At 35.7% G+C, this 72,089-nt stretch overlaps 4 protein-coding genes and 1 pseudogene across 15 annotated transcripts; 2 read left to right on the plus strand and 3 right to left on the minus strand.

The window, feature by feature from the left end:
• Positions 1-1,773: 1,773 nt before the first annotated feature.
• Positions 1,774-35,677, minus strand: LOC148844327 (beta-amyrin synthase-like). Of its 10 annotated transcripts, none has more exons than XM_088956462.1 (20): positions 35,526-35,645; positions 34,753-34,856; positions 31,192-31,438; positions 22,136-22,321; positions 11,480-11,569; positions 11,199-11,396; positions 10,744-10,828; positions 10,114-10,280; positions 9,843-10,031; positions 9,588-9,701; positions 8,697-8,819; positions 8,492-8,614; positions 8,160-8,258; positions 7,806-7,862; positions 7,594-7,640; positions 7,354-7,497; positions 5,361-5,538; positions 5,129-5,209; positions 2,357-2,440; positions 1,774-2,225 (listed from the first exon to the last, which is right to left on the minus strand). In XM_088956462.1, exons 3-20 carry the CDS (start codon positions 31,387-31,389, stop codon positions 2,100-2,102), a joined length of 2,289 nt encoding a protein of 762 aa, XP_088812588.1. In that variant the 5' UTR covers positions 31,390-31,438; positions 34,753-34,856; positions 35,526-35,645; the 3' UTR covers positions 1,774-2,099. The 10 variants fall into 10 exon arrangements, with proteins under 10 accessions (XP_088812588.1, XP_088812587.1, XP_088812586.1 ...); XM_088956461.1 differs by lacking the exon at positions 34,753-34,856 and adding an exon at positions 34,857-34,932 and having other exon boundaries at positions 35,526-35,643; XM_088956460.1 differs by lacking the exon at positions 34,753-34,856 and having other exon boundaries at positions 35,526-35,677.
• A 10,637-nt stretch (positions 35,678-46,314) lies between these two features.
• LOC148844328 (uncharacterized) lies at positions 46,315-47,460 on the plus strand. The gene has a single exon (XM_088959534.1). It carries the CDS (start codon positions 46,315-46,317, stop codon positions 47,458-47,460), a length of 1,146 nt encoding a protein of 381 aa, XP_088815660.1.
• Positions 47,461-48,823: 1,363 nt separating this feature from the next.
• LOC148844329 (uncharacterized) lies at positions 48,824-49,186 on the plus strand. Its single transcript, XM_088959535.1, has one exon. The coding sequence runs from the start codon at positions 48,824-48,826 to the stop codon at positions 49,184-49,186; it is 363 nt and encodes a 120-aa protein (XP_088815661.1).
• A 2,234-nt stretch (positions 49,187-51,420) lies between these two features.
• Positions 51,421-52,358, minus strand: LOC148844330 (butanoate--CoA ligase AAE1 pseudogene; annotated as a pseudogene).
• Positions 52,359-54,568: 2,210 nt separating this feature from the next.
• LOC148844331 (uncharacterized) lies at positions 54,569-58,218 on the minus strand. 3 transcript variants are annotated; one of them, XM_088957139.1, is made up of 9 exons: positions 57,979-58,218; positions 57,839-57,909; positions 57,694-57,764; positions 55,496-56,698; positions 55,327-55,368; positions 55,172-55,234; positions 55,045-55,104; positions 54,861-54,943; positions 54,569-54,701 (listed from the first exon to the last, which is right to left on the minus strand). In XM_088957139.1, the coding sequence occupies exons 4-8, from the start codon at positions 55,802-55,804 to the stop codon at positions 54,881-54,883; spliced, it is 537 nt and encodes a 178-aa protein (XP_088813265.1). In that variant the 5' UTR covers positions 55,805-56,698; positions 57,694-57,764; positions 57,839-57,909; positions 57,979-58,218; the 3' UTR covers positions 54,569-54,701; positions 54,861-54,880. The 3 variants fall into 3 exon arrangements, with proteins under 3 accessions (XP_088813265.1, XP_088813266.1, XP_088813267.1); XM_088957140.1 differs by lacking the exon at positions 55,172-55,234; XM_088957141.1 differs by lacking the exons at positions 55,172-55,234; positions 55,327-55,368.
• Positions 58,219-72,089: the final 13,871 nt, after the last annotated feature.

Below are 72,089 nucleotides of genomic sequence, written 5' to 3' on the forward strand. Positions count from 1 at the left end.
ATTAAATGATTGTATTTGTATTAATTGTTCATTAAAACCTAGACTAAAGATTAATAACTAATTGTTCAATAATTATTAAAACCAAACTAAACCAAATTGAATTTGGTTAGGGTAAGTTCGAATTTTAGTTCGATTTGATTCGGTTGGGAGAGATGGTCAAACTGAATAGTCGGTTAGTTCTTTAGTTATAACTGAACCAATTGATTGCAAACCCCTATTCCCGATTGCAAAAAAGCCATTCAATCATAAAAAAATATATCAAATGAATAATAACAAAAAAGGAGATAAAATAATGATAAAAGGGAAATAAGTGCAATATATGGATAAAAAAAGAGAAACGGAGAAGTCGGTGATTTAGAAGAGGGGAGCAAAATTGATCTTGTATTAATTGTTCATTAAAACCTAGACTAAAGATTAATAACTAATTGTTCAATAATTATTAAAACCAAATCGAACCGAATTGAATTTGGTTAGGGTCAGTTCAAATTCTAGTTCGGTTTGATTCGGTTGGGAGAGATGGTCAAACTCAATAGCCGGTTAGGTCTTCAGTTATAACTGAACCAATTGATTGTAAACCCCTACCCCTTGTTGCAAAAAAGCCATTCAATCATAAAAAATATATCAAATGAATAATAACAAAAAAGGAGATAAAATAATGATAAAAGGGAAATAGGTGCAATATATGGATAAAAGAAGAGAAAGGGAGAAGTCGGTGATTTAGAAGGGGAGCAAAATTGATCTTTCTATGTGAATTAGAAGGGGGAAAGATTAAGTTATTGAATTAGACCAATGGTAAAAAGAAAAGTAAATAATAAACAAAAAATAAATATGTTAAATAATAAGAAGAGAGGCGAGAGATCAAATCAGCCCCTACAAGACTGGCCCCCACAATGTCCCACAGCACATCCCCACCCTATATTGGGAACATCTCCTGATGATAGTACCAGAAATGATGATATCATCAGTGGGAGATGTTTCCAATACACAACGGGGATGTGTTATGGGATGTTGTGGGGGGCTGATGAACAAAGAGAATTAGATGAGAAATATAGGATATAATGGGATAAAATCATTGATAAAAAAAGTGAAAAAAAGAGAATAAGCTACTAAAAGGGAAATAGTAATAAAAATGAAATAACACAAATAAATAATAAAAATGAAGAGAAAAGAAAATAATAAAAAATATATAAGAGATTCAAAAAATAATAATACTAATAAATAATAAAAAAAAATTCCACAAAGCAAATAAAATAGAATGGGTTTCCATAAGAAATAACACAATAATTGATAAAATTAAATTAAAAAAATAAAATAAATAAAAATTTAATTAAGGGGATCCTCTTGTAATCTTTTATTTTTTATGTTTTTCCTTTATTTTGCTCTTAGTCAATTGAACAATTATCTATTTTGTGAATGCACCTGTTTGGATTCCCATGTGGGTCCCACTTATTGGACATGTGAGAAGGGTGGCTAATCCCTTCCCTCTCCCATCCGAGTCTTATTCAGATTGGTTTAGCCAATGCCTTAGGTCTTTGAGTCACTATAAATAAAAACTGATTTTTGATGCAATTGGGCTTGAAGTGTTGTTGGATCATTCAACATAAAAGCTTAAGCTGTTAGATGAGGTCCTTGAATAGGTTGATATTTTCTAATAAGCCCCAACACACGAAAGTTCATTGGGTTTAAAGTGAGAACAAACACAGGCCCACTCATACCTTGTATTGAAACTTAATTAATTATAATAGAGGTAATGATGAACGAACACTAGACCACTTGATTAAAAGTGACTGATACCATGAGGTCCTTGAAAAGATTGATATTTTCTAACAAAGATGTCTTATCCATTGACAAATCAATGAACATGAGTTGAAGAAATTAAAAGACAATATATATGGAACAGTGACAACTTTTTACAAGGCAATGAAGATTACAGCCTCTGCAATTTTATTTTGTCCATGTTCAACTTATAAGAACCACTTTTCATTTTCGAGCAAGCACAGCCCCTTAATACAATAAGTGAAAAAGAAGAAAAAAGATTAATGCCTTATTCTCTATTATTTTGAATAAGGAGAACTTTGAATTTTTGGGCTTCATTTATATTATAAGTTCCTGGTAGATTTCATAACCAACTGCCTCCTGTATTCTCCAAGTGCCCACAATGGAAATATATTTTTATATGATGAATAGTGTAGCATACAATTCTTACAAAAGACTCCAGTGAGTTCCTGCTTGCAGATTTGTAAACGACATTAAATCAGACAATATTGGAAATAAGTAAATTAATGGAACTAATGGTTATTTCTCAAAGTTAGGTTACATCATACAACAGTTGGATGTTTTTCAAAGAGTTGGTTACCTGTTGGGGAAAATCACCATTTTCCAATTGTGAATTAATCAGTAGCTTTGCTGCACGATGTAAGGGTGTTGCATCTCTCTCTGCCTGGTCACAAGAGAAAACTAAATTAACATTAGTATTTCTCATAAGATTAATTCTCAATTCTAAACAAATAATTTTTCAAGGTTAAACTGTTTTAATTAAGTTTAGGATATCATTTCTTTTTAGGGTAAATTTCTTAAACTTTTCTTATAGTTTAGCTAATTAAGTGTATTCTTATTGTTTAAAAATTTACTAATGCTACTCTTATTATTTCTGACAATTGAAATACGAACACAAAAAGTCAATTGACTAAGTGTATTCTTAGCAGTTAAATACGAACAGAAAAAGTCAAATACCCATTTTACACCTATCTAAAGTTATATTTTTGTCCCTGATTTTAATTAACTCATAATCCCTCTTAGACACTATGGCGCTATTTAATGGCTTTAGCAGCACCGCTTTCCACCATTTCATTCCCACCTCTTGTTCTTCTTCTTCCAGAAGACAACTCAGTGATGTGAACCCACCAGAGTATCGATGAAATTGAAGATAACCTAGTAAGATAAACCCGCGAGAGCACCAACTGGCCACCGCCTGAGTGGAGGACGACGAGTACCGGTACTATCATCCAGAGAGCGAGAAAATATGGCGAAACCGACGACTTCTCCAAAGCCATGCTCTCCGTGCCCAAAACAGTAGAGACAGGGAATGATCTTTGTGCCGGAAGCGACAGAAACAGGGCCGTGCGGACTGAGCCCCTCAAAAATTTCAACCGACAAAGCTGCTTCTATCCAAATGGGTAAGCTGCTTCCCCACTGGCGATGGAGAATAGAGGGATATTGGAGAGTAGGAAGGGAACGAAAGGGAAGTTCTTCGAAATTCACAGTCAACGATAATAAAATAGGGGAGAGAGGGAGAGAGAACGAAGGGGAAGAAAGAGAGAGAGAGAGGACCTGGTGCGAAACCGACTCACAGCACCGCTATCAGTTGGCTACATCCAATGAGGCTTCGTCGCTGATCTCTGTGCTTTATACAGAAATGAAGAAGATGATGTTCAAGGCTTCGTCTTTAGTCTCTGGTTTTTGTCTTCAACGAGAAAGAGGAGACCGACTCATCTCACTTTAGTCTAACACCATATATCATCGATTGAATACGTTGACAGGATTTAACAGAAGCCGGCAGATCCGCCACTTCTCTTCGTTGCTTGGTCCGACCAAAACACACATCAAAGCAGTGGCAGAGCTTAATGGCCTTTTCCAACTGAAAATCGACTGAAATTTTGCAGGGGTTCATTCATAAAATGTGCGTTCTCTTTTTTCATTTCTTGGTTTCTGATTTCAGAGATGGAGATCCATCATCTAATGGGTTCCACTTTTTCTTATCCAAATAGCTTTACATTTTAAGCTGCAAAAAAATTAGCATGTTTGCAAAGCTTTTCTATTCTCTTGCTCAAAGACAACTGAATCAAATCCGTGCAATCGTGATAAAAAACCCTAAACCCCATAAACCAAATCCCCTACTAAGACCACTCCCCCTCTCCCTCTCATCTCATCTGTACAGAAGCCTTCATTGTTGCTTAGGTGGTTTCCAGTCAGTGCTTTGGCAGACATGGGAGAAGGATAATAAGCTTCGGAAGTCGGGATTAATGACAATGGGAGAAAGTTGGAAGAGGAAGATGATCTGGATAGAGACTGTGGGAAGAAGATAGAGGGAAGAGAGAGAGGTCCGAGGAGGAAGGGTGTGACCAATTTAGAGCAAGGGGATAAGGGTAGAATTGGGTTTTAAAAAATTTTAAAGTTTTTGATAGAATTAGTCGATTGTAAGAGTAACATTAATCAATTTTCAAACAATAAACCTAAAGTGTAGTTTAAGAAATTTACCCTTCTTTTTAAATTAAGTATTAGAGGATGTTTGCCTTTTTGGTTTTATTGCATAAATGTTTTATATGGTATCTTAGAAATTGAGAATTTTGTTAAAATCATTTTTTTTTCAGCTTGGCGTCATTAGACACCATTAATAGCCATTAGGCACCATATAAGCCAAATAGTAAAAAAAGAAAAAGCTAGAGAATGCAAAAAATGTCATTTTTTAAGCATCTGTTTGGCATCAATGCTGTTGCTCCAGAAAACAATGATACATCAGCGCCACGTTGTAGGAAACGCCTATTTGTTTGGAACTGTTTTTTTTATAAAAAATGGTGTTCTAAGCCATGCCTTGGAAATCAAGAAGGCATGGTTTGGAGCAACGCTGAATTTAGTGTTTTCTTAGATTGCAGTTCGTTATTGTCAACAAAGACATGATGTGACAGTGATGTGGGCTTCCTATAATGGGTACCAGTGCTGAAAACAGACATAGAGCACTAATACGGTAGTACTAAACCGAAAGTGTAGCTGTTGCTCCAGGAAACATCCTACCTGAAAGCAACGTTTCCAAACAGAAAAAAAGACACCTCAGAAAACGGTGCTTCCTACCCACACATTAGAAGACCATTTTCTCAACAACCCAAACATAAAAAAATGGTACTGTATCTACAGCATCGATGCCAAACATATACTAAGTTTTGTTTATAAATATCTCTCATATAATCCGAGACAAACATTTTCTGATAATTAGCTCAACTAAACAAATAATTAAGCTCCTTTGCAAAATTGTATAATTGGCGCTGATTTTCTGATAAACAACCATGAAACCAAACAGCTTCTTTTTATAATGGTAGAAGCTAAGAGTTTGATATAAATTTAATTAACTAACCTGTCCAGCATGCATAAGACCCATCATTGCCCATGCCGTCTGCACCAGGTTCGATCTACCATTTTCTAGAGGTGTGTACTTCTGTTTCATAAAATAAATGGTAATTGTTCATTTTGAATGTTGTAAAGGCATTACTACCATGCATGGAAACTACTTTAGAAGTAAACTTATAAACAATAAAAAAAAAAAAAAAAAACTTGAGCGAGAGCTCCCTACTTCCCTAAAGATATACCTTATTTGGGCATGAGAGATAACTCTCTCCCCAGCCACCAGATTCTTGTTGACTTGATAATAAAAAATCAACGGCTTTACGAACTGCTTGACAATTAAAATATGTCTTGTCCACTGCTGCTAGTCCTCTCAGTGCAAACCATGTTGCATAGGTGAAGCAAATTCCCCAAAATCCATACCTGTTCCATATTTTCTTGTCATTTGTTCATTCATCATCAGCATCACCATCATCCATGTCCTATTCCAATTATATGGGGCCGGCTATATTCCAGAGGGTTTGGCAAAACTTTGACGCAACCCTCTTTAATCCGGGCTTGGGACTGGAAGTATAAAACAAATTCACACTAGCAGAATAGAAAGTAAAAAGCAATATTATGATTTTACCATTATATTTTTTTTTTATGTAAATGGATTTAGGCAACGTTTGGTTCGTAAGAATAGTGCTATGGAATTGGAATCGGAATAGACTATTCTGATTTCAATTGTTTAATTGAGCGGAATTAGAACCCGTTCTTATTCATGCTGAAATGCCCCATTTGAGGAATGGCCATTCCTTATCCCTCCCTTGGGAATGAAACCCATTCTTGCTGATTCCAATTCCCATTCTCATTCTTGTCTGAACCAAACAGACTATGTGAATGGATCATTCCGATTCCAATTCTGAAGGATTTTGATTCTAATTTTGACTATGAACCAAATGGACCCTTAATCTTATTTAGGGTCTATTTGATTTACGATTGAAATCGGAACGGAATCGTCTATTTTCATAATCTGTTTAGTTGATACAAGAATTAGAATAAGTAGGAATGAGGTTTCATTCCCAAGGGAGGGAAGGTAATGACTGATGGAGGATGATTTGACCCGACCCCTTGAGACGACGACACGTGGACATGACTCAGCACGAGCAACAGCTCAACACCACAGCCTGACCATGACTAAGTGACCAACCCACATGGCAGCTCGCTACCCCATAGCTCGCTATAGGGGTAGCTCGCTACAACGCGAGCTCGAGGTCCCCCGAGCTATTAAAAGGGAATACTCTGAGACAAGTCTATCCCAGCTCGTGAGCTAGGATAACCAGCTCGCTCTAACACTTTGGCAGAAAAAATGCCCCAAAGGCAACCTTGAGAGGGGTCACCTCGAAATACCCCAAGGAGCTCGCTACAAAGTAGCTTGCGACAGGATAGCTTGCTACGCGACAGAATAACTCGCTACAAGGTAGCTCGCGACTAAGCGACTCGATGCTTTTAGGAAGCTTCTATCTGACAAGACCGTACCCGTCAGACTGTGCCACGTCTCTTGATCGACGGTGTAGTCCCTGCCAATTCAACATACTGCATCCATGTCTCCCGACAGATGGTGGCGTGCCTGTCCTCCTGGGACGTGTCACTCATCCGATTGGGTAGTACCCTGCAACGGTTACTTGCGCAGCCTTGACAGATAACAGCTGTGACAGAAGCCCAGTGGCGGTTATGCCCGATTTGACAAGAATGCCTATATAAGAGTCCCCTAGTTGAAGGGAAGGGCTCTCTCTCTCGAACATTTGAGATCTTATCTTGAACTTACTTGCTCTCGAGCTAACTCAGTGATCTAACGCGACCTACACTCTTAGCCTTTTTCACACTTTTCACTATTTTTTCCAGCGTTCTAACTTAAGCATCGGAGTATTCCCACCTGGCAAGTCCCCCGGGAATTCTTCACTGTTTTCTTCTCAGGTGCCATCCATTGCCAGGTAGGAGTCAATCAGCAGCCGATTAGGAGTGCCCAGATCGTACAACATGAATGACCATTCCCTCAAATGGGGGAATTCCATTCCAAGAGGAATGGGGATGAGATTTTGATTCCACCAAGCCAAACCGTTAAAATTGGAATGACCCATTTCAATTCCATTCGAGACCCCTATTCGCAAAAACCAAACGGGCCCTCAGTAAATCTTAAATATCATTTTTTGTGATTCTTCCATGCATGCATATGCATAAAAGAGGGACATGTACCATGAACCATCAGGCATTTGTGTCTGTTCGAGAAAATGCACCGCTTTGGAGATGAAACTTTCTATTTCATTCCTCCTATATTTGGGATATAACTTCATGAACAATGCTAGAGCTTGAATTGCTGACCCAGTGCATTCAACATGCCTAAAACAACATTCTTTTTAGTCATATGGGAATTATACAAAGAAAAATGGGTACTCTAATTAAAGTGGAAGATGTATTAATGTTAAGAAAACATACTCATGCTCCAAAACAATGTCTTCGAAAAGCTCTGTAGGGTTTAAGAGCTGAAAAAATAAAAAATAGTTCAATCTGTAATAAATTAGTGTAATTAAATTCAAAGGGAAGGCGTTCATGCACTATCTTCAAAGAAAAGTTAATTTGATTATTATCATTCAAGTCAAAACCACCATCTTCTGCATAAAATCCAATTTAAATTTACATGGAGTTACCTCTAACCAATTTTGTCCCTTAGCTGGCTCCCAAGCTGTCACACCTCCATTTTTACTCTGTAGTTAACCAGCATGGTTAATAATAACATTCTATATATTGCATCTCATTGATGAAAAAATGCTTGCTTATTTTAAGTTTTTCAAAATCCTAGGAGCATCAAGATTGGTGCTATATATATACATTTTTTAAGAAAAGTATATATATATATATATATATATATATATATATATATATATATATATATAAGAAATGAAGTAATATGACTTATTTTCATATAGAAATGAAGTAATGAAGAAATGTTGAATGTTGATGAAAAGAAGATAAAGATCACTGATGACTTAGTTCTTAACTACCTGTAGGGTAAGAAGGAGATCAACAGAATCAAAGAGGTACTCAGATTTCATTTTTTCACCAACAACTTCAGGTGGCATTAGTGAAAACATGAGACAAGCCTGTAATAAGTAGAAGATAGTTATAAGTGAACAATATTTTTTTTAGTATGATGTTTGATCTGAATAGAGTCAAAAGAGTTTATTTGGTTCCATTTTTTCACCAACAAATTCTTGTGGCAAAAGTGAAAACATGAGACAGGTCTATAAAAAAGAGAAGATAGTTGTAACAAACCTAAAATGATTAAAAAGTATTTTTTCTTGTTTGAGCATAATGTTTGATTTGAACTAATTACCTTTAAACCTTCTGCAGTGCAGTCTGAGACTTGCCACCCATGATCTTGATCTGATAATGGCCATGCTCCTTTTGTAATGTGACGGTACATACTTTGAAAGTCACCGGATGGGTTGTCTCGTACCTTTTAAGAGTGACATACGATAAATAAAAGTAGAGTAGATTATTCTAATTATGAAATGATGTTGGAAACTATGGAGTGAAACCTGTGTTTTTTTAATGAAATCGTGCCCCTTCTTAAGGCAAGAACCAATTTCATTGAGTGGAAGATTACTCGCCATTATTGCTTGAACTGCAAAACCAGTGTCCCACTGCTGACTACCAAGACTCTGCAATTGAGTTCTCTTAGATAAATCATTAGTACTTGGTGTTTCTCACATTTAAACAATATTCTATGTTATAAGAAAACTTAGAAGTTCCAACTATTCTCTGTAAGTTAGTGAAGCCTTTTCAGATGATAATTCCTTATGGTTAGATAACAAAACAGCTCAGTTACTTTTAGTTAAAGTGTGTGATTCCATACAAGTAAAGCTCATTTACTTTTATATGTAGATTATATTTTTCTAATCGGAAGACTATAGCTAATTCAACTTCTATGATCAAGAGCATGGAACTCGACCATCTTTGAACTGAACACTTAGGTTCTGTGAAATTAATGCTATTAGCAGTCTAGCACTAGTGTTTGCCATTAGGATGAGATTCAACAAGAGGAAATATTCCAAAACACTTGTGCTCGTAAATTTCAAGCTTCCATTATTGTTTTCTCTTTCCAACACCACACAAAAAAGAAAAGACTGCATCCCCATTTGATGTTCATCACTGTTAAGGAATTAAGATAAGGATTGGTGTATGTGCTGTTATGATAAGGGTGATGTTGAATAGAGTTACATTAAGAGTTCTCAGTAAGATAAATTTGTTATGTTATGATAGAGTTTGAGGTTGATTAAGATAGACTATATAGAGTCGTAGATAGAGTCTAAGAGTTTGTGTTTGAGTTTGAATATGTTTGGTCTGTTTTAGTCTATAAATATGATATAATTACTATAATTAATCAATCCATTCTTTCTAGCCTTCCTTGAATTCTATTTATCACAAACCTGCATCTTCATTCCATCTTCAGCAACCCAAATGTAATCTGGAATCCTGGCAAGGTGGTGCTTGAATACATCCCCATTTGGATCTTCCACCCAACAAGCAAGCATGTGTAACACCTGTGACCAAGTCAAGGAAATAGTATATAATAACTAGCCTCAGTCTGCAGAGGTAATAAATATATACTAAATATATATAATTATAGACTGAACAAAATTCAGATATAGGATTGAATAGTTTTACTATTATATATGTATTACTTTCTCTATACATCCAGTCGTAATGTATCGACTATTCTCATCTTCATAGTGGATGTGCTTCATGGTTGTTTTCAGCGCCATCTCTCTCAACTTGTTAAAGGGCCATCTTGTCAATAGTGGTTCAATAAGAAAGTAAAGACTATCCCACAGCATGTCTTGGATGAAGGGATGAGGATAGTAGAGGTCCTCCTGTAATACCACATTATAATTAGCATAAGCTTTTCTAATGTAACATAATTAACATGATGAAGATTAATCAAGTAAAATTAACCTTTGCACATATGTGGCGGGTTCTGCTCCATTTTATTTCATGGTAAGGTTGAGTGTGAAGCTCCTCCCTAAGTTGTAGAACGAGTGGTGTAATTGGACCTACGAACCTCTTGCCATATAAATATGACATGGGCATGTAAACCATGCGACTGTAGCACCACATCTTAGCTGCATTGCATTACAATTAAGGAAGATGTTAGAAGGGCGAGGAGAGTGTATAAAAGAAAGAGCAATTTTATCATACAGAGAATGTTTCATGGATATTATGACCCATACTGCATCATTGGGCTGTAAATGTTACACCCTTGAGCTACTAGCTAGTGTTGCACCACCCTCTCAAAACATATGATATTTACATTATTCAGGCGGTTAATCTTACTTATATGGAAGACAACACTCAGAGTGCAACATTTTACAGCCTTAAGTGCTTGAAAAATGTTTCTAAACCAAAGAATTAAATCCACAGTATTTCCCCATGTAGAAAACAAATTAGATATTCCTTAATTTGTACTATGACTTGGGATGTGCAAGTGTAAATACTAAACCAGTGTCATTTGTTTTTGTATATATAGTCATAAATATATTGAATTTATATATACTGATCTGATTAATCAAAAGTGTTAATGCAAACCTGGATGCATGGGGAGAAAGGATGGGAGAATCCAGAATTCTGGAGGCATCGGATTGCTACCTTCCCATTCATATACTCCAAGTATCTTCATCAAAGAAACAAACACTATGAGCATTGATCACATAATTATCTATCTGAAACCACTTAATGGGATATAAGCCTTCTAATTAATAATTAAGGCTTAGTTTGGAAAGAGTACAAATGCATACAAAATAATGTAAAATATAAGGCTTTTCACACTACATATTTGTATTTGTATTCCTTCCAAACTGAGCCTAAGGTACTTTTTGCTAGTACTATATTGTCACAAATTTTGAGCCATTTAATGTCACTAAAACCATTAGTTTTCATTAGTCTTAGTAACCTAATAACCTCTAACAATTTATGTATCAGCCTAGCGAACTTGAGTGATAAAAGCTAACTAATTAAACCAAATTTAGTGTAAGTAGTCCTACCGAAAGCCAAGTCTTTCCCCAAGATGGTATCATAGTAGCACCACCATGGTCAAGGATCCATTTGCGTGCTCTTGGAACGGCCCCATCTAGTCCACCTTCAGGCCCTTCTCCTAGAATCCTCATACAAATGTAGTTAAGTGTTGTACAGAACATGATACTGTGGCCCTCTATGTGTAGCCCCCAACCTCCATCTTCGTTCTACAACATTTGTATTTAACTCACTAGTTAACATTAGACTATAGAAAAGATCATCTTTGGGTTTAATTTGAAGCAGGATATACCTGGTGATTATATATATAACGAAGAATCTCTTTGCGATGCTCAGCTTGAAAGACAGTGTTAAGATGTCCAGTGATGTATAGACACATGACCTGTGCATTCAATAATTAGGTTTCATTCTTAGTGGTGGTGTATGCACGACCCACATTCGAGTGCAGCTTAGGGGTAGGGCCCAATACAAGCCCAGGGCTTGCTCCATAGGCCTTGGGCCGAGCCAGGTTGGACTGGGTTGGCCCATATTATTCCATTTTATTTCTTTTTTTTTTGTTTTCAGTACAAAAAATAAAAAATTCAAAAAATTATAAAAAATAATAAAAAGTTAAGTAAAAAATGACAAATTCAATGATTGCAGCAACAGTTTGATAAAATATCATTTTCAAATTTATTTCATATGAATAATTAATTCATTCAATTAAAATATAAAATGGTTAAATGAAATTGAAAAAATTACAACGAAGTTGAAAAATGCTACGAAAAATGATTAAATGACGTGCCAGGCCATGCTTGGGCTAGGCCACAGGCCAAAGGCTCTCGGCCTAGCCGCCCAACTCCCGGGTTATGTCGTGCCTGGCATGGCCCATCATTATAGCTGGTTGGCCAGCCAAGCATGGACCAAGTCGTGGCAGCCCACGGGTAGCTCGATCCATTTTACACCTCTAAGAATTCTTAACTAGTTAACCATATATGCTTACCTTTCAATAATTCATATACAAAATGATTCCTCATGTAACCTAATCAATCATGAAATTCTCTCACCCATATTAATATTTCATGAACTAGAATTGAGTAACTACCTGATATCAGGGTTGGCCTCAATGCCATGTCGGTTGACGATGTAACCTAAGAATTTATCCGAGGTGACACCGAAAACACACTTGTTCGGATTTAATTTCATTCTAAATTTATGAAAAATTTAAAAAATACAATGTAGATCTTTTTTTAAATCATTCGAAAACTGAGTTTTGACGACCATATCGTCTACATAACACTCTACTTTTTTTCCGATCAACGGCTCAAACAATCGGTTTATAAGTCTTTGAAAAGTAGCCTCAGCATTCTTCAGCCCAAAGGCATGACCTTGTAGCAGTACAGGCCTAGTTTGGTTATGAAGGCCATTTTTTCCTCATCGACAAGGTCCATTTTGATCTGATTGTAGCCTGAGTAAGCATCCAAGAAGCTCAACAACTCATGCCCTGAGGTCGCGTCCACCAAACGATCTATCTTGGGAAGTGGGAAGCAGTCCTTTGGGCAAGCCCGATTCAGGTTGGTATAATCGATGCACATGCACCATTTACCGTTGGTCTTTTTTACCAGAACGGGGTTGGCTACCCAGCTCGGGTAATGGACCTCCCTAATGAAATCGACTGCGAGGAGCTTCCCAACCTCATCATCGACTGCTCTCCAACGCTTCGGGGCTAGGTTGCGTTTCTTCTGTTTAATGGGCCTAACTACAGGATCAATATTCAGTTTGTGAGGGTCTTTGCCGGGCATCTCTACCATGGGCCATGCAAAAACATCTAAATTTTTAAGTAGAAAGCTTACCAGCTGAGATCATAGAGGCTCCTCAATTGAAGTGCCGATCTGGAGAGTCCGACCTGGATCATCTGTCGAAGTGGGTATAGCGACCGTCTCTTCTATGGGTGTAGCTCGCTCTTCATGATGCTTCGCAGGTCGCTCTAGCTCGAGGTCATCTACTGGCTTGGCTTTCCCCTTGAGGGTGGTGACATAGCATTTGCGAGACTCGAGTCGATCGCCTCGTGCTACCCCAACTCCGAATTCCGTGGGGAACTTCATAGCCAGATAATAGGTGGATACCACTGCGCGTAGAGCATGGGTGATGGGCCGACCTATTATGGCATTGTACAGGGAGGGAGTCGTGACTACCAAAAAGCTGTGGTCGAGTCTTACTATGCTAGGCCAGGTGCCGACCTCCACGGGTACAATGACTCTTCCTAGGGGCCTGACTTCCTCTCCGTTGAAACCCACCAATGGAGTATTCGCGGGCTTGAGATCGCTTTCCTGAAGCTGAAGTTTGTCAAATGCGGCCTTGAAGAGTATATCCGCCGAACTACCGGAGTCGACAAGGATGCACTTCACTTCGAAATCATTGATTCTTATCTTCACAATGAGCACGCCATCGTGGGGGTACTGGACTCTGCGGGCGTCATCTTCGGTGAAGAATATCGGTTCCTCTATCCTCGGCCGCTTTGGGGGATTCCACTCTTCTCTGGTGATCTCGCGAGCCGAGGTCCTTGCCACGGATGAGGTGTAACCTGCGACGATCGATCCGCCGGTGATCACTTGGATTGTGTGTTAGACAGTTTTGTATGCCCTTAGCTTCAATCAAATTGATGTACTTTATGAGTTTATTGTAAATGAATAAAAGTGCATATTTGATTCATGTTCCCTTGGTGTGTTTTTGTGTAATACCCTTAAACTGTACACTTAATGAGACTCGTGTTAGTTTAGAATGTTCACAGGCAGTGGGTCGGTTTGGGGAGACCTATCCTGACAAGGCTGACACTGTGGTGCCACCAAGTCGGTTGGGGTGGCCTGTCTCAGCTGCCAGGGTGAGACCCTAGGCACATACAATGTAGGATTAATTGAATCTTTGAACTGAACCAGATTTCCAGTATTGCCCTGGACCTTGGAGATTGATGGGCAAAATTGGAAAGTTGCACCTGACCCCTAAACTCGATTATGATACTGCACTAGGTGTCGGATTAGACTGTCTTTGATATATCAATCAGTGAGATCCTTAGCGGGGGTCAAAACCTGGGTATGTTGGGACAGTCTGAAAAATCACCTGAGTGGGTGATCATAGTGACAGGATCAGCCCCTTTGTCGGACAAAGGTAATGATCGGGGATGCACTCTCACTAATGGAAACCAAGACTACCGGCAGCCGATTTCAATCGTTGAGATTTGTTTTGCAAATTATATTTTATATGAGATATAAAAGTATATATATATATATATATATATATATATATCAATGACTTGCAAAATGTTTTAATTCCCAGGATCCATATAAGTGGAGAGTGCAACACTGTTCCTTGCAGCCGAGGGAGAGGTCATCTCTTGTCGGGCAGTGTATGATCATTATGGGCTGAGAGGTTAAGTGTAAGACCATTGAGGATGATACCTGATGGGCTAATCTTGCATCTTCTCACAGTCCCTGGGTGTTACAAGGTGGCTTGGCCCAGGGACCACTTAGGGTAAGTGTTGGGCCCAAAGAGCCCATGAGATGGGTTTTAGGGGGTGCACTGTTCTTAATAGTGTATTCGGCCAGGCCTTGTAACAAAGGCTGGGCCGAACCCATGTGGCTGATGTGTAGATCAATGTTTGGGTCCCACGCCATACAAGGAAGCCCAATTGGGCAACAGTTAGGAAGGTTAAGTGAGCACATAAGCTTGATGGGCCTAAAGCCCATTTCGAACTAGGCTATTTAATTAGTTAATAATGGGGCGAATTCTGAGATGGATTAGTAGATAGGATAGGGTCTTGATTCAGATCTAGAAACCTCCTAATGAGATTAAGCTAATCTAATCTGTAGATAAGATAAGGGTTTGTCCCTATCACCTAAAGAGAGATCTTATCCAAATATGATTTGGATAAGCAGCTCCTAATTGGATTAGGAGCTGATCTTAGTTAACAAAAGCAGGAGGGGGCGGCAGCCTTTAGGAGAGATCACATTCAGATCATCTTCAGTGCTAAAATCAAGAAGAAAGAATTAAGCATCTCAGCAGAATTCTTTTCTTGTCGCCTACCTGTTCTTGCCACCCTACTTGCCTGTTCGATCTCCAGCAGTGGGAGAAGTCAAGATTCGATCTTGACATCAGTTCTTTGAGAAAGAATTGATAGGAAGCTGTGCTCACGTGCCATCCAGTTGATTCTTGCGAAGGGTCAAGTTCTTTTGGAAGAACACTGCTGATTCTGCTCCACCTTACACTGCGCCATCTTCAGTGGGAGCAGTTTTTGGATCCTTCCTTGGGTGTGAACACCTCCATTGGGAGATACTACTTCTCCGTATCAGGTATAATCCCTCCCTACTCCTTTTGGTTCAGATCTGGTTCAGTTTATGGTTCAAGAATGATCATTGAAAATATGATTTTCTAAATAGGGAATTTGATTCCCAGTTGAAGGGAGAGAAAAATTTTTGAAATTCGCCCCCTTATTCCGCATCTTTGGGCATCCATGTGATGGATATCCTATCCCTTCAATGTGCCCCGAACTAGCCTCTCTTCGGGCGGCTGCCTCTGCGGCTGCTCATTCTGCTTGTTGCTGGACTCGGGAACATCTCTACCTTGCTCCCCTTGCCGTCCTGTTTTATTATCACTTTGTACAAAATTTCTCAAATATCCACGACGGATAAGTTCTTCTATCTCATCGTGGAGGTTTTTACAATTTTTGGTGTTGTGACCGTGATCTCTATGAAAATGGCAATACACATTTTTATTTCGAGTATTCGGGTCTCCTCTCATCAGAGGTGGCCACTCACATAAGATGCATCCTTGATCGCTATGAGGATCTCGGCTCACTTCGTGTTCAAGGGCGTGTAGTTTGTTCTTTCAACTGGAGGAGCTCATAAAGACTGGTCTGGCCTTCCTCCCCAAGGTGGTTCTTTCTTCTTCTTATTGTCTTCGGTAGTTGAGGACTCACCTTCTCTTTTCCTCTTCTCAGATGGGTTCTCGTTTTTTTGGTTCATCTTCTCCTCTGTTCCGATGAACTGGCCCATGAGCTTGAGAAACTCGGTTACATCCTTGGGCTTGTTGGCAACCACATACCACTTGAACTCTTTGTGCGTTATGCCTCTCTTGGTTGCTATGAGCCTCACTGCGGGGTCTAGATCAGGTATCTGCAGGCAGGCATCATTGAATCTCTTGATGTAACTGCGAATAGTTTCCCCCTCCCTCTGGACTATGCCAAGGAGGCTTTCTTGGGACCTCAGACACCTTTTACTAGTGATAAAGTGTGAGTTGAAAATCTGTACGAACTGTGCCCAACTCTTGATTGTCCCGGGTGCGAGGTTCTTATACCATGTGCGAGCTACCCCCTTAAATGTAGTAGAGAAAGCTACACACATGTAGGACTCACCTGCCCCGACTAAGTGCATCTGTGACTGAAAAGAATCTACATGATCATTTAGGTCGAATGATCCATCATACTTGTCCAGGGGGTACCTTGAAATCTTTTGGCATCGGGACGGCCAGGAGATCGGGAGATAAGGGAGATTGCACAGAGAGAAGCGGAGTGGCTTTCACTGCTCCTGAGCTCACTTCTTCCTTTCCTTTGAGGAGTTTGGGCAAGTTTTGGGCTGTAGCTCGGCGAGCTCAGCGGCGTCTCCGTTGCTTCTTTGTTGGCTCTGCATTAGTGCTGCTGGCCTCTGCGTTGTCAAGCACAGTTCTTGCGGGGAGTGGCTTGGACTGCTGGCGATGGATGTGGATTGAGGGACCTTGCCTAGAGTCTACGGCCAAGACCTCAAATCGGTTTTCTACGAGTGGGATCTCGAACTTTGAAAGCCGAGGTGATGCAGGTCTGTTATGCTGAGAATCTCCCGACCTGACCGTGCACAGCGAGGTGGGAGTAACTGGTTTCTCCCTCCTGCCGCAGGATGAGACTTGGCTCCTAAGAGGGTTCTAGGTCTAGGAGGTCTCTCCCCGGTGAGAGGGGCGTTCGCTCTGACGGCGAAGCTTGGCTTGCCATGTGGTCGGATATGGAGGTGGAACCGGCTACTGGTTCTGAGGTAGTGGCGGGAATTACTGCTGGTACTGCTGTTGATAAACATGGTGCAATACTTGTTGCTAATATAGTTGGAGCTGCTGGACTTGCTGCATTTGAGCTTGTATGGCTCGCATGCAGTGCACCAGATCTTTGAGTTGGTTCTGTCCGGCTACCGAAGGAATAGACGGTTCAACGAAGGTTGTACCTACCATGGAGGGAAGTGGAGCACTCACTGGTGCCGTGATCTGAGGCCAGTTCAGAGTCGGGACCCCATCCGTAGAGAGTGGTAGGGTGAACTGACCGATGCACACCGTCGGGATCTGAGGTTGCTCTCCGGAAGTATTCATATTTGCGCTGCGTCCGACGTTGATGGAGGAAGCCATGAAAACTTGACTGAGAATGCTTGGCAGAAAAAGGCTTTTCGAAGTGGTTCCCATAGACGATGCCAATTGATGGTGCGTGATCTGGTCACTCCTAGCTGATAGTGGTTGCGCTCCTAGTTGGCGACGAACGAGAGATACACCTGAGAGGGAGAAGATGAAGGAACCCCGGGGACTCACCCGATGGGAACACATCGACAGCTAAGTTAGTAAAACATGATTGAAAGCTGAGAGAGAGAGAGAGAGAGAGAGAGAGAGAGAGAGAGAGAGAGAGAGTTGTAGAGAAATTAAAAGGCTAGAGTGATGATCACGCAATACCCTCACCTCAGGGGGTCGAGGTCCTTATATACTAGTGCCCTGGCATGTCAGGTGCAACCGCCTCTAAATCTCTGCTGCGGCGATCTGCTGTCAGGTAATGGCTTGGAGTGGCTGCCCGTTATTTGTCAGAGCTGAGCTGGTGGGCGAAGGTGATCGCTGTAGAGTATGGCCCTGCCAGACAAGAAACAACCTCCAAAGTTGGCAGGCACGCCGCCGCTAAGTGAGAGACGTGGGCGTAGTCTCTAGGTTTGGTAGGTATGATTGTCAGGCAGGAAACCCCCTGCGATACGCCGAGTTGCTCTGCAGTAAGCTACCTTACACCGAGCTGCTGGTGATGTGCCGAGGTGCTTCTACCCGAGGCAGGTCTCTGTGGTGGCACTTAGGTTTGGACAGGAGCGAGCTTACTCTAGTTAGGAAATTGACGAGCTTATCCCAAAGTGTCTTCAGTTCGAGACACTCCCTTCTTGGGAGAATCTTAGCTCGGGGTGCACCTTACTTGGGAGTGTCTTAGCTCGGGGTGCTCCCTACTTGGGAGAGTCTTAGTTCGAGGTGCTCCCTACTTGGGAGAGTCTTAGCTCGGGGTAACGGAGCATTATCTTGTAGCGAGTTGCCATTCGCAGCGAGCTTGTTATGCTGAGTTGTCACTTATGTCGAGTCACGTCCACGTGTTCCCTTATTATGAGGTTGGGCCAAATCACCCTCCATCAAGAATAATTATTTTTTTGAGAGTAATAATAGAATAATTATTTTAATACTTAAAATTGATAAATTTGTACATGACATATATCTTAAAATTTTTATAAACTATTAATTAATATATTATTTTTTTTTAAATAATAATATATTTATTATTTATAAAAATAAAATTATTGTTTATAAAGTATTTGAAAATATAATATAAATTGAACCTATCAATTATATTAATATAGATTTCATATAAAAAATAAAATTTTAATTTAGAAATTATATAAAAATAAAATATTAATAATGGAATAATTATTTTAGTAATTAAAATTTATGAATTTTCATATGATATCCATTTTCAAAATTTTAATAGATTTGGTATATTTTAAGTTAAGATTATATATTTTTATAAATTATTAATTGATATTTTGATTTACATTTTATAATAACATATTTATTGTTTACAAAAATAAAAATATTGTTTACCAAACATGTGAGAATTATTTTTTAGTTAATTTTTTTTGTTAATGTTAAATAAAATAGAAAAAAATAGAAAAAAATTTTGATATAATAATTCAAATATAATAATTGCATATGCTTTATGCCTTACACTTTAATAGATAATAAAATAATATCGGCCTTTTTGCATGTCTTAATTTGTAAAAATCTCTATAGTATGTGCCTTGGACTTTTGATTGATGCATTATTAATAAAAATGTATAATATCTACGTGTTTTGCTATATTAATTATAATATATTTCTTCAGATATATAATTTAAATATACAATTCCTATGTTTTTATGCATTATTTATAGTTATTTTGACATTAAACTTAATGTTATTAATATATTTATGGAATTTGTATGCATTTACATAGCATATCCAAGTGTTTCCAAATTTTTCGCACGTATCCATGCGTTTCCCAAGTGTATCCATATCCAAGTTGTCCGATACAATACCTAATACCAATACTTTAATCCTTAATAATACCCTAACTCCCTATTTCATTTTAGTCCCTTATACACATGCATGACCCGTTATGAGTAGATTTCACCTAACCTTGTGGTTCAACATGAAGCCTCCTATACCTAATCTACATCTAAATCTCTTGCCCAACTTGCCTAATCCCATATCCATTTTATAATGATTTGCTCTAATGTGGAAATTTCGAAACCTTAAACTTTACAATTCTACCAAGTGTCCTCTTGAACCTCACCATACCACTAGACCTACCTCTTACCCCCTTTCCATTCTTAGAATGTCATAAGGTGTAAGTGGGTCCACAAAATGGAGCAAAAGGCTGATGGAACTATGCACCAATTTAAAGCTCACCTTGTCGCTATGGGATTTTAGTAAACAAAAGAATTGGATTACAAGAAGACTTTTTGTGCAATAGTAAAACTAAATGATGTCTGATCTGAGATGTTCCGAATAGAGGACACAATCAGATAGTCTTGCCAAGTGGACAAGGCCGGGGTGGAAGAACGAAGCTGTGCACTAAAATCTATAACTAGGAGAAAGGTCAGATGCCCAAGGAGTTAATCCCCGGGTACGTACTTTGATGCTCAAGTCAGTTGAGCAAAGGAAGAGGTGGTTGGGCCAAGCATGTTAGAATAATGCTGGTCCGGGCCGAAGAGATAGTGCAAAGAGGTATTCAAAGAGTGTTGTTCCAAAAGTCCCTTACCTCGAGTGGAGAATAACTATTTATAGTTTGGCGTCCATGTACTAGATGGATAAGGCTTCCGGGGTTATCAGGATGAGATCGTCCACCGAGGTCTTTGGGAGGTATCCTCTTCCCCGGCAGACTTCGCTTCCTTATTCGTGCTCTTCCACCTTACATGGCATTGACGTGACTTGATAGAGGGAGCAGCCACGGAGATAGAAATGTGGCATCCACAGCCAGCTCATCTACTACCCAAACACCAACTACCATTTGCTTTGTCTTCTCCATTACAAAGTTCAATGGTTGTCTTATTCACCACTCACTAACTTGATGTCTCTAATACCTTTTGACATGGTACACTTCAAGACAAAGTTTACATGATACCCCAAGGTTTTGTGGAATTGGTTTCCATGACTACCCTTATTCAATAATTAGCCCAACACTTTTCTCTTTAGGATCTAAGAACCTTCACTAATTTCTAGATATTAAAGCCTATGATTCTCCCATGTTCTACCGTTGAGTTAGCAAAAATATATTGTTGATTTACTCTACGGAATCCATATGGGTAGCATCAACTAGTGACACAACTTTTGTATATAGCACCCGTTCTACCTTATCTCTACTTCAAGAATTCATTGAGCATAGGAGTTTTGTCAATCCCCTACATCACCTCTCCATAATAAGGCTTAAAATCCCCATCATCCCGAACAAACTACGTCAAATCATGTATTCACTATGAAAGGAAAATTGTGTTGCTACCAAGCATAGAATACGCTATCTTAAGAGTACCATTGATAACATATCCTCTTTTCTTTTATTTATTTATTTTTTCGATTACCTTCAATTAATAGAAATTGCTCATGGGATTTTGATTAAACCTTTCTCTGAGCTATCACTTGTGGCTCTCTTGCATTTTAATCGGGTTAGAGCCCTAAAAGATTACAGGTCTACCACTAGGCACTAGTTATGCTATTTGCTTTGGTTCTATCCTAATCTCACTGTGTTGGAAGAAGAAAAAAGCAGTAACTCACTCTTCTACAAGGGTTAAGTATCATGCACTTGCTGCTATAGTAGCTAAGCTCACATGGATCCTGTCTCTTCTTTGGGATCTTGGTATTTTTCTCTCTTTGTGCTTATTGTATGATGATCGACATAATCTAAATTCCATCTACCTTGAGATAGTCTTTCACTTTGTTCATGACAAAGTGGTGTCTTAGAATCTTATTATTGTTTGCTATATTCCAACTGTGGATCAGATTGTGGATGTTCTAACCAAGAGTATACCTTCACAAAGGTTTCTTTCCTTATGAAACAAACTGAATGTATTCAAGGAACTGTTCAATTTGTGGGGGTCCGGTTTTCGAGTCAAACAGTCTGGCTGTTCGAACTGAACGGACAGTCCGTTATAACAAAAATAATAAAAAATAAAAACGACTAAAATCATTGGACGGTTCAATTGCCTGAGTCAGTGGTTTTCTGACCAAATCAACAATTTTTAGCGAAATAACAGTTCTGGGGAAAAAGGGAATCGATCACCTGACCAGCTCCCGGTTTTTCCGATCCAACCCTCTGGTCCAGTCCGGTTTTGAAAACCATGCCGATGAATATATTTCATGCACGAGAGTTGTCTAACTACTTTAATATCAATGTGATATCTTTGTGAGTCTCACTTATTCTTTTGTATTTTTAAATTTAAATGAGAATATGCAGTGTATATGAACTAAAATAATTAGACTATAATTGAATATAGGTTGAGTACAAACTTGTTATAAATATCAAAATCAGTGTCTTTGCAAATAGAATCTTGATCAGTGGACTTCTCTCTAAGTAAAAGATCAGCAGAGGGATAGCTACTCAATCTTATTTAAGTGAATTATTAGCCCAACTTACCAATGGTGGAAGGAAGAATAGTGCCCCAGCAATTTCAGAAGGCCAATGGCCGTCACTCGCTTGGATAGCCCCATAGTATTGGAGAGCCCTCCTTAGTGTAGCAGTAGCTGCCTCATAGGTTATATCCTCATTGTCTCTTATCTTTGCTGGTGGTATAGTTTGAACAAAATTATTCTCCTTTAAGAGCTGTATTTTAATGAAGGAGAAAAAGAAATTTTTGATTAACACATGAATCACAATAAATAAAGAACATGCTGAGATTAATTTGATATATCAAAATAAGTTCAATCAAGAAATAAATGATTCATGTGTTGAAATGATGGGCAGGACATGCCTCCTACTTCTCTTGATTTTCAGATTTAAACCTTGAAACCTAAACTTTAAACTCTCAAGTCCTAAAAACCCTAACCCTAAACTTTATACCCTATAATCTAAAGTCTAAACCCTTAAACCCTAAAGCCAAATACCTAAACCCTTAGCCCTAAGCTTTGAATCCTAAAAATATAAATTAATTTTCTAAACCCTTAAACCTTAAAGCTTAAATTTCTACACTCAAACCTTAAATTTATTGTATAAAATGCCTTTCGTATGACACATGTCCTCCAATGGGGTAGGGGGCAAGTATTTTCCATAACTCCCTTGTGATATAGTTCTTAGCATCTCCATTTATCCAAGAAGGGAGGAAACATCGGATGGGTGTTTTGTAGTGTTAAGATAGTGTAATTACATAAGTAGGTACGCATGCCTGGCTAACATGGGCTGAACCTGGGTCCGACTGGTCCATTTTTAGACCAATGAATTAAAGGTTTAAGGTGTTGGACATTTTAGAACATTAACAATTCAGCATCTGTCTTAATTAAATAATGGAATATTCTAGAAGAGCAAAGAATCCAGTTAAGCTACTAGAAAGGTAAATAAGCATCTACATTAAATGAGTAAATAAAAGAATACTTCACATTAAGGCCTTGTTTGCTTTTCAGTAAGTTATTTATCCGGTAAATGCAGTTACCTGGATAAGTTTTTCCTGGGAAACACTTACCTGGGTAAGTGTATTTACCTTTTATTCATAAAATCTATTATTAAAAAGGGCATTTTTGTCCATTCAAGTATTTCCAACCTTCCCCCTAGGTGGAAAAGCTATTTACCCACTTAGGAGATGGGTATACCCAGAAAAATAAACTTTCCCTAATCCCTACATAAATCTGAAAATAGAACATAGAATTCTTGGTCAATGGGAACCAAAATCCTATTGACCAACTTTCCCCCTCTCAAAATCTGAAAACAGAACACCCCTTACATCTAAATATTCCAAACTTTGGCTTGAGTCTGTCTTATATATAAGATGTAAAACTGATGGGATTTTTAATTGTTCAAAATAATTATTCTTTTAGGCTACGTTTGATTTGAAGGAAATTGTAGGGAAAGGTAGGGAAAGCTGAAGTAACTGTTATTAATTATGTAGAGATTTTGTAGACGGTTGCAATTTTGGTTCGTCCGAATTAACATTTTACACTAGTTTGGGTAAGACCCATTCAAATTTTGACAAAAGCCCGATCTATACTTGCTCAGCTTGCATCCCTAATATTTTATATTAAATGATGATGAAAGAAACTTCCCCTCAAGGCAGTCCAACAAAGGGATAAAGGCAAACATACAAAGAGCTCAAATGCTGTATATTTAACAGATATTGATATTGGTTTTCAATTTAATTTATAGTGATACCCTGCATAGTTTAATGAAGTTCATTTCTATTAGAATCATCCTCTCTAGATTCTTACTTCCCTGGTATATTTTTCTAAGCTAATTTAGTAGAAAACAATTCATATATACCACCAGCTCCACCACGAATATCCTCTTCCCTAAGCTAAAAGTAGCTATTATACTCAAAATAAAACCTACTAATAGGCCTCAAAAGAAGGAAGTGAATTAATGGGTTATACATATAAAGAGAAGATTCCTAAATTCTGGTTTGCAAAAAACAAAACCCCTCGTCTTAGCACAAATGAAGACAAAGAAGTCTGAAAAAAAAAAAGGAAATAACTAAAAAAATCTATAAAGAAAAGATTTGAATAAAGTTTAAAATAAATAAATGACAACAAATGAGAATAGTTAATTTTACAAGGTGCCGTTCTAATGGTCTAAAGCATGGTTTTTAAAATTGAACCGGTCAGGGGTCTGGTTATCAGTTCAAATGGTTTGACTGTTCAACCTGAATAGTCGGCCCGTTCTGACAAAAAAAAATTGAAAAACGGTCAAAACTGTTTGAACGATTAACCAGCCGGTTCAGCGGTTTGCTGACTAAAACCAACGGTTTTGGGGGAAAAAGTGGTTTTGGAAGAAAACGGAACCGATTAGGTGACTGGTTCTTTGTTTTCTCGGTCCAACCGTCCAGTCCGGTCCGGTTTTGAAAACCATGGTCTAAAGTCTGATATTTAAAAAGGAAATACGTTTTGACAAGAGCACTTTGAAAATTGTTTTTTGTTTTTTGCTTTATATAATATATGAGTGTAGAGAATATATTAAGCTAATTAAAACCCGAGCTGAATGTTCAATATGGTTATTTTACAATTTTGCCCCCGTAGTTGATTATGAGAATGGATATTTATATTACTTATAATTAACATTAATATATTAATATTAATCATTATTTTTAGAATAAAACTAATATTAAACAAATAATAAAAACAATGGAAATAAAATAATAAATAATAATATTATTATTTTAACAAATAATACTTATTATTTAATAATACTTTATTATTATTAAAAGAGTACATTTCTGAAACCCTTCCAATATCTTTTCTTTTCTCACATTGATTTATTTTCCAAATTTTCCTTCAACTTTTTTTTTAATTCTCTTTTCTTCTTTTGTTATTAATAAAGATTGCATTGTTCTTTTTATTTTTTTGTGTGTGTGTGTGTAGAAACCAGCCTCAATAGTAATTGCATAGGTATTTTGGAGAATTTTGTGCCTTTTATCAGAGGATTCTAATAGAGGGGGTCTACTTGCAATTGTCTCAAAAAGTTTAGAGAGGTGATTGCAATTACTTAATTTCAAGGGAGATTTCAGCAACGGTTAGAAACTTTAAGGTAGGTCTAAAAAATTTACCTTTATTAAAACAATATTTTATTATTAATATTTATAATTTTTTTATATAAGAAAAGTGTGTTACTAATAATAAATATTGAATAAAATGTGTGAAGGGAATTTTAGGGAAAAATAATAAGAATGTTGTCAGGTATGATGTTTGAACTCTAAAATGTAAGAGGTATTAAAAGAACAACTCGATGTCTGAAAATTTTGCTTTTAAGACATCAAGACATTGAAAATATACCAAAAGAACAAGGCCTAAAACAAGTAAATTCTAAAATAAATGATAATAGGCTAAATTCTTGTGGTTGAAACGGGCCTAAACAAGTAAAAAGTGGGCTAAAACCCTATAATTTAAAGTCAAGTATACAAGAAATGAGGGTGTGGGTTGAAATTCTAAAATTTTAGTCAAACATAAAACCCTAGATATTTAAATATTACAATATTAAGATTGATAAATTTGTTGAAAGCAAAAACATTAACATAAATTTCTCGTTCATAAGATGAAATTATATAAGTTGCTAAAAATTAACTAATGAGAGTTTCTACAAAAAAAATAGTATTACGGAGATTTGATTAAATATGATACATAAACTATAGAATGGTCATTATAAATATGAACAATGTGAAACCAAGAGATAAGTCAAGCTGAGCTTTTTTAGAACCTTGGTTTCAACAACTCATAACAAGGGAGAGATTGTGAAGGATATTGCCCATAGAATTAGAGCAGGATGGGCAAAATTGAAGGGTGCATTTAGAGTTTTATATGATAGGTGAACACCGCTTGGATTAAAAGGAAAATTTTATAAAACAATTGTAAGGTCAACTATATTGTATGAAGGAGAGTGTTGCACAGTAAAGAAACATGTCCAAAAAATGAATGTGATAGAAATGTATAAGTTAGAATGGAAGAATGGAAAAACTTTTAAGGTTAGGATGGATCAAAGGTGAAGTCATCTGTGGGAACTTAGGAGTAGTTACAATAGATGATAAAGTGAGAAAAAGTAGAGTAAAATGGTTTAGTCATGTACATAGAAGGCTATCAACAACACCTGTAAGGAATGATTTAGTTCATGTAGTTGGCTCCATATTAAGGATGAAAAGTAGAAAATACCATTGTTTTGAAAACCATACTGGACTGAATGGCCAAACCGTTTAACCAAAGAACCGCTTGAGGTTCTAGGTCTGGTTATTCCCTAGACCTGTTTTTAACAAATTTGTTAAAAAAAATGTTGAAAAATTCATAAAACTACTGACCTAGACGGTTCAACCATTGAATTGTTCAACTCGAACAACGGTTCGCAAGTCACAATATACAAGTATGAAATGGAGATTTCACTCCTATTTCTCATTCGATCAATAGGGTTTTATAGAAGTGGGCTTTTTAGTTTTTACAGAAGTCTTCATTCTCAAGACTCTCGAATATGAAACTCTCAACCAAACTCAACGACAATTTGCCACTTTGAAGGAGACCATCAAGACTCAACTCCCTATCTCCAATCTCACTCTATCCTTGGTCCTTGCACTAACAAGCACCATTTGCAATGGTAGGCTTGCAACCACGACACAACTTGGGGTACCAGACTCAATGACGACGTGGGGCTTTGAAGGAGACCATGAGACATTGACTCTCTATCTCCAACCTCCCTCTATCCTTGGTCTTTGCACCAATGACCACCATTTGAAATGCCACCCTCAAGACTTAGGATTGCAACGATGACGTAGCTTGGAGTTCCATTTTTCTGATGTATCTCTACCATTTGCAAAGGTGATTCAAGGATTATAGTGATAGTTTTGAATCCTAACCTCCTACATCCATTTTGATTTTGTTTGGAGAAGAAGGGAGAAAAGTTTCAATTTCCATATTTGAATCTTGACCTCCCATTGCGATTTTGATTTTGTTTGAAGAAGGAGAAAATTTCAAGTTTTCATATTTGAATCTTGACCTCCCACACCGTTTTGATTTTGTGCTAGTTGCAATGGTTTAATCTTGTTGGACAACATCCACTGAACTAGAGATATGGGTTGCAACGGTGATTCAGGTTTAATTTTATGATAAATTTTATTATTTATACATATTTTATAATTTTATTATTATGTTTATGATGTCACAGGTTGAGCCATTGATCCAAAAATTAGTGGCAAGAGCGGTTTCATTTCTGGGTTAGTTTTTAAAACCTTGGTAAATGTGACTATTTGTACAAGCACAATGGCCTTAAATTTCCTTTAATGAATCTTAGCAATGGGTGAGAAATAAAAGATGAAATGAGTTTCTTTCTTTATTTATTTTTTTCGATAGGAAATGGAAGAACAAAAAAAAAACAAAAAATCAGATGCGGCATTACTATAGTTTATGAAAGTGTCATCGAGTGTAAATTAATTACTACAATTATAATGCTAAAAATGGGCATGAGACCTTAATGTCAGAGGGTGAAATAATTGTGTGCTTGAATAGAGGTTTTTCTAGATGCTTCTTGGGGCTTCTAGCTAACTCTGCATGCTTTTAGGTTGTTCTAAAAAATTCTACGGTGTTCTGGAGTGTTGTCTATGTGTCTAGAGAACTGGTCTCTCTTCGGGGGGCTGCTTCTACGGTTGTTCTGCCTGCCTGCTGGATTTGGGAGCATCTCTACTCTGCTCCCCCTACCAACCTGGTTTATTATTATTATTATCATTTTGTACAAAATTTCTTAGATACCTGTGACGGATGAACTCCATCTCGTCGCGGAGGTTTTTACGATTCTCGGTGCTGTGACCGTGGTCTAGAAAGGGATGGATGCTAGTGGAAACTTCTGGAACTTTCTAGAAAAATTTGGATTTGTTTGGAATGCTCTCGAGTAGTTTGGAGTAATTAGACTTGTTCTAGAGTGTTCTTGTATGTTATAGAATGGGCATCCCCTAGAAGAGTGTAGAATATAGAATGTTCTATAGGTGCTTTTAGATGATGCCAATTGTAAATAGTTCTATAAAATTCATTGTGAGGGTTAGTGTATAAATAGGGGTCCCCTCCCTCATTTGCAAACCATCTAAGTTGTGAGAGCATTCTTTGAGTTGTAAGCTTTCTTCCATAGTGTAATACAAATTTTTCCTCTTACATACTTGGCATGCTCCTTAGCACTTAGGCAACTTAGTAAGAAGGGTCTTGGGTGTGTAGTTTGGTTGACTTTCTTGGAGGGCCAAATGAATGCCACAAGTCTTACCAATGCAAGTGGTTGGGTTGTAACAAATGGTATCGAAGCAACATTTCTAGGGGCATGTGGGAGCTTTGCATGGATAAGATGTTGGTTGGATGCGACACTAGCAAGACACATGAGTGGGAGATGTGCCACTCCAAAAAGACAAGGGAAGCGTCAAGTGACATTCACGTTGCCTTGGAGGATAGGATGGCAATGGTAGAGCTTGTCATGGGAGACATGCAAGACAAGTTCATAGACATGGGTGGTCGAGTTGATGGACTAGAGGGTAAGCTAATGGAGCTCAAGGCAGCCATGGAAGAAGGCATGAATCTTGCCTAGTATGATGAAGACAAAGAATGGGATGGATTGGAAAACAAGTTGATGGGCAATCTGGCCAAGGTACAAGCTAAGGTAGATGAGCTGAAGGAAGATGTGGTGCTTTGCAAGAAGCTGCCAACATGGGATGAGGTGGGAATGCTATGGGACATGCCAAAGGTAAGGGCACCTAAGCCACCTGACTTCAATGGTACTAGGGATGCATTGGCATTGGACTTCTTATGGTGCATGGAGCAATACTTTGAAGCCATGCACATAAGGGACAAACAAGCCAAGGTATGTGTTGCCACTAGGTACTTGACCGACACAACTATCTTGTGGTGGAGGCAACATTGTGTAGACATGGAGAATATGTAGTTTCATATTGATAGATAGGACAATTTCAAATAGGACATCAAGCACCAGTTCTTTTTGAAGTAACTTGAGGAAGTTGAGGCATACTAGATTGATTAGGGATTACGTGCGGGAGTTGACACTCATGCTTGAGATATTTGACATGGCTGACAAGGAGTTTCTATTCAACTTCATGGACAGGCTCCAACTATGGGAAAAAAAAGGAGTTGTAGCATAGGAGCATGTAGGATCTAGCTATTTCCATGGTTGAGGCAAAGAAGTTGGGGGAGAGAAACATGGGTAGCTCAATGGAGACCAAGTCCAAATGGGTGGCCATGACATAGGAGGGGGAGATCACCATAGCCATAAGGACGATCAAGATGGGCATAGTGATAACTAGGTTAAGGGGGCCCAACCCAAAACTCGAAATGACAAGGCCAATCAGACTAAGTCAATGGACAAGGGCAAGGCAAAGTTGAGTTGCTTCATTTGTGAAGGGGACTACTATTCTCGTGACTGTCCAAAGTGGAGGGTGCTTAGTGCATTGTTATGTGGAGGTATAAAGGAGGCCAAGATTGGTCACTTTAGTTAAGTTGGAGGGTCCAACTAAGGGGGCAGCCAAGACCATAACTAGGTCAAAGTTGATGTATGTGGAGGTGTTGATTAATGGTGAGAAGACCTAGGCCATGATCAACACAAGGGAGACTCATAACTTTGTTTCAACTATGAAGGCAAAGTGCTTGGGCTTAAAGGTTACAAAGGGCACAATCATGATCAACACAGTCAATTCCCAAGCACGTGAGATTCAGGGCGTTGTCTAGGGAGTAAGCATCCAACTAGGAAACTGACAGGGAGCCATAGATGTGACCGTTGTGCTAATGAATGACTATCAAATGAAATTAGGTATGAACTTCTTTAACAATGTACGGGCTATGTCCATACCCTATTCATGAGTGTTGTGCATCATGGAGGCAAAGACCTCATGCATGGTCCCTTTAGTGGACAGGACATATGTAAAAGTAAAGAAATTATCAACCCTACAGTTGGGCACGAGGCTAAGCCATGGGAAGTCAATCTAGTTCAAGGGTGGACAAACAACCATGGGTAGCACAACATGATAGTTAGGTCCAAGGCAAGGACAAAGTCATGTATGTTGGCATAAGCTAAGGCGAAGGTCTAAGAAAGGATGCTGGTAAGAACCAAGCAACTGATCAAGATTAGAGCAAATGAGCGGTTATAGCGGCAATGTAGACTACATATCCAAAGGGTAGGGAACTTGAAGAGATTATTGTGGCAACCATGGCCACCTTTCTTGGGGTAACTCCATGGTGGAGTACACAATCAAGTGGAAGGGTTTGGGTGAGTCTGAAGCACTGTATGTATATGAGTAGATGAGTTGATTGTGGTAAGCCACAAGGACTTGATCAGGTAATGGAATGCACAAGCCAATTGAGTGCAATGAGGGTGTTGTACAATCAAGTGATGGGGAATGTCACGGGATGCCATAATTGGTGCTTAGCTAGAGGTTTTCTAGATGCTTCTGGGCTATTTCAGAGCATTCTATGGTGCTTTGGAGTGTTTTCCATGTTCATGTCTAGAAAGGTCTGGATGCTAGTAGAACCTTACAGAATCTTGTGGAACAGTCTAGATTTGTGTGGAATGCCCTAGAGTGGTTTAGAGTAATCAAAACTTGCTCTAGAGTGTTCTTGTACCTTATAGAATGGGCATCCTCTAAAAGAGTGCAGAAGATAAAATGTTCTATAAGTACTTCTAGATGATGCCAAGTGTTCATAGTTCTAAAGGATTCTTTGAGAGGTTTAGTGTATAAATAGAGGTCCCCTCCCTCATTTGGAAACCATCCAAGTTATATGAGCATTATTTGAATTGTAAGTTTTATTATATAGTGCAATACAATATTTTCCTCTTACATTACTTGGTGTGTTATTGTGTGCCTTGGTGTATGTCCTTAAGATTTTTACAACCTAGCGAGAAGGGTATTGAGTGTGTAGTTTAGCCGACTTAATTTGAGGGACAAGTGAGTGCCACATAACTTAACAATATGAGCCGTCGTGTTGTAATTAAGAAGTGAAAGAAAAATATATATATGAGAGAGAGATGGTTACTTGCAAGCGCAATAAAACATCAGCACTGGGCTTGACATGGTGGCGGTTCTTCCTAAACTCCTCGCGAGCCTTTTCAACCTCAGCACGCTCTTCTTCTGTAGAGTAGTTGGGGTCAAACTCCCAAGTCTGACGTCCCACATAATTGTTGGTGCTGTATATGTGGGGGCCACCTCCTTGGGCAATCTTAAGCCTCCACATATTGATAGTGATGTACCAGTGTTACTAACTCGCCTTCTTTTCTTGATACCTACTCATTTTATGAAACAATTTTGAAGAGCTTAACTAAAGGTTCAGGTTCAAAGCTAATTAATTATTTGTTAGATGAACTTTAGAATGAACTTGTTAAACTAATCAGCAAGGATTGGGGAGGAATAAAAATCATTCACATGTAGAGTGTGAGATCTACCATCACCACTGCTTCTATACATATCCATGTCAAGAGTGTATGTATCTTTTCACAACAAGTAATAAAAATATATAAAATGTTGATCATGATATTTATGTTATATACCTGAATACATCAACAGTAAAATAAAATATAACTATGACATGGAAGTTATTCACACTTTTTTTTTTTGCACTTGAAACTTTATTTCTTAGCTATAACTAGTTAATTCTACATAATGTTTGAAAAATAGAAGCTAGCTATGTTTAATGTTTGAGATGTAATTAGAGAGAATGAGGTGAAGCTATGAGACATATTTGAATGTTATTTTTTTTCCACTTAATAAATTGAATTTACTATTGGGTTACAAATAAATTTGTTCTCAGGATTCAATAGAATCTTAGGTAAGGGATTGCAACCAAAGTTGAAGATGCTCTATGAAAACCTTCTATGAGACAACCATAATTCAGATTGATAACAAAAAAAAAAGTATGCATGTGAATTGTGTAAAAACATTTTGACTTACACCTTTTTTATAAATTATGATTGTTAAATTTAAATTGTGCCTTTTGACCACACCTGATTAAGTCATGTCCGTTTGGTCGTAAAAAGGAATATCAACAATCATGATTCAGCCTCCTCAAAGTGTCTCCTGGTGTCCCTATGTGTACTACTTTTTTTTGTTGAGATTCAACAGTCAAGACTTAATCAGGTGTGATCAAGAGACACAATTTAAATTTAATTGTTAGTTATAATTGAAAGAGAATGACCACTTAATTCAAATTCATGACTGTATACCGATAGGAATGGCAACAAGGTAAAGACAATACTCCCCATCTTCAACTTTGAATTTTACTAATAACTTCCCATCATTGACCCCGATCCCCATAGAGATAAAAATCAACTTCCATCACTGGCCTCGATGGAGATGGTTTCTTCATTGGGGAGATGAATCTCTAAATATTTTTTTTTAACTAAAAAGTTTGCTTGTTCTTTGGGAAAAAGATTTTCTTAAAAGAAATAAAAAAAATCATTAATCTAAATTGGTTTAACTCTTAACTAACATCATTAATTACCAAGATAACATGAAAATTGAAACTTATCCAATATATGTATTGGCATTGTATAATATTCCAAAAAAAATATATATATTGGCATTGTATATATATATATAGTTTGGGTAGGGCAAGGCTGATATTTCACTTCTCATCCCTGATCAGGTATATCAATTATTCCCATCCTTGTCCCAGTCCCCACTAGAATAGTTTCCATACCTGACCTAGTGGGGATGGGGAAAATTTCCATCGCTATGTATAAAGAGCCTCTTCACAAACACTTAGGATGTGTTTGGTTTGAAGGAAAAAGTAGGGAAAAGAAAGGCAAGGTAGGGAAACCTTTATAAACCTTGTAAAATTTTCCCTACGTTTCCCTTCTTTTCCCTACCTTTTCCTTCAAACCAAACATAGCCTTAGAAAATTACTTGAAGATTTTTCAACTTTATTGGTTGCAATTTATTATGTGAGGCTCTATTGTATCTTGGGAATGAATATATTTATAACTCAGCAGAAAATTCAATTTACTGAATAGGGATAAGATAACATTCCAAAAATAGCATCTTTAAATATGCTACAAAATTTCACCTCCAATAATTTATTACTACATTTTCAATAATTAATTTTTTATTTTAATTTAGTTGACTAAATTAAAATTTTTCACTAAAACCTCTAAAGAAAATGGTGGAATAGAAAAAATGAAATAGATGGAAATTAATACATTATAGATGATAAATGATCTCATTTAACTGACCAATTTATTTTGAGGGGAAATTTTTATAGAAATGCATGAAGGAAACCAATTATAAAATTCATTAGGTTGGAAAATTGCAGGATATGAATCAGTTTAAATTTAATGAAGAAAGCCTCTCTCTCTCTCTATATATATATATAATGAAGAAAGCCTATGAGGGGGGACATAGAGGACCATCCGTTCATAGAATTTACAAAACAAACCCATGAGATATTAATATTACCAAATATAATACATTTTAATGGGAGCTAATATTTCCACGACCCCATTTTTAGGATTTTTTTTATAGAAGTTTCAAAATTAACTTTGGGGAAAATCTATGATACCTAACTTTTGACTTAAATAATTGCCTTAAACCGTTTCAAACATTTAAAAAGCAATAAGAAATATTGTCCCTAGAAAAAGATAGTGGATAAAATAACAGTGTTTCAAAACATTAATAAATGCATATTTATGGGTTCATTTTTTTATATATTTATACTAATAGAGGGGCCTGATCATACACGGCATGACTGACAACATATTAGGGATGATGGAAAATTTTCAGGAGGAAAGACTAATGCATCGTTTGATTTGCGGGAATAGGGGTTTGGATTTGGAATCAAAATGAGCTATTCTGATTTTAACTGTTTGGTTGGGTGGAATGGTAATCTCCATTTATGATGGAATAGTATTCCTCCATTTGAAAGAATGGCCAGTACACTTATTCTCCTTAGTCTATTTGTCAATTACCCATGAAGTTCCTGTTATTTTTTAAACCTAAAATGTGTACATTTGTAAAACGCTTGGAACCTTCAACAAACAATAATACAAACAAGAATGTAGAACCAAACAGGATTGCCAATTACACTTATTCTCCTTAGTCCATTTGTCAACTACCTCTGGCCCGGATCTCCTGCTCACAAGAACCCTGTCCATATTTATTGCAGTTACACATGGAGAATATCTCATCCTCTGCATAATATTATGCAGGGGGAGGTATTCCCAATTCACTGGAGGTGGTATGTCGTGGGTAGGCGTGGGCAAGAGATCTGGAGTCGGTTAGATCAAACCAATTCAAAGACTAGAATTCTAGTTTTCTACCCACACGTGACATGTGAAATATGAAAAATGGTCCTCTTTCGTCAAGACTACCAAAAAAAATTGAAGGATCTGAATTAAATCCAAAAGAAACTCTCATGACCATGAGAAAGAACAAAATAATGAACCGAAGAGAATATAAAAAGAAAAAACTTTTGATTAGTCAGAAAAATAGTACTTTTTCTTATTCTCCTATCGCTTCAGAATAGTTAATCAATTACCTTCTTTGCAGAAGAAAAATCAATTGTAGCGAGAAGCAAAACAAATTAAATAGACAAAAGACAACCAACCTCGCCTCAGATCAAATATAGTCCAACTCCTTTCAAATTTCTTGGAATGGAAATTACAGAATCCATTTCGTCCATTGGATATCAGATCAGAGATAGATTTTTACCTAGTATTCAATGCTGTCGTCAATTGGATGTTACTTAGTGGTGCGGGAAGACTGTGAGAGAAGTTCAAAGGTCTGACTGCGAGAGAGAGAGAGGGAGGGGAAAGAGGGAATATAAAATAGTGAGAGAAGGGAAGAGCTGGAAGGAAAACCCTGTTTCTTGGCGGGTATTAGTATAGTGGCAGTCCATTAGCCTTTAGCGAAGAGACAGTTTTAAATGACTGCTGCCACAAAATAGTATTTTTAGCAGAAATCATCCATGTGCAGACGGGATCTGTTCCTCACACAGAGCGCCTCACACTGACTTTACACACATATTCTACCATGCATTGGGAACATTTCCTATATTTATAAGTTATTATTCATGGGAGATGTTTCCAATGCACGGTGGATATGCCTGTTAGGCATTTATGTGCAAGGAGCACATCCGAACTCATTATTTTGAGGCCTTTGCTTCAATTTAATGAATTCTCAAAAAGAGTTTGGAGCTCAGCAAAATGAATTAAATTTCAAATTTCCTAAATCAGTAATATTTTGAATCACAAAATTCATCAGAACTAATCCTATAAAAACATGCCAAATCTACCTTGCGCTAATTAGGGCTAAATAAGCCTTATATATAGTTGCAATTAAAAAAAAATAAATTAAAAAGAGGATAAAAAAACAACTTACCAGCTTTTTTTTCCTGGAGAGGCAGAGGATCAGATTTGAGGAAGCACTTTAATTGGATATTGAACTCACCAAAGTAGTTTGTTTAAGAACTTAAAAGAATTAGAACCAGCTAGGTAGGTTAAACAAGTAGCATTGCAGGGTGTGTAGTGTAGGAAAAAAAAAAGAAGAAACCCACCCACTTATATAAGGACAACTTTGCATTTACTCTTGCAGCAAAAAAGAAATAAGAAAAAAAAAGAATTTACAGGTATTAATAATCATTAAACATGGCCATGTGCATAGTTGTCTTTGCTTTTATTTTTATTTTCTATTTTAATTAAAGCTACTCTAGAGAGGTCTTAAAAACAACAGCTACTCTCTCCTCTTTTATCTTTATCATTGTTATCGTTACTTTCCTTGTCTGGTCAAGACTCAAGATTCAATTCTTGCATACATTTATACTAGCGGGAATCGTGCTATATAGTTTTTTAGTTTTCATTTTTCAAAATCGGATTGGATTGAACGGTCAGACAAGAAAAATCAGGTTTAGTTTACCTCAGAAACATTATTTTATCAAAAACTGTTGATTTGATCAACAAACGGTTGATCCAAGTGGACCAATACGTATCGATACTTTGAACCTTGGTAGTGTATACCCCACTTTGTCCTTTCCCCTTCTTGTAAACCAACCCCATTCCCCACCTTCTGGGTTCTACTTCATTTTCTATTAATATATTATATATTATAAATTATAATATGTTATTTTTTTTAATTCTTATTAAAGTCCTAATATCTTTATATCAAAGGTTATACTCATGATTTGGTTTCTCAAATCAAATACTTTTAATCACGTTTGGTTCAAGGTAGGGATGAGCATAGTTTAGTTGAAACCGAATAATCGAATCGAAATTTCAGTTTCGGTTTGATTAGTTCAATTTTTAAATACGGTTTTAATATTATCGGTTTTCCGTTTCAGTTCTGATATTTAGAGGTTCAGTTAACTGAAATAACTGAACTTATAAGGGTAAATTTGTAATTATATAGGCCATTAGGCCAAAACACAAAACCCTTGAGAGTTCGAGCTTGACATGTCTCCACTCTCCCGTCTCCCTTCGCCCATCCCAGTTCCCTCTACGGCTTTGCGCCTCTCTCTGCCCACTGCGTCTTCTACTCTTCACTTCTTCAGAGTTCAATCGTTCAGGCTTCTCTCTTCTCTTCGTTTCTGACTTAGTGACCTCTTTGTTTTTCTTCATTTTCTTATCTCTTCAGTCTGGCATTAGTGGCAGGCGCACCACTCAGCCACTCACACAGCAGCGACAGCGGCAAGTGATATTCCAGCAACTGGCAAGGCGGCAACCGTGACCTCTTGGAGTTTGAAAACCAAAGTATTTGAAAACAAATGAAAGTGTTTAGACTGCACCTAATTGGCATAATGTATCTCATACTTGGGCTAGTATGAACAGGAGGCAATGCAAATTCATCTTCATTTCAGTATGACAGTATGTGTTGGGAGATACCTCCTGGAGTTTGTTTTGGAAAATCAATCACCTGACCCCTAAGACTAAGATGTATTGTTAGTGCTCTGCCTATGGCAAAGTATATCTCCCAACAACCCTAACATGTTAGACCCTTATGCAAACTGTAATCAAGATGAGGAGACTTCCCACTTATTTTTTTCAATGTTTGATCGTTAGAAGAGTATGGCTTGCCTCAAACCTTTCTATTTGAGTTGACCATTTTCCAGATTTGATTTGTTTGTAAATTGTGATTCAGGAGAGTACAATCATACAGGAAGAAATAATCAAATAATGGCAAAATTCGATTCTAACCAAATAAATCGAAATAACCAAAAAAAATTTTTGGTTCAGTTTGATCGATTTAGGTGAAATTTGGTTTCGATTCAGTTTTGAAATATAGCATATCGGTTTTATGAAATTCGGTTTGTTCGGATCGATTTTTAACCCAAGAAATCGAAAGCACAGCCCTACTTCAAGATAGGAATCATGTTTGGATGGACAAATACCAATCCCACCCCGTCCCTAGTCACCGCCAAAATTTTGCGTTTCCCCAAACCTAGTCAATTGTCAAAAAATTTGCCCTGATTGGGCGCGAGGCAAGCCAGAAATAAATGGACAATAATTTATTGATGACTTCTAATAAATTTAATTATTACTGTTAACAATAACTTTTGCAAATAATTAATGATAAATAATTTTTGAAAATTGATAAAATTAATTACTGTTAAATAGTTGGAGATTTCAATAATTACTGTCAACAAAGAGATTAACAGTAATTGAAATTTTTAATATTTAATTACTATAATTATTGTTAAAGAGTAATTTTTGGAAATACTTAATGAGAATTAATTTTTAAAAATTGATAAAATTTACAACTAATTACTGATATTCATTATTAATTACTGTTAATAAGTAACTATATATTGTTAATTGGTTGAAATTTTCATTAAATTCTGTCAATAAAGGGATCAAATGTAATTGAAATGTTCAATAATAAATTACTATTGCTAATATTTTTTTTGTAAATCTTAAAAAACTATTACTAATTTCTAATAATTTTTAATAATTAATAATAATTTAGTGTTAAATAAAGAGAAAAATATGATTATTTCTGGTAATTTTCATAATTATAGATAATTTACTGATAAACGACAAAAGTAAAATGATAATAATTTACTTTGGAATTCTGGTCAACTTAAATAATTTCTATTAATAGTAATTTTTGAGAATAATTTATGATAATTAATTTTTGAAAATTGTTAGAGTTTACAACTAGCTATTGATAATGACTATTAATTATTATTAATAAGTGCTTAACGTTAATTAGTTGAAACTTCTATTAATTATTGTTAATTAATTACTGTCAATAAAGAGATTAAAAATAATTGAATTTCAATAATTAATTAATTGAAATAGTAATTAGCTAGTGATATTTTCAATTAATTACTAACCGTAACTAATTAGTCATAATGCTAACAATAAGTTCTTTTCAATTATTATGGATATTATTAATTAATTAATTAAGTAATTAATCATAGTATTAACAGTAATTAATGGGTCATTACGATCCATGATTGTAATGATCCATAACAGTCACTAATCATAGTTTTAATGAGCACTATGGGTCGGCTTTCATTTAATTAATCATGGCGTTAACAGTAAATGACCCATTGACCCATAATTGTGATTAATTAAAAGTATATATAATCATACTGTTAGTAACATGTTACAGTATTTATGGGTTAAATGCATAATTATTTTATGAATGATGAGTAGTTCAGTACTTTAGTCTCTAGGTCAAACTGTCCCGGTTCTATGTGATTATTCTATGCAGCTGGACCGGGATGACCCACATCACTTTAAGTTATATGGGTTGGGTTTGGACCTACACGTACCCTACCCATATAACTCCTCTTCTTCACCCGATTAGCAGCTGCAATGATCATTCGATAGAGCGATCACAACATCTGAGTTGAGGCAAGAAGACAACACCCATTATCATAGAATCAACTACATAAATGCTAGAATCCCCATCGGCCATCGGAGGTTGTTTTCAACATAATATCGGTGGAGAATTCTAAAACCAACAAACTATGGGAGGATTTGGTTCAAGCATTAATTAATTTTTTTTCCCTCTGTTGTTTTTTCTTCCTTTTTTTTTTTTTTTTTTTATTGGAAGGGACCTTTGGAAAAATATTATAAACTCTTTAACTGAGACATGCATATAATGTAAGGGTCTAACAGATCGAACAAGGATGATGGTTGTAGATGATATTGTTGACTCTTTAACTGCCCTTGTTTGAATTTGACGTCCAAAGAAGGAAAATGGTAACTTATTTACATACTTGATAAACCAACTGTGGATGATGGTGATAGGAAGACGATGATGGTTGCTTTCCCCTGTTTTCAAGTTGAAAAATTGAACTTATATTGAGAAAGAGAAGGGGGTGGAGCCATTGGTGATACTGGTTGTAAACGTGTTAACAGGAATTTGCTCGGCCGCTTTGTTTTGAAGTTGATGAAAGTTAATCATTTTTGGAGGGAAAGAAAGCTTTTACATGGTTGGTTGGAAGGAAGGTTTATTAAATTTTTAGTGTGGTTGGTTAGAAGATTATATTAAGGCTATGATGCGTGATTGACTATGAAAGGGGCGGGGGAAGACTACTGAGGTAGCATCTTGAGATAGATGGGAAAGGAAAAGGGAACTATTGAGGTAGCTTGTTGAGGGAGCAAGGAAAGGTATAACGAAGAGGGGCAAGGAGCTTTCCATTAGGCTATGTTTGGTTTGAAGGAAAATGTAGGGAAAGGAAGGAAAAGGTAGAGAAACCTTTACAAACCTTGTATTTGTTTCCCTGTCTTTCTCTACCTTTTCCTTCAAACCAAGCATAGCATTAGGGGAAGGGAGAAAGGAATGGCCATCTAATGTGACCATCCTTATTTTAATATATAATAATAGATATTTTGTTCTTGCATGGATCTATAAAATGAGCACTTACTTTGTAAGATCTATAACATTTACATAGGTGAAATTTCACTATGTGATTTTGTTACTTAACACGTTTTAAAATTTTACTAGCGGAGACCCATGCGATGCATGGAAAAATCTGAGTTAATATATAAAATTTTAATAATTTTATTTTCATTTAATGTTGACTTATAGAAAATAAATATTGTTAATTTAATATAACCAATTATTTTTTAATAAACTTAGTTTTATTAATAATTTGTAGTAATTTTGATAATTAATATTATTTTTATTATTTTTAAACGAAATTTTGATTAACTTTAAATAAATAAAAATAATTACAAAGCTATCATTTTTATTAATTTTACTAATAATTAACAATTATATAGAAATGACAACTAGGTGAGTTTAGGGCAAGGCACCCCATCCCTATCTCTACCCCATATTCAAGGCACTTTACCTCATCTCCGCCCTGTCCCCAGTGTTAGGCAGGTTCAGGGCAATGCAACCACTCCTCAATGTTGGGAGAGTTTAGGGGCAAGGCACCCCACTCCTCATCAAGGATGGGGAATCCTCGAATTTCTTTGCCTCGTCCCCATTATTGGGTGGATTCAAGTAGATGTGTAAATTAGGTCATGTTGGGCTTGCACGATACGATCCGCATGTGGCTCGCACAATGTGTGGGTCATGCCGTGCTATCCCACGGGGCGTCCTGGGCCGTGCCTCCCTCCCTTACAATAATTTGGGGGGGTCGGTTCAGCACAGCCCACAGCCCGAGCCCGCATGGGCCCATGCTATGTTGTGGACCGGGTTGGTCCATTGGCCGATCCTTGGTTCAAGTTAGACGACAGACCAAGCCAAGATATAAGAGGTCCATTTAAAAAACAATTGAAAAAGATGTTTAAATTTTTATTTCATAGGATTTTTGATGTATATATATATATATATATATATATAAATATTGTAGTAGTAAAGCAGCTCTATCAAAAGCCTACAAAAGCATTCAAAATGACAAGTCCAAACATGTAAATTTGAGACGTATATATGTAAGGAAATTTGAAAATTCCAAAAGAAAAAAAGAAAACTTAATTGATCCTCTTAACAAGGGATAAGCTAGAGAATTAGTAAGAATAACAACAAAAGAGATGTAGATGAAAACTTTTTAGTTAATCACAAATAATGGTATTTCAACTTGAACTAAAAAAATCACTACTAGTATTGAGAAAGTTCCTATTAGAAATGACCATAAAATCAGTGTTAGTTATTACAAAAGGAGTTTGAGTTAAACCATTAATGATATATATATATATATATATATATATATATATATATATATATATATATATATATATATATATATTTATACTAAAATTGGACGGTTCATTTCATCACGTCTCTCCTTTGAGAGAATCTATTTATCTATTTTCTCTATTTTTTTGGATTTTTTTTTCTTATTTTCTTTTGTTTTAAAAATATTAAACATTAATCATTGCTTATCTTGTTTAGATTAATAAAGTTGCACACTATTAGAGAGAGACCTTTGGGTTCTCCAAGGCCTCTTATTTTAATGCATGCCATTATTATTTTTAAAAAAGACATTTAAGAGAGAGAGAGAGAGAGAGAGAGAAGCCTTTGGGTTTTCTAGGTCCTCTTATTTTAATTCATTTTATTATTATATTTAAGAGAGAGAGATAGAGAGAGAGAGAAGTAATAATATAAATCAAATAATATAAATAGGTTAGAGGTTAAACAATAAAAAATCTATTAATTTAAAAATCCACTAAACTTTCACTAAAAATAAATATTAAAAAAGCTTAGTAAATATTAGAAATATGTTTCAATTCCACTTAATCAAACTTAATAAACGCTAATAAAAATAAGAAATTTAAATATAAAAATATTAATTGATAGTTTTAATAATATTATTAGATAACTTATGAATTGAGACCATTATTGTGCATAACGAACTCATTAAAAATGATAAAAATCAATGAAAATTTAAAATGCAAAACCCATTTTATTAACAATATTTTATTGTAAAAATTACTGAATAATAATGAAAATAATACCAGCAGTTAAGTAAAAATAAGAAATTTAAATATAAAAAAATTAATTGATAGTTTTAATAATATTATTAGATAAATTTGTATTAATAAATTTTTAATTAATTAGTAATTTTAACGAGTTGAGACCTTTATTGTGCATAATGAACTCATTAAAATGATAAAAATTAATGAAAATTTAAAATGCAGAGCATGTTTTATTAATAGTATTTTATTGCAAAAATTGCTCATATGCAAAAATTACTAAATAATAATGAAAAGTACCAACAATTACTTAATTAAAAAAATACAATTGATAGTATTTTATTATTGGCTTATTAAAAAATTACCCAAGCCAGAAATTATTGAAAAATATTGAAAATTAGCTATATTTTTTTATTAAAAGTGGTATTTATCTAGTTCTTTAATTTATTTTTACTAAAAGCAAATGCAAATTAATTTTGTATTGATTAATATGCAAAAATAAATTCTAAAAATACTAAAAACTACTGAAAATACTTATATGTAAAAAGTACTATATAATAATGAAAAAACACCAACATTAATTAAAAATCTAAAAATTCTAAAAAAACCTAAAGCTTAATTAAAATACTAAAAATAATTAAAAAAAGTAAATTAATTTTATTTTTTTCACAAAATACTGAATAATAATGAAAAAATAATGTATTTTAAATATTAATAGTCATATAATTAATAATAATTATTTTTAAACTGTAATTAACAGTAATTATAATTTAAGCTATAAATAGTATAAAATTACATTTAATTACCAAAAAAGTTATATTTAATTACTAGAAAGTTACATTTAATTAATTTTAGCCAAGAAATTAGCAATATTTCTGAAAATATGATCATTTCCAGAAATTACCGTATTTTCAATAATTACAGTAATTTAATAATTATAATATTTTAATAGTTAATAATAAAAAGTAACAAAATCATTTATAATTTAACCTAACTTGATTAAATCTTTAAATTTATAGGCTCAAGCAACTATTTTCTTTTGAATTAGGTCTAGCAGAGATATGCATCATGCCCGCACATCATTAGGGATAATCAAATTCAAAGTTTAATTGGGTATCAATCTTCTAGAGTCCAATGATGGCTTTAGCAGATAGGGCCTAAGATAAACAGCCCCTAATAAGCTCAACTTGGAAGTTATATGCATATATGGTACATTTTATTATATAATATTTAGATAACAAATTTTAATATATATAGAAATGTTATATATATATTTTTTTATACTAGACTAGAATTAAATAAAAAAATTTATTTATAAAAATCATAGTTTTATAATTAACACGGGCCTCTTTATCAATATAAAATGTGCAAGGCCGAGCTTGAGCTTGGCCCAGCCATTGGGCCTAGATCTTGAGCCCGAACCCATCCTTCATATAAAGCTCGAAACTCGAGCCCGAAGCCTGATCTATACACAAAATATGTTATTTTCAGTATACTTTTATAAACTAATATTATATTAATTTAGTAATAATTTAATAAATTAATAAACTATTTTATATTTCCTAATACTAAATTGATATTTATTAATAATTTAAGAAGCATATATATATATATATATATATATATATATATATATATATATAACCTAAGTACTTTTTTTTATATATGTAATAGTATCGGTTTGGGCTCGAGCTTAGGCCATGCTTATTTGAGAAAGCTCGAGCTCAAGCCCATGGGCTTGAAATTTTGTCCAAGCCTAAAAAATAACAGGTTAGGCCAAGATGGGCCATCGGGCTACTCGACCCATGAATAGGATGTTGATGGTTGTGCTTGAAATGTTTTAATTGACACCACATGACATCATGTGTTGCACGTAATTGATAGGATGTTGATGGCTGAGCTTGAGTGTATATTTTTGGAAGTTTAGGGTACTTGGTTATAGCACTTGAAAGTTGCCTTTAAGTATCATTAACCCAAAGTACAAAGCATCTATATGTAGTCTCCCTAATAAATAGCAATATATAAGTCATTACTATTAGCAAATGGATGACAAGTAGGAGAAGTTAGGAGTGTTATGCTTTCAATAAACACTTGAGAATGACTCCTATCCTAAGTACGAGGCAATTACACCTATGAGGGAATTCTTTTTTCGGATCTTGAAAGGGGGGAAAGTTGGTCAATGAGATTTTGGTTCCCATTGACCAAGAATCCCATGTTCTTTTTTCAGATTTATGTGGGGACTAGGGAAAGTTTATTGTCCTGAGTATCATTTACCCGAGTAAGTGATATCCATCTCCTAGGTGGGTAAATAACTTTCCCACCTAGGGGGAAAGTTGCCAACACTTGAATGGGACAAAAATACCATTCTTAATAATGGAGTTTTATGGCTCAAATAGTCATTGCCTTATTGACATGAGGAATAAAAGAACATGGGTAAATGCACTTACTCGGGTAAGTGTTTCCTAGGAAAAACTTACCTAGGTAATTGCATTTACCCAGGTAAGTAACTTACCAAAAAGCGAAGGGGCTTGTGTTTATTTTTTTATTTTTTGTAATAATGTTATTTTATTTGAGATTCACTATTTATCAAGTAGTTATACATAATTTGAAATTTTATTTATTTGAAATAATTAAAACATGTTTAATTTGTAAGTTAAAAATCTTTATAAAAAGTCTTTTATTTGAATCGGGAAAATTGCATTATAAATATTGATATGGGTTGCACTAATTTGAACATTTTTTTTTTCATTTCAAAAAATTGACTTAACTTTGTTTGACACCTATTATCTATATTTTAAATTTTTATGTTTTCATTTGATTTTTTATTATCAAATAATTTTTAGGTTGATAGATTTTTTTGTTTGATTTAAGAAATTAAATCAGGTTTTATTTGTGATTAATACCCCATTTCATTAAGAATGGACCCCACACCATTCATTATTTTATTTGAGATTCAATACTTATGCCTATATAATAAATTTGATTAGGACTTCAGTTAAAAAATTATATTAAGTTTAATTTGTAATTGACAACCTATTTCATCTAATTTGAATTATTTATTAATTTAAATAATTAAATATGTAACTTAAATGTCTATAAATATTCTTTTATTTGAATTAGGAGAACTGAGTTAAAAATATTGATATGGACCCCATATCTTTTAGATTGAATACTTTCTCTATAGGTAGCTATGTATCTAAAATTATCACTTTCTTTGATAGTGGAGTTAACTATTTCACTTTTTTAAAGTGGATATACACATTTTTGAGAATTTCAATTTGAAAGTAAACAAGTACCCAATTCCTAGACACTCTTTCTTGAAAAAATAAAATGCTATGTGTCTTATGATTTTTCATTTAATATATATACTAGAAAATGACCAAACTATATTTTGTGTAGGTTCTGTATTTTGATAACTTTTTTTGACACCCATAATTTATGTTGTAAGTTTATTTTTTATATAACATTTTTAATTATATAGATTTAATTTTTAATTTAAAAGATTAAATTTAATCTGTAAACAATAACCCACTTTATGAATCATAAATAATTTGAATTCATCTAAACAATTCGCGTCAAACTCACATTGGAATTTGATACAATCAAGTTGGGCTTGGGCTAGTCTCAAGTTGGGGAAGAATTGGAATGGGTTGGTTTGGGACAACTAGACATATGATAAGCCAAGAAGATCAACTCAAGTGCCTATCAGGAATCCAAAGTACGGGGATTGAGCATGCACCTGGACCATGGGCTTGCAGATTACGACTTAAGATTTGCATTAGTTGTTATTGCTGTTATTTTGTTTGCATTGGAATTGGTCAATAAGTTAGAGAGGATAATCCCATTGTGGTTGGCTATTTTATTGTTAATTAGCCGTTTCACTCCTTTTGTTTAGGGAACTAGTTGAGTCCTTTTTGTATTTAAACTCTATCATTTAGCAAGGTAGACAGTTCAAAATTCAAATAAAATTACAAGGTTCATTTTCACCTCAAGCAGAATATTATTTTACAAATCTCTTAAATAGCTTTGACTGGGACCTATCAGTGGTATCAACACTATACATTATGGCTACCAACAAAGAAAGAATCGAGAATCTAGAAGCGGGTCTTGGGGGACTTCAAGCTAATTTGAGCAGAATAGAGTTGGGTGTTAATGACAAACTACATCAGCTAGATACTGCTATTAGCAAGATCTCCAAAGTTTTGCTTACAAGGCAAGAACCAACCTCTAGCAATGTCAACGAACATAGATGACAGTCCTCCAATGGGCGTTCTCGTGAAAACACAGAAGGGGGACGGCCAATGTTTTCCTCTAAGTTGGCTAAGCTCGAATTTCCCGAGTATTCTGGTGATGACCCAACTAAATGGTTCATGCGTGTCGACCAATTCTTTGAATACCAGGGCACTTTGGAAACCCAAAAGGTGTCTTTGGCTTCCTTTCATTTGGAAGGAGAAGCAAATCAATGGTGGCAGTGGTTACGCAGGGCTTATCATGAGGAAGGGAAGGAGGTGTCGTGGGACTTTTTTGTAGAGGAATTATGGTCTCATTTTGGTCCAACAGATTGTGAAGATCTTGACGAGTCTTTATCAAAGATCAGACAAACAGGATCCTTACATGAGTACCAAAAGGAATTTGAGAGATTGGGAAATAGAGTGCAGGGGTGGAATCAAAAGGCATTGGTGGACACCTTTATGAGAGGTCTTAAAACTAAAATAGCAGATGGGATTCGGATGTTTAAGCCAAAATCCTTGAAGGAAGCCATCAACTTGGCTAGGATGCGAGATGAGCAGTTGAACCATCAAGAGAAGGCTACATGTCCATTCAATAGGACCACTCTCGGCTCTTCCCCAATGAAACTGAAGTCTGCTCCACCAATGAAATGGCTCACTTGGACTGAGATGCAAATGAGGCGTGTTCAAGGCCTTTGTTTTAATTGTGATGAGAAATTTGTACCGGGTCACAAATGCAAAGGACCGCAGTTGCTATTGCATGAAGGAAATTATGATGAAAGTGAAACAGATGATGAAGAGGGAGCTCACACCATCCTTCGAGGAGAACCTAAAATTTCACTCCATGCTCTCACTAGGTGGTCAACAGCTAGAACCATGCGAGTCTTGGCTAAGGTGGGACCTCATGAATTGATTGTTCTTATTGATAGTGGGTCAACCCATAATTTCATCAATGACAGGATAGTTGAATTGTTGCAATTATCGGTGGTGCCAACTGAACCCTTTAATGTGAAAGTGGCTAATGGTGATCCTCTAAAGTGCCAAGGGAGATTTGAAAATGTTCAAGTCCTATTGCAAGGTATTCCATTTACCTTAACTCTTTATTCATTACCGTTGATTGGGTTGGATATGGTGTTAGGAGTTCATTGGCTTGAACAATTGGGCACGGTGGTTTGTGATTGGAAAAGAATGACAATGGAGTTTTCGTGGAAGGACTAGCGTCATCAATTGGAAGGAATTGACAACCAACCGATTCAACCTACAAAATTCAAAACAATTTCAAAAGAGATGATGCAGGGAAATTTCATAATTTCCATTTGTCTACAAGAAGCCATGGAAGAAGTGCCTCAAAGAACTCAACTGGAAATGTAGCAATTGTTACGAGAATTTGAGGACATCTATTAGGAACCAAAGCAGCTTCCTCCAAAAAGGGAGATAGATCACTACATCAATCTCAAAGAGGAGATTGCACTAATTAATATCCGGCCATACAGGTATGCCTACTTTCAAAAAGCTGAAATAGAAAAACAAGTTCATGACATGTTAAAATTGGGACTAATAAGGTCTAGCACAAGTCCCTTATCTTCTCCTATTTTGTTAGTCAAAAAGAAAGATGGAACTTGGCATTTCTGTACCAACTATAGGGCTCTTAATGCTGTAACCATCAATGATAGATTTCCTATTCCAACCGTTGATGATATGCTTGATGAACTATATGGGGCAGCCTTCTTTATTAAACTTTATTTACAATCAGGTTATCACCAGCTACAGATACACCCATTAGATATTCACAAAACTGCCTTTCGTACACACAATGGTCATTATGAATATTTGGTTATGCCCTTTGGCTTGTGTAATGCTCCTTCAACTTTTCAGGCCATTATGAATTCAATGTTTCGTCCATATCTTCAAAAATTTGTGTTAGTCTTTTTTTGATGATATTCTCATTTATAACCCCAATTGGATCATGCATCTTGAACATGTTAAAAAAGCTTTTGAAATATTAAGGCATCACAAATTTTTCATCAAGCTTAGCAAGTGTGCATTTGTTTAGCAAGAATTTGAATATTTGGAGCACATTGTAACTCCACAAGGTGTCAAGGTGGACCAAGGGAAAATTAAGGCTATGTTTAATTGGCCTAGACCCACTAATGTTTCTAACTTGCGAGGATTCTTAGGCCTTACAGGTTATTACAGAAAGTGCGTCCGTAATTATGGAGTTATAGCTCGGCCACTCACAACCTCTTAAAAAAGGGGCAATTTAGATGGACGAAAGAAGCAGAGGATGCATTCAAGGCATTGAAGCAAGCAATGACTTCTACTCCCACACTTGCTATGCCTAATTTTAATGAACCATTTGTCATTGAATCTGCTGCTTTAGGTATTGGCATTGGAGCAATGTTAACTCAACAAGGGAGACCCATAGCATTCATGAGTCGAGCCTTGGGAATCACTAAGAAATCATGGTCTACCTATGCCAAAGAAATGCTAGCCATTGTTCAAGCTATTCGGACTTGGTGTCCTTACTTGTTGGGCCAAAAGTTCTACATCCACACTGGCCAAACGCAGCCTCAAGTATTTAATGGAGCAGCGCATAGTGACGTCAGAACAACAGAAGTGGGTGTCCAAATTGCTAGGGTATGACTATGAGATCACTTACAAACCGGGAAGGGAGAATTTCACTGTTGATGCTTTGTCAAGAGTAATGGGCAGCCCTAGCCTTAATACTCTTTTTGTCCCTCAAACATCTTTGTGGAATGCAATCAAGACTGAAGCCAACGAGCATCCCTACATGGTCCGAATTGGCAAGCTTGCAACTGAAAATCCTAGAACTCCCTATAAATGGTGGAATAGTTTGCTATGTTACAAAAACCATGTAGTAATTCCTCCTAATTCCCAAGTTGTCAATCAGCTATTGCAGGAATTCCATGATTCATCATATTGAGGACATTCTAGGGTATTGAGAACATACAAGCGATTGGCACAACAATTCTATTGGCCATCAATGCATAAGGTGATTCAACAATATGTGGACTCTTGCAATGTTTGCCAAAAGAATAAATCAGAAACTTTATCTCTAGTGGGTCTTCTTCAACCACTGCCCATCCCTTGCCAAGCACTATTTTTGTGGTAGTAGACCGCCTAAGTAAATCAGCTCATTTTTTGGCTTTGCTGCACCCTTACATGGCAAAAATGGTAGCTGAAAAATTTATGAAAGGGATTGTCAAACTTCATGGCATGCCAAAATCAATTATTGGTGACTGATATCCCATTTTCATGTCACTTTTGGCGGGAATTCTTCAAAATGTCTGGAACTAAGCTGCACATGAGCTCCGCCTATCATCCCCAAATCGACGGTCAATCCGAGATAGTTAACAGGTGTGTTGAGCAATATCTTCGATGTTTTGTTTCTCAACAACCCCGAAAATGGAGTTCTTTTCTTCCATGGGCTGAATTTTGGTACAACACTACATACCACTCCTCTATTGGGATGACACCTTTTCAAGCTCTCTATGGGAGACCACCACCAAGTATTCCGAATTATCAAGTTGGAGCATCTTCTGTGGATGAGGTGGACCAGACAATGGTATCTTGAAATGCCATTCTACAACAACTCAAAATCAATTTACATGCAACAGTTAATCGAATGAAACAAATGGTCGATTCAAAAAGAAGGGACGTGGAATTCCAAGTGGGGGATTTGGTCTTCCTTAAATTCCATCCTTATCACCAGCAAACTGTCTATAGGAGAGCATATCAAAAGCTGGTTAGTCACTTTTATGGTCCATGCCAAATTGAAGAAAATGTTGGAAGGTAGCTTACAAACTCAAATTGCCTCCAGGTTTTCGAATTCACCATGTTTTTCATGTTTCACTGCTTAAAAGGCAAGTAGGGGAGACTACTGCCACTAGCACTGAGTTGCCACCCATAACTGATGATGGTGAACTTATTATGGAACCTGAAACTATTTTGGATAGTAGATGGGTTAAGAAAGGATCAAGTTTTGTTGAGGAAAGCCTTGTCCAGTGGAAAAAGCTTCTAAAAGAAGATGCTACGTGAGAAAATACACAGGAGCTACGAAACAAGTATATCAACTTGAACCTTGAGGACAAGGTTCCACCGAAAGATGGGGCAATGATAAGCCAAGAAAATCAACTCAAGTGCCTATCAAGAATCCAAGGTACGGGGATTGAGCATGCATCGATTTGTATGGGACATGCAAATCAACGAGTGACCTGGACCATGGGCTTGCAGATTATGACTTAAGATTTGCATTAGTTGTTATTGCTATTATTTTGTTTGCATAGGAATCGGTCAATAAGTTAGAGAGGATAATCCCATTATTGTTGACTATTTTATTGTCAATTAGTCGTTTCACTCCTTTTATTTAGTTAAGTAATTGAGTACCTTTTGTATTTAAACTCTATCATTTAGTAAGATAGAAAGTTCGAAATTCAAATAAAATTACAAGGTTCATTCTCACCTCAATCACAATATTATTTTACAAATCTCTTAAATTGTGACCTATCAGCATAGCCATAGAGATCTTTCTTTTTAAGTTTCTTTAATAAAATCCAAAATCCTTACATCGAATGGGCCTCACTAATACGGTGCTCATCCGTTTATCTCTCCTAGCTTTGTGGGTCCACTTAGTTGTCAACTTCAAAGTATTTGACTCTTATTTTATTCTGTACTTATAGAAGGAAGGTAGAAGGTGATTCCAAACCGCCCCAGTTAATTCGATAAGAAATTAAAGCCTTTATTAGAGACACGCAATAGATTGTACTATAATGCATGCATGTGGGAGTATAGAAAACTAATGATATATATACCAATATTGTCTATTTATTCATTTTTTTTTTGGCCTGAAAATTCCACAAGAGCTGAATAACAAATCTTTTGTAATACAATTATTCTGGAGTAGGAAACCAGGTGTAAATGTTTGTGATTGATAAGGCATGGCGTGCCACTAAGTGTGCAGCCTCATTAGTCCACCTTCTTAGGGAATTTATAAAAGAAAGCTTTGCGTTAGGGGTGTCTATGAAAAACTGAAAAACCGAAAAATTGAATCGAACTGAGAAAACTGAATCGTAAAATGCTGTTAATCAAATTGATTAGTTCGATTTCGGTTCTGGATTTTTGAAAAACTGAAGAATCGGTTTGACGGGACTTGATTTTTTATGTCAAATCTTTAAGGTACCCATTCATCACCACATTGCCTCTAAACATTACTTCGCCTATGGTCTTTGCATCTGCTGGTACACTCTTCATGGCCACTGGATCTTTTATGTCAACCTCCTCCATTCCATGATGTTGCAGGCCTTGGCGGGACCTGATCTTTGCTTGTTCATGAGCAGACAAGGCATCTCACTCAGGCTTCCATGTACAAACTGTTCCTGGACCATAGGTTTCTGTTAGGCCATATGAGTGTGTAACGCCAAAACCAAGTTCCTCCATCTTGAACAAGATCTCTGAAGGTGGTGGTGCAGCGCCTGTCATCATCTCAACCTTGTGGGGAAGTGTCTTCCTTTCACTGGAAGGTGCATTGACAAGCATGTTTAAGACTGTTGGTGCACCACCCATGTGTTACTTTGTGGAGACAGATACTATCAAATATGCCCTTTGCAGAGACATGTCTGAGATAAACATTGGTGCCACCTTCAGCTGCCACACCCCAAGTGAGGCACCACCCGTTGCAGTGGAACATAGGAATAGTCCATACGTACACAGGCATCGGGCCCATGGAGTTTAAAAGAACTGCTTCAAAGGAATTCAGGTAGTTAAGCTCCCTTGTGGCTGTAAACAACTCCTTTGGGGCTTGATGTGGTGCCAGAAGTATAATTCAATGAAATAGGGTCCCATTCATTCTTTGGCCATCTGATATCAAAGTTCAGTTGTCCTACCTCTAGCAAACTTTCATATTGCAATTCACCAGAAATTGAGGCAGCATTTTTAATGATTGGGGAAGGTTTATTGCACTCTGTAATTAGGATCAGGTGTGGTAACTTGGCTTTTGTGTTGGAGAGAAGTTTAAGTGCTCCTTGAACAACTTCGAGGAACTGGTAGTGATTTTGGCTTCTGAATGACAAGGTGGGTTTGAGTTTGACAGTGGCCATTTCATGTTAAAAATGCTGGAGGTTAGGTCCATTTCCATTTCAGCCCTCCCAAGACACTAGATAGCTGCTACCATTACCAGGTCCTAGGAGAACCTGAGCCCACTAAAAGTTCCTGAGCCCAAGTGGAGGTAGGCAAAGTTTGGCTGAGCTTTGCCTGTTGACAGCCCTGCATGCTAGTTTGATTCTAAACTCATTTAAAAATGAAGAGTGAGCTTTATGGAGGCAATAAATTAAGGCCCCATCTGGCGCATCTTTCTTATAAGTCGAGAAGACCGAAAATCGGTCTATTCTCGTTTGGCACGCGGAAGACCTTGTCGCCAAAAGATGGGGTGCCAAAAAGATGTGGGAAGCCCATTTTGGGCTGATTTTGGGATGCTCCAAATGAAGCTTCCCGTGTCTTTCGCAATTTAATCTTATGCGGAAAGACCCGAAACAACGCACGGAAAGATGCGTGTCTGTCAAATGGTCTTCGGACTGCCCAAATCTTATGTCAAAAGCTTAATGCATTTATTGACTGTCAGAGCTATGAGAAGATTTTCTCAAAAAGACTTGCCTAACGGACCGTAAATAATTAATTTTCATTTACCAATAGAAGAATGAGTTCTCAATCCACATCTGGAATTAGGTTTCGTAATGGCTAAAAGTATAGTGCAAGATACTGCAAATGTGGAAAAAAATGTATACTTCATGTGTCAAAGACATCTGCTAATTATCAAAAGTTATTTTACACTTGCCCTAGCAAACCTGTAAGTATTACTATACTTTCATTGTGTGTTTGTAGGTAAATGATACCGAGGAGGAAACTTATTCCAATATCAACTACTCCAATTTGAAGTGTTGCAACTTTTTTGAATGGGCAATTCCTATAACTGGTTCAGATGAAGCTACATAAACCAAGAGCAATGCATTGATTCTAGAAAGCCGTGTTGAAAAGTTAGAGAAATTAGTTGCTGAAGGACAAAGATGGCTTTACAGCAATTATTTACCGAAGGACCGAAGACTATGCAGATGTTGCTTATTAGTTTTGTAGTTGTATTTATAGTATTCTTGTACATGTATAAGAATTAGTATATAGGTGAAAGAACCAATTACTAGTAAACGATAACTATTGTATTTATGGATACTCAAATATTTACCCATGTGCTAGCAATGGTTACAAACTCAGGCTAGAACACCAATTAGTTTTAAGTTTTGTATTTGATTTATGGATGTTGATTTACAAACTCAGGCTAGAACCAATTACTAGTCTATATCTATATGGATGCTGAAATGAAACATGGCTTGATACCCCTCCAGCTACTAAGTGTGTAGCACATGGCTTTACCAATTACTAGTCTAAGTGTGCAGCACATGATTTTGATTGAGGCCAATGTCACCCTCCAGCTTTCAATCTGGGCCTCTAGTGAGCCTGCAGGCGATGTCATAGACATTATGCATTCAAGACTTGAGAGTAGAGGAGAGGAGATATGACGGTGGGATGGGATCGAAGCAGTGTGTTTGGGTTCGGTCTTAGCCTTTTTGGGTGTCCATTTTTTCTAGATTTGCCACTTTTTCACAAAGTACAACAGGTCAAGATTTATAACAAGAAATTATATTGAACGATCTGAACCATAGAGGGTTGCCTTGCTAGTTGATTAACCAGACCACACATCACCGAGAACAAATTTCATTTGGAGTTAATGCTAATCTAATCTCTTTGGCATTAATGAGAAAAAAGAAGTGGTGTGCCCATTGATTTCACTTCCTGTTTTAGATGAATTGAGATAAACCATAAATCTAGTCTTTGTTTCGCCGATGTTTGTACTCCGCATAATATAAAATTACAAAAATTTATATTTTAATAGCTAACAGACTGCTAATGCTAAATCACATAACTTTTCTATTACGTTACTCAAAATCGTAAGTCACTTAATGAGATTCCTTCAACTCTCTATTAGGTTTTCCAGGTGGTTGAGACGGTGACGCTTAGCATTATCAAGCTTGCAATCTGCATTGTGTTCACAACTAATGTAGGGAATTGGAAAATTCAGTATTAATATATTCAAAATTAAATCAATAAAAAGGCCTCACCCATTATTTTCAGTGTATTCATGTGTGGCTGGATCCATTAAACGCCAAATAATCTCTCATAGATTAAAATCAAACCCAGAAATGATGGAATAATGGTGCCAATCTTTACATTTTTCCTAAAATATAGAAAATCAAGGATATGATGAAGAAATGATTGAAGTGTTCAAGATATAATTTGTCAGTTTACAATACTATCCAACCACTACACTACCTTCCCTCTCTACTTTCATTTTTTTTCCTAAGTTGGATGGAGCTCATGGACATAGCCAAAACCTGCAAACCAAATAACATTTTAAGTTAATTTTTCATAGCCATGAAATAATAAAATAGTTTAATGCAGTTCAATAAGTAAGTGAATTCCCTTCATGTAGTGTTTGGCTTCCCAGAAAATAAGAATAAGAGTGAGAAAATTATCAAGTGAATTCCCTTCACCTGATTGATAACATGCTAGCCTAAGACATCCCCGCCTTTTCTAGTTGTTGGTTTTGATAGAGTGGTCCAATCCAAGATGATTCCTGCATTTACACATGAAAGTGTTTTTGCAATTATGCAAAAAATAAAAATAAAAAATAAAACACATTTTTAGAAATAGACATTTGCACATATATATTTTCACCTGACTGATATGAGATCCACTAGAGATGGTTTGACTTAACCTACTTCCAGATACCTCTACCTATAGATACAATGCCCAATTATGAATTGCAATGATTTTATAGAGTATTGAAAAAATCCATACACACCACTTGTCTGAGAAAATCATTTACAAAAGAGTTAGAATGGTTATACATGAACCAATGTGGTGCCTGTGGCAAAAAATATATGTAACGAATATATTAGTTGTTGTCTACTAAAATTGATCTTTGGTTAAAACTTTAAGTTAATTTCAAACAATTACCTGAAAAGGTGAGGGCATAGTGTGTTGTTGTTGCCAATTCAACTATAATGTAACTCCATGATGTCAGAATACATAACTCACTTGAAATTATTGTAAACTCACAATGGAGGAATCATAGAAGAGCAATTAAATGTTTGAACAATAAAAACTGAAGAAAATTGAAAAATACCTGTGAAGAGCATTTGCCATCAGATTGGTCTTTCTTTGTTCTTCTCCGCTTGACTAGTGCTTTGTCCAAGGCATTTTTTGATCTTTTTGAAGAGTGTACAAAGGAAACCTTGTGCTTAAATCCCTTTGCTGATTTCAGAAACCCAATCCCCATAGAACTACCCTCAACACTAGTGTTATCACCAATATCCATTGCATTGGTGTTATCACCAACATTCATTGCATTGATGTTAACACCAACATCCATTTCTGATTGTGTGCCATCAAGACCAGTGCAAGGAGACCCAATTTTTTCATTTTCAAGTTGCATATTGTGAGATGCTATAGATGATTTCTCGGTGATTGTTAACTTCCTTAAACACCTTCAATGGATCTTGTGATTGCCCTGTTTTCAAAATATTTCAGAACATCACCTGCTTCCCCCTTCTCCATATTTCTAGTCCGTTATGTGCGCAAGTAAATCATCAAATCCATTGAAGTAAACCTGATATTTTCACACCCACCAACCTCGCTAGCCAGCAACTCCATTATTGCTTTTGGAGCAATTCCTACATCCATTATAGCTTGATTACCTTGTGCCTCATTGATTTTTCTTTGTGGTTTCAACATATGTGACTTGGAAGGGGTTGTGACTATTTGATTATGCATCTCATCAAAACCAATGACACAATAACCATCTTTTACATGACTTATCTTCATAGTTGTCATCAACTACATCTTGTCATTTGTCTATTCTTCTTTACATTGACCCTACGTTTATTTGCACTATGTTTGCCTTCTCAAGAGTAACCAAACTTACAGTATCTTACTTGATTTGTCCGCTTGTCAACAACTCTATTTTCTTTTCGAGTACTAAACCCCACCTTCCCAGCATATATATTATAGAACTCATATGCTTCCTCTATTGTTTCAAATATCATGCCAACCTTTGGAGTGCACTCTTTAGGAATAGCACTTAATTTTTCTTTCAAGATATTTTCAATACTTGCATCAATGCCTTTAGTTTCCTCACATGTAGGCAAAACATTATTAGGTTTATCAAGTTCTTCAATTATGTTAGGCAAAGCTTATACCTCATCAAAAGCATTGACATGTTGGTACCCTCCATTTTACCCATGCTAAATGAAGATTTGAATGGTTCACCCTCATCTCCATCAAGTTCAAACACCAACCTTTGCATAGAGTTTGGTGTGGCCTCCATTTCCTGTTGCATATGCCAACACAATTTATTCTTATGTGGAACTAAGAAATTAACCCAATATGGAATTAAATAATACAACAAAAAATAAATTGGTCATATTTTATAAATGATATGGTCCCTGTAGAAGCATTCAAATACTTTCAAATACTCATCTGCATACAAATGGTTTATTAAATAACTTACAGCATAGAAAAGAGTCTAATAACATACAACATTTATCAATGCATACCCAATTCTCCTAGGACCCGATAATGGTACTAGCTATCTAGTGTCTTGGGAGGGCTGAAATGAAAATGGACCTAACCTCCAGCATTTTTAACATGTGTGTACTTACACATTATTAAATCCATTTGATTACACATATCAATATTTTATAAATATAAAGAAAAACATAGTAGGCAGAACTCAAAAGGGTAAAATATGAACCCCAGAATCCGAGAAGGTAGAAAATAGACATCCAACAACATTGCTTAAAAAACAGAACAACAAGCCTCCAAAGTACAGATAATATACAAATAATATTCACATGAATACCAGAACCAAACAACAAATTGTTGCCACCAAATAATAAACACTTAAAAATACACATGCACATTCAGTAAGTATCCTTGAATGACCAAAACTAGAGAGCATTTTGATAAATATGTGGAATTGTTAGCATAATGATAAGTTTATCAAAGCAAGATTTAGATGTGATGTACCCAAAGAAATCTAAAGAGCTGATGAAGGGTTGGTTGGGGAAATTGGATGAAGTGGGAAAAACCAAGAATTTGGTTTCTGAAAAAAACAAAAATTTCTCGTTAAGTGATAACATCAAAATGAGAAATCCACTGGTTTTGATCAAAAAGAAATCTATTGGTGTTATTTTCCGTTAAGTGATGTAAAATATAAATAATCCACTTAAATCGTGTATGGAACAACCTCTAAATAGCACAACTGTAGTTATCTGAAAAACGAAGAAAAAATAAAAAGAGGTGAAAAGGTGGGCTGTAGAGTACCGCCGGTTGTTGTTGTAGGTCGCCGGTGCTGAAGAAGGAGAAGAAAACTCTGCCACCATTTTCTTTGATATCTGAAAAACGAAAATATCAGAAAAAAAAAGAAGAAAAAATAAAAAATGAGGTGAAAAGGTGGGCTGGAGAGTACCGCCCGTTGTCGTTGTAGGTTGTTGGTGCCAGAAAAGGAGAATATAACTCTTCTGCCGGTTTCTCTGATATCTGGAAAACGGAAATATCATGAAAAAAAGAAAAATAAAAAATGAGGTGAAAAGGTGGGCTGGAGAGTACCGCCGGTTGTCGTTATAGGTCGCTGGTGCCAGAGAAGGAGAAGATGCTTTGGCGAGGAAGAAGCACTCGGGGTCAGGCACTCGAGAGGGAGGAGGTGGGGGTAATGGAAGGGGCTAACGGACGTCCTGTTAGTCCCGCACGCGCTATTTAGCGCCACCGTGGTTGCGGATGTTGAGCGTGTGGGGCGTTTGTGGGGCGAAACTGGGTGGGGCGCAGATTTGAACTCCTCGGCTAAGGTCTGTGGAGGACGATTCCAATAGAGCTTTAACTATTACCAGCGCATCTCCCACAATAATAATATTTTGAAAACCTTCTTCAGCCGCTATTGATGTTTGTCTCGTTTGATCATAGAAACAACGGTTCTGGGATGACTGGAAATGGAAAAACATGTAGTATATGGAAGGATATTTAGGTTTTAATTGTCCCTTTAAATGAGTAATAAGTGTGCATGTGCTTGTACATGGCAATTCTAAATGATGATAATGGTAATAATAATGTATTCAAAATTTTTTATAAATTTTATGTATTTTTTATTTTTATTTTTTATTATCAATTAAATTGCAAAATCCAAATCTGATTACATAAACACCTCATCCAAATATGTGAAAATTTGACGGAATTGTGAAGTTTCACTTATCATTGATAGACCTATCTGCTTGGCTAGACTCTTCTTTTGTGTAATGTTTTATATTTTAATGATGATAATGGTAATAATAATGTATTCAAAATTTTTTATAAATTTTATGTATTTTTTATTTTTATTTTTTATTATCAATTAAATTGCAAAATCCAAATCTGATTACATAAACACCTCATCCAAATATGTGAAAATTTGACGGAATTGTGAAGTTTCACTTATCATTGATAGACCTATCTGCTTGGCTAGACTCTTCTTTTGTGTAATGTTTTATATTTTTGTTTATCTTTTTTTTTTTTTGTTCATTTATCAAAAAAATGTAAGAATTATATATAGGGAATTAAATGAGGTGAAAAGGAGTAGTTTAATTTACAATTTAAATTTCACAATTAAATAGGAACTAAATTAAAAAAAAAATGAGCATCTTAGTTTAAAGAAAGTTCCACAATCATATTCATATTTTTAATAGTAGTGTGATATAAAATTATAGACGTGATCAATTTTCTCTATAATTTTTTGGGAGAAAGATGGTTCAGCCCAGGGTCAGAACTTGTAGGCCCAAAGAACTGTTGAGATAGGTGCCAGCTCGGAATTGATGGCAATTCACGGGTGGGCGTTGGTGCATAGAGTGTGGCTTTTTGGCATTTTGAATGTGTATAGCTATGCAGTGGAAATCAGAAATCTGCATTGGACCAGTTCATACTTTTTCGTAATTTTTTTTTTAATTTCTATGTATAAAATAATTCTAATATGTCACACTTACTTTTTGTTTAATATGATAAATATATGATATTATATATGTGCCTGAATTGGAATGGCAATGGGTAGGATACTCGTGAAAATGCCCTACCCATTCTCGAACCCGCTTATGTATCCCTGATTCCAAACCCTTCCCAAACCCGTCTGAACTTTTCTCTCAATTTCCCAAACCTGTCCCGTCTCAAACTTTTTGAACCCCTTGACCAAACGTTTTCTACTAAGAAAAGTTTCTTAATGCTTATAGTGTGACATAAACCTTCATCAATTAATGATAGCACCAAGTCTCTTAGCACTACTTTAAGCCACTAAGCCATATCGCCTTTTGTGTTATGAAATAAAATAGATTTTATTAACTTTTGTGTTCATAAAAACAATCAATACATATATATGATTTACAATTCCAACTAAAAAGTAAAAGAAATAATATTAAAAATTAGCATTTTACAGCTAAATGAAATAAACAATCTATTAAATCCAAATTTACATAAAATGATGATTTTAATCCCAAGAAATTTATAAAAATAAAATATTAATAATAGAATAATTATCTTAGTACTTAAAATTTATAAATTTGTGCATGATATATAATATAATAGGTTCATATTTATACATCATAGGTATCAGGTATCGGATACCCTAAAGTCAAAACCCAAACCCATCCCAAACCCTATAGGGTTTTGATAAATGGGTCCTATTAGGGTTGGGGCCGGTCGAATACTTGAAAATTCCCGTGAAATTTCCATTCCTAGCTATGCCTAAATGTTTATTTTTTTTGCAAAATTTATGTATTTTTATATTTTATTAAGTTTTATTATTTATATATGACATTAAAGGTTAACGCGTTTGATCCAAAAGTTGAATTATTTATCTTTGCCAAACAATAAAATAATTTCATTTTTGGTCATTATAAATTATGCATTTCATTTTCATTGTCAATAAAAATAATTATTGTTTATTGCATTTATTTTTTTTAATTTGATTAATAAAAATATCATACATATGTCTAATTTTTCTATATTTTTGTACTTTTTATACTTATTTATATTTTAAAAATTTTATTACCTAACTTTGACTCCATAGGTTGATCAATTTGACTGAGATTGTTAAATTGCTTGGCCATCACTTGGATAAACAATGGTTTTGTTTTTTAGTTAGTTTTAAAATATATAAGTTTGTATTGTTAAAAATATTGGTATAGATCTAATTAGTGGCATTTACTTGTAAAAATAACTTAAATATAAAATTTAATATGAGAAAATGTGAGTTTTTTGGTATTTAACACAAAACACTAATTCTCAATGTAAGTGGAAATAGTGGAACTTGAATCCATGTCTCTACTAGGACTACCTAGCTAACATGCCAACCGAGTCACCACTCAATTGGCCGGAAATGGGAGTTGATGCATTAAGTATAAGACTTAATAAGAAGAGATTAAATGAGGTTAGAAAGTAATAATTAAAGTTAAATTTTCAATCCTTACAATTAGAAATGGATTAAATACATAAATGTTGGCATTTTTGTAGCAATTAAAGCTAGCACTAAAGCCATGCATAATAAAATGACTTTTACACTATTTCTCAAACAAAGAAATAAAGGGTAATTCTAGTCCAAAAAAGCTTCCACACTACATACTCACTTTTATATAGTATATACATATATATAGTTGGCGCCCGTCAGTGATAAATCTCTAGAAAGAAACAATTTAGGGGAGAGATTATTGTCAAGGATACAAATGAATAGGATTAGGAAAAAAATAAGACAATTATTCTTGGAAGAAATAAGTAAGAAAATTCAAGCTATAACAATTTCCTTGAATGATAAAGATAATGCGCTGTGTTTTCTCTTATTTTATTTTATTCTTTTTGGGAGGGAGGGGTGTTGAACACATCATGGTTGTGAGGTCCACAGTAAAGCCAGTTTAGACAAGTGTTATAGGCCCTCGTTTGATCTTCAACGTTGAAAAATCTGCTGGCCATGTGATAAACTACATGTTGATGGAAGATTGGTTATCTTTGTGCTTCACTTTTACATAAACCTAATATTTTTCCTTTCTTCCTATATTACTATTTATCATCATCATCATCATCATCATTATTATTATTATTATTATTATTATTATTATTATTATTATTATTATTATTATCATCTATAAAAAAGTTTATTTGGTCACTGTTTCCTTGAAAATATTTTTTATGCATAGAGAAACTACTTTGAATTGCATTAGATCCTATTTCCAGCTCTTTTTAAATCAATGCAAAGCAATTTGGCTTGGTATATGCTGGATATCAAGTGATGAGATCCTTGTGAGACCCTTATCTCAATCAAGATGGGCTTGGATTGGTCTATTGACTTGTCTTGCTCTCAATATACAAACCAATCATATTCCTCACCTTCAAATTAGGTAAATAAATATTAGGTTAAGCCATTACATATGTTATATGTGTAAGAAATAGGTCTGGGAAGGGCAAATAGCTTCCCATTGTGTTCAGCCCAATTCAGATTGGATTGCTTTCTATTGCCTATTTCTCTAATAGACTGTCTCAGGTGCTTTATTTGTTGCTTGCAAGTTAGAGTGCCCAGATATAGTCCTCCATCGTAAGAAGCATCCAAATCAGTCCAGGTCTTCAACTTATGCTTGTCTTAATAAAGAAGACGAAGAGGATGAGATGTTAAAAGATCAAAAATAAATAAAGTAGAGTTCCCTCCCAAAATCAAGATATTTTGTTAATAAACTCTCTAAAAGAATAGTTTATTTGAGACGGGGTGTCAATTGTAATCGGGAATAATGCACTTTATGTGGAAATATAGAGTAAGTAAATAATCTATTCATGACCTGTCAAGTTGTAGGCCAAGTCTATATGTTGTTGAATAACATTATCTCTAGGATTGACCTCGAACCAGCCTTGAACTGACTTTACCTGATTTATTACAGGAGAGGCTCTGATTCCAAGGTCTAGGGATTTACCCTATCCAAACCGACCTTGGTGGAACTGGCCTTGGAATTGAACATGCCTTGAAATAAACCCCAAAATATTTTCAAGGATGTGAAGGTTGGAGCCCAAGCACTAATGGTTACAAAAGCCATGGTCTCACTTGACCATCGAGTTGCTTAAGTGATTTGATCATTTGTTTTCATTTTAATATTTATATGTGTATAATAAATAATATAAAATGTAATATTTACAAAATTTAAATTATCATGACAAATTTTTAACCATATGTTAATATATTATGAGAATCTACATATTAAATTACTCAATTTAATCAATAAAGATAATATAAGTTTTAAACTATATATTATCATTATTGAAAATCAAATTTTTGAAGGGCATATTTCATTTTCTTTTTCTTGAAGGGGAAAAGTAAAGAAGGAACGGATTCCACGATTAGACCTTGGAACCGCCAAGGTGAGAACCGACCTTCATAGGGTAGGTTCCGGTTCCAAAAACCTAAAACCAATCCCTACAAGGTAGGTTCCAGGTTTTGCTATGGAACCGAATCAAATTGACCCATGCTCACCCCTAATTATCCCTATCCCAACCATGAGAAATCGTATATCAGTTAACTGGTTGTGGATAGATCTAATGGATTAAAAAAGATATTTTTATCTCTTTTGAAAAAAAAGAAACAATAGATTTTGTATTGTGGAATATTTGGAAAAATACACATGAAAAAAATTTCAATAATAGAGAATTTAGAACCCTCTAGAGAGCTTAAGAGAATATTGAGAACCTCAAAAACTCTTCTTAATGAAAAAAATAAAAAAAAGAAAAAAGAATCGATGTGATCCCCCTTTTCAAGCAATAGATAAAAGTGGTCCCTAGACAGTTGTAAATTTAATTGCATTGCCAAAAACTTCAAAGGAGATGTTGTTCGATGATCGAAGAGTGCAACAAAATAATGCAAGAGGAAAATAAACCTTATTTACTACCACTTTTACAAGGAAGAGAATCAGGTAGTGGATTGGATTGCTAATGAAGGCCATAGATCCTCTTGTATAAACGAGCTGTCTTCTTGGAATTTACATTAAGGGAATTTTTAGATTCTCTCACCTCACAAAATTTTGTTTGTTTGTACAATCGGAAACAATGATATATGGGATAATTTGATACAATGCAAGTAGTACTATCACATCCATAGGTGGGGGGATCCATCACAATTTAAAGGAGGGTAGTGTAGCATAGGTGGTGGTTTGGTACAAGACTTTACATAATAGGGAGCTTTTCTTATTTCAGCACAGCACTACGACACTGTTGTAGCCATGCATTTTAAAAATGAACCGGTGACCGAATCGGTCAGAGGTCCGGTTATCGGTTTGAATAGTTTGACCGTTTGACCCGAACGGCCAGCCCATTTTGACAAAAAAATAAAAAATTTTAAAAAATTAGAAAACAGTCAAAACCATTCGAACGGTTAACCAGCCAGTTCAGCAGTTTGTTGACCAAAGTCAACAGTTTTGGGGGAAGACGGAACCGGTGACCGGTTCCCAATTTTTCCAGTCCGACCATGCGGTCCAATCCGGTTTTAAAAACCATGGTTGTAGCAAATATGAATTGTTAGATCGAAATACATTTAGAAAACCAATAAAAAATTATGAAGGGGAATAATCCATAAATTTTCCAAAAAATAAAAACAATGGTCTTCTTTGATCTGGTAAGTTGGGTGACCCATAACGACACCTTTATTTCACATCTAACACCACTACTTTAGGCTGTATTTGGAAATGATGTAAATGTTTATGGCTGTTCAGTTTTGTCAGCATTTGGAAGGAGTGTAAATCAAGATTAACGTAAAACTCCACTCTAGTTCGGTTTTGTCAATATTTGGATGGAGTGGAGTTTTACGTCATAAAATCAATATAAAACTCCATTTTTCTTGTCACACATTTCGAAACTCAAACAATCAATTTTTATATAATTCGATAAAACATCGTCAATGTACTTTTACACGTGGATGATGATGTTTTACATTTATTCCAAACGCAACCTTAGTCTTTTCTTCTCAGTTATGCTAATTGTTATAACAATAATGCAAGCAAATTTGTATGAGAAGCCAACAAAATGAGAAGACGATCTTCAAACTCATATTTTTTTTTCTCTCATTTACGGCTTCTACTATCCAACCAACCAAGTGGTCAAAACAAGCTAGACCATCCATGAGGCTTTTAAACGTGGGATTAACTGTATCACGGGTTCTTTTCTTGGGGTTATTATCCGATATAGTTTCGGTTATATTTGTTTCCAGAGAATGTTAGAGAACATAGAGACCATTTTCAAATTCTCCATATGCGAGGAATTTGTTATTCCTTTTGATAGTAATCATATTACTAAAGAGAACAGAATAATCATTTGCACACAGTTTTGAAACAAAAATTAAATTTCTTCTCAAATTGGGTACATAAAGACAATATTTTAATGTAATTATTCCTTCTCTGAAATACAATTCTACAGTTCCTATAGTTGTAACTGCAACTCTTGCAGAAGTCCCCAAGTAAAGAATCACTTCATTATCACTCAGTCTTCTACCTGTCTTGAACCCCTACAATGTTTTACATGCATGAGTAGAAGCCCCAGAGTCAATACACTAGGAAGCAGAAGTCACCAACATATTGGTTTCTATGACAAAGGATTTGAAATTACCTTCTTTCTTGGTCTCTAGGTATTGAGGACAGTTCATCTTCTAGTGGTCGGTCTATTTGCAGAAGTGACAAGCATCTGATGCCTTGTCCTTCCTCTGCTTTTTAGGCTTGCTAGTTTTCTTCTGAGGTTTCTTCTTTGACTTTCTCTTCTTCTTTGACTTTCTCTTCTTCTTGCTCGATTTTCCACTTTCAACAAGCATGGCAATGGACTCATCCTTCTTTATCAGTTCTTCAGCCCTTTGCAACATATTGCTGAGTTCCTCAAGGCTAAAATTTAGCTTGTTCATATTGTAATTCATTATGAATAGATTGAAGAAAGGAGGCAAAGAGTTCAGGATGGCATCAACTTTGGTGACATGATGTAGTGTAGATTCAAGAGCCTCTAGTTCATTGATATATCCCATCATCTTAAAATAATGGTCATGAACTAGCTAGTTCTTGGACATTTGTGCGGTTATAAACTGCTTTAGGACCTTTTGACGAGCAGAACGATTCTACCTTTCATACATTGTCCTTAGACTATGATATAGCACCGGGCAAGAGAGTTTTTCTCTTCCCATTCTTGATATTCCCTCCTACGAGCCTCAGAAGCCCTATCACCCGAATAACCCAGAGCAGGGTTCTTAACAACCTTGTCCAATTTCTTGGACGTCAGATCTAGCATAAGGTTATGATACCAGTAAGCAAAATTTGGGCCCTTAAGCTTATTGTCGTCCAACAGTTTGGCGAATTGTCCTTTTGCCATTTCTAATAAAAGGCAAAACAAATATTAGTCCACAACCTGATTTGATTCATGTTATCTACATATATATGGCTTTTAATTTATGTTCCATTTCCATTTGTTTATCTCTGAGATTTCCCTCTTATCTCAGTGACAGAGACTACGAACTATCTCTAGAAATGTAGGAAACCACATAGGGTGCATGGAGCCAATTGTTTCAGCTGCATAACCCCACCACCTTCTATGAAGGATCACATCCACTCATCTCATGAGCTTTCCCTTTGGCATCTGTCAGACAATGTTTATTGCCATTTTAGGTTAAACCTTTTCTGTCCAGTGAGTGCTTACCCTTCATATTCGTGAACACCAATGTACCATGAGAGAGTCTTCCACTTTAGGATAGGCCCCTCCCACATCGGTCTATGACGCTCCTATCATCTTATGAAACAGTCAAACAGATCCAATAGCAAATGGATAGTCCAATTTTATGGTGCATCTCCTCATTACTGAAGGACCCATATTCGTACTAATGATGAAAGGCTTTTAGAGAGTTCATCATATGAATCTCCTTATCACATTCACTCATATTTCAGTGGAGGGAACAAAATATTACGCCCTAGTTTTATTTAGGTCAAACCAAAGTGGCTCCTATTGGCTTTCTCAAAGCCAAATTTAAATGGACCCTAAACTGCTAGGGTTCCACATGGTTCCTCTTGGGGAGGAAGCTAATGTGGGGTCCATCAAACGAGGAGATCATCCAATGATCTTATGAACACCATGGCAATGATGTGCATTCAGCCATGATGTGCGAAAGAGCCACTGTCAAAATAATCATGGGCCAAGTACTTATGGTCCATGTACGTAGTACATCACACATCCATACATCACGTGCATGAAATAAATTGATCCAATCAATTAAAATATCTGTAAAATCCTTAATTAGATTAAATCAGTATCAGCCCAACAAATCCCATAATGTTATCATATAACATTATCTAGGTACATGGGTTGTACTGCAAAAAGCAGTTCGACCCATGTAGCTAAATTAGGGCCGCTTCAGTTTTATCATATTAAATTTAGGTTTTACAGAGGTGGGCCAAATTAAAACTTGAAGTGGGCCATCAACCCTTTGGCCTAAATCGAATTAGGGTTAGAAAAGCCAACCCCATCGAACCAACAATTCGGTCCAACCAGTTTGGACCAAATCTAGTGTAAATCGGCCCAAGTTTTGGTGTCCAATTCAAATTTAATTCAAGAACAATGATCTGAAATAAATTGATTCAAGATAATCAAATTATCAAGAAACTAAAATCAGAGTGTTGCACTATGATTTTCTTAGATATCTTGCAAACCTGCAAAGAATAGTTAATCACAGATTGTAGAATCGATATTTGCAAAATTGTAGATCGCAAAGCTTGTTTCTGCGAAAATTTCTTCTCCTCTGTTGCGTGCTCCAACAATCTCCAGACGGAAATAAAATAGAGAAAACCAAAATTTTCTATTATTACATCACATCGAATTCCTATACAATTTGTCTAAAAATAAAAAAATATATATTTATAAACCAGAATTGAATAGAAAAGAAATCGCAGGGTGTGCTATTCTTGGCACTATAAAGTTTGATCTCCATCACATGTGCAGCCCACAAATTCAAGAAAAATTCGCAGAACAATTCTATAAATATAAGAGAATAATAAAAATTTATTTTCTAGATCATCCACCCATAATATAGGAACCAGTTCCCAGAAAAAAAAAACACTAACTAGGCAAATCGGGTAGACGCCTTTTGCTCATTTACTCCCATCTGGGAATCCTATTCCCAATTTAGAAAACTGCATTTTCAAGGTTCATTTGTGTAACTAAACCAGACCAAATCTGAAACCAAAATAAGAGAAGGATATACCTGATATAGAATCCATGCAAGAATGTTCCTCCCAATGTAGGTGTTCACGCCCAAAGAATGTACCAAATCCTCTCTCCTCTGAAGATAACACCGTTTGGGATGAGGTAGGATCAACAGGTAGTTCTTCACCAAGAACAAGTGATTCTTCAGCAAGAATCGAATGGGATAGGGAGCACAACTTCTAAATTGTTTTTTCTGGCAATAAACAATATCAAGATCGAATCTTGATCAAATTCAAGAACTGGAGATCGAACAGGGTAGGGCAATAAAAGCAGGAAGAAAAAAAGAGTAAAAGGCATGATCAGTCTAATTGAGTTGTCTTCTCTCTGTATTGAGTGAGTGTGTTTTGAAGGTTCGCCCTGCTCTCTTATTTATAGCCTTAAAGAGACAATTTCCTAATCTCATTAGGAGTTTCCTGATCCAAATCTTTTATTTGGATCTGGACTCTTTAAGTGATAAGGATAATCCCTTATCTTATCTATAGATAAAGATCAACATTCCTAATCAAATTAGGAGTTCCTTTGATCCAAATATTTATTTGGGTCTGGACTCTTTAAGTGGATAAGGATAATCCCTTATCTTATCTACTGATCCAAATCCCAGATTCGCCCCTATTTAACTTATCCCTTAAGCTTTTAGGCTCACTTCCACTTTAATGTTGGCTAGCTTGGTTCTCTTTGTATGGTGTTGGACCCTATCATTGATCTACACATTAGGCACATGGGTTTAGCCTAGCCTCTGTTATAAGGTCTGGCCGAATTCACTACTAAATACAGTGAACCCTAAGTCTATCACTATGGGTTCTTAATGGGCCCAACATTTATACTAAATGGTCCTTGGGTCCAGCCATCTTATGAAGGCCTAAGGACTATGGGCAGATGCAAGATTAGCCCATCAGGTATAACCCTCAATGGTCTTACACTTAACTTCTCAGACCATAATGATCAAATACTACCCGACAAGAGATGACCTCTCCCTCGGCTGCAAGGTGCAATGCTGCACTCTCTACTCACATGAATTCTGGGAATTAAAACCTTTTTACAAATATTTTGAAACCATAATATATAAATGTATATCTCTATATAAATATATTTTGCAAAAACAAATTTCAATGGTTGAAATCAACTGCTAGCAGTTTAGGTTTCCATCAGAGAGAGCGCATCCCCAATCATTCACTTTGTCCGACAAAGGGGCTGATCCTGTCACTATGATTACCTACTTAGATGAATTCTTGAACTATCCCAACATACTTAGGTTTTGACCCACTCTAAGGATCTCACTGATTGGCATATTAAAGACAGCCCAATCCAACACCTAGTACAATATCATAATCGAGTCTAGAGGTCAGGTGTAAATTCCAATTTGTCCATCTATTTCCAAGGTCCAGGGCAATATTGGAATTTTGGTCTGGTTTAGGGTTTCAAGAAAACTCACACTGCATGTACCTCAGGTCTCACCCTAGTAGCTGAGACAAACCACCCTAACCAACTTGGTGGTATATCAGTGTCAGCCTTGACAGGATAAATCTCTCCAGATCTATCCAATGGCTATGAAGATTCTAAATAACACAAGTCTCATATGTATCCAGTTTAAGGGTATTACGCAGAAACACACCATAATAACATGAATCAAATATGTACTTTGTACTTCATGTTGATTGGAGCATAGACATACACTATCTAACAATATGTTATATTATGACTCTAGTTGGATATCATGGTAGTAATTGGCAAGTAGTAATCAATTCATATGGACATGGTTTTTCTACAAGACATACTTTAACAATCTTTTTTTTTTTTTTTGATAAGGACATACTTTAACAATCTTTAATCATTAATTATTACCTAGAAGTTAATGAGGTATCAAATGGAACATGCTTGGCTTTTCTATATTCTTCAAAAAAAAATAATAATAACAGAAGACTTACTAGCAGCTTGTGCGTTTGAATAGATAAACCATCTTTGTGAATGCTTATCTTCAACAACAAAAATAAAAGTGTAATCGACAACACCAACTTTTATTTATGGTTATATTGACTATAATCACCTCTTTATCATGGAATTCATTACTAGTTGCTTGACTCAAAACTTTTCAGCAAAATAAAGTAAGAGACACATAAACATTTTGAATGCAGAAATCTTACCTCAAATCACCACTGCAACGAATCTAACTGAAGGTTTATCTTCAAATCACTGTTTTATCTTATAGCCCCTTGTCTACCTTGATCGGCTACCACAAATTTATAAAACCTAATGTTAGAAGAAAGAGAAAACCCTATAGAAAATAATGATAAAACCCTATAACAACTAACCAATAGAATAATAGAGAGAAAAACAAAGAGAGCCTAACCTGTGTATAATCAAACTGAGTAAAACCATTAGAATGAAGAGAATAGCAGGTGAGAAGTAGAAGTCCAATGAAGAAAATGATTTCTGATTTTTCGGGTTCAAGTCGAACTCGAAGTGATTGAAACCTAGTCGAAGTTGGAGTCGTGAGCCTTCACGTTCTACATGGGGTTGAAAACTAATGTAGGGAAAATTGGTACACAATATGGAGGGAATAGAATAAAACGTAAAATGTGGGAAAAGGTAACTTTCTAATTGATTTTATTAGCAAGAATTAATTTAGTAATAAAAATTGCAATGAGTAATTACAAATAATAATTATTTTTTTTTAAATTAGAAACAATTTTTTGAATCTAATCAACATGATTTTCAAAACCGAATCGGACTGGACGGTCAGACTGGAAAATTCGGGAAATGGTCAGGTGACTGGTTTCAATTTTCCCCAAAATTGATTTTTTGCCAAAAAAAAACGTTGATTTGGTCAACAAACCACTGACCTAGGCAGTTGAACCGTTCAAATTGTAACATGGTTTTGACCATTTTTTATTTTCTTAAATTCTTTTTATTTTTTTTTGTCAAAACGGGCCATCCGTTCGATTTGAATGGTCAGACCATTCTACCCGGGAACCGGACCCCTGACCGATTTGTTGTTTGGGTTGGTTTTAAAAACATGCTAATCAGTGTTTTTGCACCGCCATTGACTCAAACGGTTAGACCGTTCGGCTTGGGAGCCATCTAGGCAACTAATTCCATTTTACTCCTAACCCATTCTTTGGCAAAAAACCGTTCACTTGGCCAATGACTCATCAACTCAACCGATTGAACTGTTGATCAATTCATCACAAGCAATGGTTTTTAGCTATTTTTATATTTTAATTATTTTTTACTTTTAATTTTTTAAATTTGGGGTGGGCCATTTGTTCAAACTAGACAATTGAACAATTGAACCATAAACTAGTGGAGAAAGAGACTCTAGTTTCAGGTGTGTTTTTAAAACCTTGAAACCAGTGTTTAAAAATCGACCCAAAGGCAGGACCATTTTTTGCCTCTTGGTCACGGGCCACCGATTTCGACTGATTGGGTTGAATGGTTTAGATTGTGCCACATCAGCGTCTATATATTTGAAGTACATATACTTATATTCTTATATAGACCTGTGAGTGGTACCCAAAAATCTGAGGCCCAACTTAACATCCGATCCAATTATCTTAGATTCAGATGATGTATTTATGTAATCAAATCAAATTCTGATGTTATAATTTACATCCGACTAATAATTGGATCAAATTCGGATTTGACCCCATTCGGTCCTATAAAAATCCGAATCCAATTATATTATATTATTTATTAATTTTAATATATAATTTTTATACAATTAAATTTAAAATTATAAAAATATAGTCTATATATTATATTATATATGAATTTATATATATAATAAATTTAGTATGTTTATATTAATTTATTATATATAAATTGAAAAATAAAACAATTTTAATTTTTCTAATATTTTAAAAAAGTTGTAGCAAAGTTGGATTAAATCCGAATCCAATATGAGTCCGTTAAGATTTGAATTCAATTATGAGTCTTAAATTTGATCGAATTCAGATGTAAGTTCTCAACTATTGGATCAAACACACATACACAAGTACATATTTTATCAATAAATAATGTGTAATTATGTTTTAGATATGATATATGTTTTATGGCCTCTCAAACCACGACCCAATCACCGAGTTGACCGGGTCAACGGTCAAACCATTTGGGTTGGATGGTTTTTGACAAAATCAATAGTTTTTGGCACTTTTTCGGGTTCTACTCGAACCAGAGCTAGAATTTTGATCGGGTGATGGTTCAACCAGTTCAATTGTTCGAGTCAATGACAGGTTCAAAACATTGATTAAAACTAACTAAAAAATATATAATATATATTTTTCTTTATTCTTCTTCTCTTTTTTATCAAATTATCATATAGTGATATCCTTTAGTTTTTCTTTTGGGTTTTGTGGTCACTTAACATAAATAAATCAGCTTTGTTGTTGAATAAAAAAAACTTCTTTCCCAACTTCTCAATTGGGCTTTAGGCTTTATACAAGAGTCAGTCTTGA

The sequence above is a fragment of the Nelumbo lutea genome, chromosome 8 (assembly GCF_056320005.1).
Source record: "Nelumbo lutea isolate HS-2025 chromosome 8, American lotus-T2T, whole genome shotgun sequence".
NCBI classification, from domain to species: Eukaryota; Viridiplantae; Streptophyta; class Magnoliopsida; order Proteales; family Nelumbonaceae; genus Nelumbo; species Nelumbo lutea.

What these genes read in the sequence shown, in the direction of transcription:
- LOC148844327 (XM_088956460.1), bottom strand. Translation starts at nt 31,389, where the DNA reads ATGTGGAGGCTTAAGATTGCCCAAGGAGGTGGCCCCCACATATACAGC. An exon ending in CCCGCCACATATGTGCAAAG is followed by an intron (nt 10,032 to 10,113) that starts GTTAATTTTACT and finishes GTGGTATTACAG; the next exon opens with GAGGACCTCTACTATCCTCA. An exon ending in ATTTCATTAAAAAAACACAG is followed by an intron (nt 8,615 to 8,696) that starts GTTTCACTCCAT and finishes CACTCTTAAAAG; the next exon opens with GTACGAGACAACCCATCCGG.
- LOC148844328 (XM_088959534.1), top strand. Translation starts at nt 46,315, where the DNA reads ATGTTTTCCTCTAAGTTGGCTAAGCTCGAATTTCCCGAGTATTCTGGT.
- LOC148844329 (XM_088959535.1), top strand. Translation starts at nt 48,824, where the DNA reads ATGGAGCAGCGCATAGTGACGTCAGAACAACAGAAGTGGGTGTCCAAA.
- LOC148844331 (XM_088957139.1), bottom strand. Translation starts at nt 55,804, where the DNA reads ATGCAACTTGAAAATGAAAAAATTGGGTCTCCTTGCACTGGTCTTGAT. An exon ending in CTATGCCCTCACCTTTTCAG is followed by an intron (nt 55,235 to 55,326) that starts GTAATTGTTTGA and finishes TTTTTGCCACAG; the next exon opens with GCACCACATTGGTTCATGTA. An exon ending in ATGATTTTCTCAGACAAGTG is followed by an intron (nt 55,105 to 55,171) that starts GTGTGTATGGAT and finishes TTGTATCTATAG; the next exon opens with GTAGAGGTATCTGGAAGTAG.